General features: G+C 40.0%; 2 protein-coding genes across 2 annotated transcripts in view; both read right to left on the bottom strand.

The window, feature by feature from the left end:
• LOC138742842 (organic cation/carnitine transporter 2-like) overlaps positions 1-8,948 on the bottom strand; it is a 55,763-nt gene extending 46,815 nt beyond the window's left edge. The window contains exon 1 of the mRNA XM_069897765.1: positions 8,505-8,948. Coding sequence (XP_069753866.1) covers positions 8,505-8,927 — 423 coding nt within the window. The 5' untranslated portion in view covers positions 8,928-8,948. The remainder of the gene's footprint in view (positions 1-8,504) is intronic.
• Positions 8,949-20,991: 12,043 nt separating this feature from the next.
• On the bottom strand, positions 20,992-69,656 carry LOC138742841 (organic cation/carnitine transporter 2-like). The gene is made up of 10 exons (XM_069897764.1): positions 69,234-69,656; positions 56,174-56,277; positions 54,764-54,918; positions 50,004-50,175; positions 40,199-40,325; positions 36,829-36,932; positions 34,506-34,720; positions 24,807-24,989; positions 23,522-23,657; positions 20,992-22,959 (listed from the first exon to the last, which is right to left on the bottom strand). The coding sequence occupies exons 1-10, from the start codon at positions 69,654-69,656 to the stop codon at positions 22,833-22,835; spliced, it is 1,746 nt and encodes a 581-aa protein (XP_069753865.1). The 3' UTR covers positions 20,992-22,832.
• Between the last annotated feature and the right edge of the window lie 2,433 nt (positions 69,657-72,089).

The following is a 72,089-nucleotide window of genomic DNA, read 5'->3' as shown; positions in this document are numbered from 1 at the left end:
AAAACCTGGTTCTAGAACCAATAATTATTCTCCCAGTCCAATACTCATTTACTTCAGGTCTTAGCTGGTAGCTTTAAAAAGCCACTCTTGGAGCAAATAAAATTGAAAACCTCAATATGGATAAGATTCTTCAAAATCCTCAATGCATCCTGCGAGTGAGTGAAAAAACATGGACAACATTTTTTGAGAGAGAGAGAGATGGGTATTGGTATTGATAAGAAAGTTTCCTTATTAATAATAGATTTTATGTTCTATCTTCATGGACTTCCAATATCATTACTGCTGGAGACAGCCTGCTGATACCTCTGTTGGGTCTACTCTTACAATGGCAAAGGGATGACGCTTTGAAGTGTACTTTTCCAAGGCACATCAGTGAAACGGAAGAGACTTTACAAGGTCTATGCAAATGCAGCATGGATTCAGGAAGGCAAGATCATGTTTAACAAATTTTCTGGTGTTTATTTGAAGATATACACTGGATAGAGGGAAACAGATGAATGTTGAAAAATTGGCAAAATGGTTCCACTGGTGTGGGGGATTATGGGTAAATAAGACAGCCATTGCTCCCGTACTCCAGTATTGAGCCATCACTGCGAACAGGAGCAGTACATAACGGCAACACCCTGCATCCCAATTGCGGCAGCTCCCCTCCCCCCACCCACTGTTTGTGGTATCAGAACATTGTGGATGCACCCACTCACCCCATTTTAAGCAGTAGCACATCACGGGAGGGGGGGTGAATGATGGCTGGTAGTGGAGGGGGGACTGATGGCCAGGAGTGGGGGGGAGGTGGGGGGGGAGAGGGGGAGAGGGGGAGAGGGGGAGAGGGGGAGAGGGGGAGAGGGGGAGAGGGGGAGAGGGGGAGAGGGGGAGAGGGGGAAACATAGGGAAAGATGAGGGGTGGTGGGTAATGGGAGCCAGAAAAGTTGAAGTTAATGCCATCATGTGGGAGGATGACTTCATGGAATATGAGACATTAATCCTCCAGTTTGCAGGTGGTCTCAATCTGGCAGGGCAAGTGACCATGGACAGATATGTCAAGAAGTGAATAGGGTGGGGAATTGAAAAAGGTTACAAAAGAAGATCCCTCTATTGCAGTGGCCAGAGCCAAGGTGATCAACAAAGCAATCTCAGTCTGTGTCCAGTCTATCTGATGCAGAGGAGTCCACAACATGAGCACAGGATGCAGTAGATGATCCCTGTAGATTCACAAGAGAAGTGTTGCTTCACTTGGAAGGTCTGTTTGAGGCCCCAAATGGTGATGATGGAGGGCTGTGGGTGCAAGTGAGGCATCTCCTGTAGTCACAAGGGTAGATGACAAGGGGGTGGAAGGGAGGACCGAACAATGATGGAGGGAGTGGCTCCTGTGGAAGGCAGAGAGGGGAGGAGCATGGCACCTACATCTATGATTGCAGGAGGTGCTCCACATAGCTGACAGCTCCCAACATTTAGGCCCCAAAACAGTCCTTCCAAGTAAAACAACACTTCACTTGTATACCTGCAGGAGTCATCAACTGTATGTAGCATGACTGAATGCACTCCGAGATGAGTGCAAAGCTAAGAAAATATGATAGTCCATCGGGTATACTCTTAAGTTGTACTGCAGAGCCAGCACAGATTTTATAAAGCTCTCTATGGAGCCAGTATCTACTAAGCAGTCAGTCAAATGTCTGTTTACTTTTATCTCCGTCGTCGAGTTATTCAATTGGTGATTCAGGATGACTGATGCCAGTACCGATGCCTAAACCCCATCGCTCTCCATGATGTCAACTCTCTCCTCTTGGCCCGAGGGCAGACAAGATGGTGCTGCTCTCCACCTTGATCCGATGATGGACTAGGTAGCACCGACCTTGAGGTGCAGAAAGATGGCTGCCATGGTTCACCGCAATGCTTCACTTCCGGTGGCAGGTCCCGCCATGAGGTTCAGCAAGAAGACACTGGTGATGAACAACATGGAGGGGTGGGGGCCAGTCTTTCAGGACTCGGGTACAGGTCGAGCAATGATTCAGGGATGCACACACAGTCACCCTCTCTGGGTTCCTTTTACCCCAACTCCAGGGTTCTGGCCAAGTCTTTCTTCCCCATCTCTAGCAGTCACTGCCTCATTTGCCTCAACTTCATTCCTGGCACGAGGGTGTCCCGGATTTGTTCTTCCTCTCTCACCCAGGCTATGGCTGGTTTGTAGTGGCATTTTCTGGTCAGGGTCCACAGTTCAAGAATATAGTCATCCAGAGACTCATTCGGACACTGCCGAGTTTGAGAGAGTCGGTGCCTCGCCAGCCCATCATTCTGAAGCCTTGTGTAGAGGACCTTCAAGTCTTTTAAGGCCAACTTGTAGGTAGCACAGTCTCTAATGATAGCATATCCTTTGTGGCTGACTCGAGAGAGAATTGCCGATTTCAGGAGACCATCCCTGTTGAAGATGTGTGGCCATCAAGTAGGACTGGAAACACTCCAGCCAGTAGGTGAATTCCTCCTGGGCCTCAGGGGACTGAGGGTCAATCTGGAGTACGCCTGGCTCCAACAGTTCTTCCATCCTGTTTCAAAGTAAGCTATTATAATTGTAGTGCGACTGAATGAACTCAGAGACGTGAGGAGTATAAACACGCTTTTAATAGCTTACAATAGTCCTTAGATGAATCTGAGTTAAGGCGGGAAAACCAGGATTTATATTGGGATAGGTGAGGGTGGAGCCAGGGGAGGAGCCAGCCATCTGAACAATACATTGACAGTGAAATCGTGTCCCTGTTGTGGTCTCCTTTATATTGGAGAGGCTGAACACAGACTGGAAAATCGCATCATTAAGCACCTCAGTTCTGCCGCCGCTATTGCAGAAATCTACCAGTGACCACCCATTTCAATTCCCAACCCCATTCCTATCCCAACAAGTCTGACCTTAGTCTCAGCTCTGGCCGTCTGAGACCAGCCGCAAATTTGAGGAACAACATATTCCATCTGGGCACCCTCCAAACAAGTGGCATTAACATCGACTTCTCCAGTTTCTGTTAGACACCCCACCATCTTTCCCTCTGTCTCCTTTCCTGTAGCTCTGTTTGTCTGTCTCTCTCTTCCCCCCCATCTCCATTACCCCAGCTCTGCATTCACAGTGCCAACCAGCCACCACCCCTCCCCCCTTCCCCACCCACCCCCATCAATCAATTCTCACTTTTCCTCTATCTTGGCCTCTTCTCCAAATCTTTTGAACACTTTTTGTCTGTTAGTATGTACTCCTCCCTCACCATTTTTTTTATTCATACGTCTGCCTGCTTTAAACCATACCTTTAAAAAGGGCTCAAGCCTGGAACGTCAGTAATATATTTTTACCTCCTATGGACACTACGAGATCTATTGAGTTCCTCCAGCATTTCTGTGGTGTTACTACAATCACAGCATTTGCAGACTTTCATGTTTCACTCCACTGGTAAGTGAGACTAGAACAAGGGGACATCACTTCAAGATTCATGGAATCTCTAAATTTAACATAGAGTTGAGGAGAATCTGCTTTTCACAGAGAGTACTGAAACGTTAGAAATTTCCACCCAAGGAAGCCTGTAGACACTGCCTAATTAAATACATTTAAGATACAGATAGACTTTTGCATTGTCTGGTAAGGCTAATGTTGAAAAATCAGTTCAGTAGAGCTGAGAAAAAAGCCAGATTTAAATTATTTGAGATCTGCTTTCACCACCTCCATCATCATTTACTACACCTCCCAACCACCACCACCCCACAACCCCACTGATCATGAGTCTCTGCCACTGGAAGTGAACATTTATATCAGTTGCTAAAATTTAAAATTGTTAAATTTAATATTGATTTTATTCTTCATGAGAAATTTAAACAATGTCAAAGAATAATATTCAATTCCAGCATAAACCATTGTGGTAAATAAGGATAATAATCTTTGGCTGCTATGCAGGCTTCTTCCTAATCTTCAATTCACATGCTTTTCAGACAGCTTGTCTTTTGCACACAGATCCAAGTTTATATTATCATAGGTTTACTGGTGAGACACAGCTCTTAGTAATCTCTTACAATTTCTATTATTAGGAAGAACTCTACACATAGCCAAACCAGCAATAATTATATTTGCACTCAGCAGGAGACTGGCTGCAATTTTAATATTAAATCAATGAAGTTAATCATTGTGTTAGTTGCTCAATGTGGCCTGTAACAATTTCAACACATACTGCTGAATTTAGTATTTTTAGAGTAATGTAACTTTGAACCCATCAAGTCACATCCAGTTTATTGTCATCTGAATTTACAAGTACATCTCTGATTCACACAGACACACAACCAGACAAAGCACACATACAGACAGTACATATGCAGGACAAATATTTCATCAAAACAAATAAATATTGTTTAGTTCACATGAGTCTCGGATGGTTAGTGTGAGCAGTTCCTTTGGTCATTCAATGCATCATGTTGGCTGTAAAATGTGGTGATGCACAATAGCATCCACTTCTGCTTTCCTTTCAGATTTCCCTTTGTGTGGTTCCCAGAGGAGCTGGACCCTTGTATATTTTCCCTATGGAGAGCAGGAACAGATTATGTCCTGTCTGCATTTAAGGTTGTAAAATAAAAATACATTTGCTGGATCATGCAGAATCCTGAAGATAAACTTTATGCATTGAACTGATATTTCTAAAAATCCTTGTAGCTCACTTTGACCTTTAGTGTCCATTTCAGATTGGCAAGTTGTTGCTCCAATCTCCCTGGTGGAACCGACACCAACTTGACCGTGGCAAGAACCATAGAATCATACAGGACATAAACATGATTTTTGGCCACCTCATCCATTCTGACCATGAAGTCAAACAACACTAGTCCCATTTGCTTGCATTGAATCTATGTCCCTCCATGTTAGTCCTATCAATCTACCTGTCCTAATGCCAGTAATTTTATTTGGCTCTACAACCTCTTCTGTTTGAGAGAACCACACTATGCTGTCTAAAAGTGTCCCCCTCGTACCTCCTTTAAGTGTCTTCCCTCACCTTGTTCACTCTAGTTACAGACTCTGGCATGGGAAAAAGACTGACAATCTATCCTGTTTTTGACCCTCAAAATTTTATAAACATTTAGATGGTCATAATTTCATCTTGTATGTTCCATTGAGAATAAAACCAGCCTGTCCAATCTCTCCTTATAATTACAGCCCTCCATACCAGATAAATTCCTGGTGAATCCCTTCTCTGCTCCCTCTGTTGCTATCATGTTGTTTTTGGAGGTGGGTGACTAGACTGTGTACATAATCCCAAGAACATTCAGCTCAATGTTGTAAACGTACAAGATGAAATCAACACTAGGGAAATCAAAACCGTATATTTCTTCCATGCTGCACATCAATTTCGCCCTCCAAGCAACTGCTCTTTTTTAAATCTCCCATTTAATTCTGCTGTCTTTAACTTGTTTTCTTAGTGTTGCCTTTCTCCTGATGACCATCATCCTTTGGTATCACCACAACTATGTGTAACCTTGATGATAATCCTCAATTTGATCAGACCCAAATAAATCCCAGCACCCTGTTGACAAAAAATGCATGGTTTTTAAACACTTTCACTGTTTGAATAACAGTAATTGCTTTTTACCATCATATTGCAAACTAATTTAGTTATTTTATTTAATAATTATTCTGCTATAATCTTGTACCTTGTTTATGGGTACAAAGGTAATAGAAGATAGTTTACAGTTTATTTGATAATAGTCCATTTATCTGAGATCAATAAACAAGACAGTTCAGCTGTCTGATAATAGGCCAAAAGTAAAGAAAGATTGCAATGCCGCAAATGGATCTCTCCAGTCATCATCCCATCAAAATGCAGAATCACCTGAAAAAACATTCCAAATCATCTGAAGGAATGATATGGGGGTGTGGAATGTGGATAATCTAAAAACTGAAAATTCAATGTTCATGCCATTTGATTTTTGGCTAACAAGTGCAATGCAATGCACGATTCCTCAAGTATATGTTTATCCTTATCCTGCCAACAGATGAGGCAAAAGACAGGCAGGTTTGTGTGGGACTAGCCAAAGAGTTCAAGTGACTGGCCCTCAAGGTTTAAACTGCAGCCTGTGAACAGAAAGCAAGTCCTCAGTAAAACAGTCAGCTCATCTACATTTGGTCTATTAGAGGAAGCCACATCACGTGCATCGAACACATGCATTGATAAAGCCCTTACCTGTATCTCCCACATCTCATTTCCAGGCTCAACACATTTGTTGCCCTTTACTTCCTATGGATGGCGTGTGACCTGCACTCATCCCAGCATCTGCAGATTTCCTTGTTTAACTTCGCTTCCACTTTCACTCTGCCTTCCCCCAAATTGAACAAGGATAGAGTTCCTTTGGTTCTCACATTTCATTCCATCTGCCACCACATCATTCTTTGGCATTTCCACCAAATTCAACATGATCCACCAACACCACATCTTCCCCTCCAAGCCTATTTCCACTTTTTGCAAGGAATAGTCTCTCCATTGACATTCGGATTCAGCTTTCCTTCTCAACCAATCCTTCCACCACTTTATAAATCCCTTCCTGCAACTGCAGAAGGTGCAAAACATCCGTACATTTAACCCCCCCCCCCCCCAATCCAACCCCCTCACCTCCATTCAGGGCCATAAGCAGATATTCCAGGTGCACCTCATCCAACCTAACTGACTGTAAAACTGTCCACATACCCTTCTCCTCATCCCACCCACCCTCATTGGTCTGTCCTCCCATCCGTTTCTCCTCCTCTACTTTGATTTGTCCATTATTCTGTTACCTGGTCCTCCATCCTCCTGCATATGTGCTTTATACCTTCCGTTCCTCAAGAGTCTTAATCTCAAAAATGCCATCCAATTCAAAATGTTAATTATCATTTTCTCTCCAAGGAATCTGCCTTGTCTGCTGAGGGCCTCTTTTTTGCTCAAATTAAATACTGTCTTTAATTTTCCTGACTGGAATCTTGTTAAAATGGAGTATTCTCAATGGCATGAAACTATTTTGATAAAATAAACTAAATAAAGCATAAGACTTTACAAAGATGAAAGAAGAAATTGTGACAATATGGTTAAATTAGTGAATTGGTAATTCAGAAGCTGGATGAAGAATCTTGAAACATGAGTTCCAATATCATCAAAGCAGTTGTGGGAATTAAATTGAATTAATACTCCAGACTTTATTGAAAAACAGAGTGATTGAGTAAAATATACCATGTTTCTACAGTACTAGTATTAAAAATCCACCATGTCCTGAATTTCCAGAATTAATGTTCTTCCCTTTTTTCCAAACTGGCTTATATATGCCTCCAGATGCATTGTGTGGAAGAATGCATTCTAAAATGTTTTGGCAAACTTATAAGATTTATCAGAAACTGGTATTTAATTTTAATTTTTCAACACCAAACTCTCTAGATTGCCCAGTAAATGTGACCTTATGAAATCATTCTGACAAACTGGGGACTGGTATATCATAATTTTTCACAGACAAATGCTCACAGAGAAGTTGACTGACAAGATTGCAGGATATGTAATACCAACAATTACTCTATGAAATGAGAAGTGGGTAACAAAAAAAATCATGTAAATAAACGAGGCAATTAAGAGAAGTTGACTGACAAAGTTGCAGCACATGTAATACCAACAATTACTCTATGAAATGAGAAGTGGGTAACAAAAAAAATCATGTAAATAAACAAGGCAATGGGATATTAAAAGAATTGAGCTCTCGCTTTTCATAACCTTTATCAAGGATTTGGAAGGCAAAATTACAAACTCAGATTGTAAGCCCGTAAGCCTTTATGTGGAAAGGCTTTGAGGGTATATAGACAGAGCAGAATGAGTGAACAAGATCATTGCTGATGGAAATTGGGAAAATTTGATGCACCTGACTAACTGTTGTGCTTGTTAAATGATGAGTAATTGGATTACATTGATACTTAATTGGACTTTGGTGTGTATCTACACAAGGCACTGATTACAAACATGAAACTGCAACATGGTGGGGGGGGGGGGTAAAGGGTTTGTTACCTTTTATAATGGGTGGGTTTATTTTCTAATTGTATGGGTGTTGATGAGACAAAAATCCAAACGTTTACCGTGCAGTTTTTGTTCCAGTCCCGGGAAACGATGATTGCTGCAGTGTACCTGTTGAGATTGTTCAAGAGATTGTGCAAACTGGGAATGTCAGGATTGGAAGAATAAGAAGTGATTTTGTGGGAACTTCAAGTACTTGACAGGAAAGATGCAAAGAGGACGTGGCCGAGAAGTTTGTTTCTTAAGGGGGGGGGGAGGGTACGATTTTAAAACTCGGATTTAGCAATGATGAGAAGAAAATCCTTCCTAAGGGCGCTGAACCTTTGCTATTCTCCAACCTGGATGGCTGAGAAAATCCAGTCGTTGTGTTCATTTCAAACAGAGAAGGACAGATTTCTGAGAACTAAGAGAACCAAGCGGGGCTTGAGCAAAGCGACCACCTGCGGCCGATACCAACGCAGGGTCGCTGCATTCACCAACCTCGCTGACGATGGTGGAGATGTATTGCTCCCGACTGTACTCCCACCCATCCAGACACGGCTCCTGTTCGACCCCAGACATGTTGACCAAATCTGGGTCGGGGAAAGTCTCCGAAAGGTTCACGATCACGTCCAGGCGGTAGCGGCTGCACTTGCTGTAGTGGGGATCGTCTCCTGGCACCAGCGGGATCGTCCTGTTCATCCAGGCTTCGCTGAGGTTGAGATTCGCGGGGATTGAGCAGCGATGATCTGGCACATCCCCGACGAAAACTATGGACAGTCCAGTGAAACCGTTGGGAAAGATGCTGACACTCAAAAGGAGGAAGATAAGTTTCTGGAACGGCCCCCAGTCTCCCAGGAAAGCGGTAATTTCCTCGTAATCCCGCACCTCAGGTACATCTGCATCGACGGCAGCGACTTCCATCCCGGGCGCTTCAGAAGTTACAGAACCGGATTGTCTCGAAAAAACAGTGGTCTACAAGCACTTGGCAACGTCTGCCATTCGCCCCAGAATCGAAAACAGCCTTTTGTAGTCAAGAAGAAGTGCAATGTATAAAAGTGGTGGAAAAACTCAACAGGGCACGCAGTGTCCTGAGGAAGCACAGGGTGGCAGACGGTCCGGACTCGGGTTCTTCTTCAAGACCGTTGAAAACCCTGGAGGTATCTGATTGGGAAAAGGTAGGAGGAAGGAAAGGGAGGGAACAGACGTTGCAGGCGCAGAAGAGAAATGAGCACCAGAGGGTGAAAATGGATAGTTCTCTGATAGAAGAAAGGGAAGGGGTAGGCAGTTGGCAGAAGGGAGACAGAGGGATGGGAAAGAGAAAGAGAGAGAGAGAGGGAGGGGCTAACAGAATTTGCAGGTTGCTATTAAATTCGTCTCTTTGGAGACTGCAAGAGGAATATAAAGAACAGAATTGCTCTAATTTGTCTGACCTCAATTGCGCAGTACACGAGGCCATGGCCAGATTCAGATTTATTGTCAGAGTACGATAGCCATACAACTCTGAGATTTTTTTTCTGCGGGCAAGGCAAAATTACCATTAATTGGTAGTCCAAAAAAAAACTGTACAGCGTATACATGTAAACAAATAAAGAACTGTAGACAGATAATGATTGTAAAAAAAAAAAATGCAATACAGAGAATAAATAAGAAAATCAAGGAAGTTTGCAAGTAATTGACATTTGATGGGTCCCTGATGGAGTTTGTTGTGGAGGGGTACCAGCTGTACCTGAATCTGGTGGTGAGAATTTTGTGGCACCTAGACGTCTTTCCTGATGGTAGCAGCGAGAACCGAGCACGTACTGGATGGTGTGGATCCTTGATGATTGCTGCTGCTGTAGATGTTCTCGATAGCGGGAAGGGTTTTTGCCTGTAATGTCCTGAATTATGTCCACTACCTGATGGAGAGCTCTCCGATGTATTACTGTCCCCATACCAGATTGTGATGCAGCCAGTCTGCACACTTTCTACCACACATCTGTAGAGATTTGCTAGGGCCCCAAATAGCAATGAGAGAGAAGGTGTACCTGGAAGTGTAGCACTTTTTACTGTCACAGGGGTAGGTGCCAATGGGGTAATTAGTTGGAAGAGATGAGTTTGAGGTAGACACAGGGAGCAATCCCGATGAAAAGTGGAGAGGGGATGGCTAAATATGCCAGGTGGTGGGATTCTGTTGGGTGAGGAAAATTGCATAGAATAACATGGTGGAAATTGTATAATAAATTAATGGTCCTTGCTAATGTTTATGCCCGTAATGTAGATGATGTGTGGTTTTTTTAAATGTTTTTTTTCTTCCTTATCTGGTCTGGACTTGTATTCTCTTATGCTTGCTGGAAATTTTACCTGTTGGTTTGATCCTGTGTTGGATCAATCTTCTCCCAACCCTGCAATAATGAGTAAGTCCACCTCATTTATTCAGTCCTTCCTACTGTGGTACCAGACAGGAATGTCCTTTAACCCCATTATTATTTAATTTGGCTTTAGCACCTTTAGCAGTGGCTTTTCAGCAATCAGCTGATATCTCATGAATCACAAGAGCAGGAAGTGTTTATACGCTGTCTTTTTATTCAGGTGATCTTTTATTGTATATTAATTCCATCTATTTTAATCACTTCTTTATCAATTTGGGCAATTTTCAGGATATAAATTGAATTTGTAGAAGAGTGAGATGTTTGTTTTGAGTTCTTCCTGCTCTTTAGATTTTTCTATTCCTTTAAAATAGCTAAAAATCAGTTCATCTATGTAGGTATTCAATAATTTGTTTAAATAAAATTTTTTTTAATGAGTTATGTCAAGAAGTCCTTAACACAGTGGTCTTTTGATGACATTAATTGGATGTGTCAATATTATCAAGATGAATAATCTTCCTAAATTTTTATATATTTTTCAAGCTGTATCTGTTTTTGTTCCCAAATCCTCTTTTTAAATTTAGTTGATTCTGTTATATTCTCTTTTAATGAAAAAGTAAGTGACCCGTCTTAAAAATGTTTTCCTTCACAATATTAAAAAGGATAGGGGCTTGGCATTACCTAACTTTAGGTTTTATTATTGGGCAGCTAAAATTAGATTTTTATTTGTATTAATCACAAGGAAAATTTAGGTGCTTCAATATGGTTTAATTTAGAAATTAAACACAAGAGAAACTTGTCCGTGAACTACTCTTTGCAGACGATGCCGCTTTAGTTGCCCATTCAGAGCCAGCTCTTCAGCGCTTGACGTCCTGCTTTGCGGAAACTGCCAAAATGTTTGGCCTGGAAGTCAGCCTGAAGAAAACTGAGGTCCTCTATCAGCCAGCTCCCCACCATGACTACCAGCCCCCCCACATCTCCATCGGGCACACAAAACTCAAAACGGTCAACCAGTTTACCTATCTCGGCTGCACCATTTCATCAGATGCAAGGATCGACAATGAGATAGACAACAGACTCGCCAAGGCAAATAGCGCCTTTGGAAGACTACACAAAAGAGTCTGGAAAAACAACCAACTGAAAAACCTCACAAAGATAAGCGTATACAGAGCCGTTATCATACCCACACTCCTGTTCGGCTCCGAATCATGGGTCCTCTACCGGCATCACCTACGGCTCCTAGAACGCTTCCACCAGCGTTGTCTCCGCTCCATCCTCAACATCCATTGGAGTGCTTTCATCCCTAACGTCGAAGTACTCGAAATGGCAGAGGTCGACAGCATCGAGTCCACGCTGCTGAAGATCCAGCTGCGCTGGATGGGTCACGTCTCCAGAATGGAGGACCATCGCCTTCCCAAGATCGTGTTATATAGCGAGCTCTCCACTGGCCACCGTGACAGAGGTGCACCAAAGAAAAGGTACAAGGACTGCCTAAAGAAATCTCTTGGTGCCTGCCACATTGACCACCACCAGTGGGCTGATAACGCCTCAAACCGTGCATCTTGGCGCCTCACAGTTTGGCGGGCAGCAACCTCCTTTGAAGAAGACCGCAGAGCCCACCTCACTGACAAAAGGCAAAGGAGGAAAAACCCAACACCCAACCCTAACCCACCCGCTGCAACCGTGTCTGCCTGTCCCGCATCGGACTTGTCAGCCACAAACGAGCCTGCAGCTGATGTGGACTTTTACCCCCTCCATAAATCTTCGTCCGCGAAGCCAAGCTAAAGAAATCCACCAAAAAGTACCAAAAAGAGGAAGGAGTTTAATAGAATAAAATCGATCCTATGGAAAAAAGATTACAAATTTATGTTAAGACATCCAGCTGTGCTTAAAATATTTATCCCTGGGGAGCAAAACAGACTGTTCTTGGATCCGGAGGAAGCATGAGAATTTGCAGAACGCCTGCAGGACAGGAGAGATTAAGAGATGTAACAAGAATGAAGAATGGTGATTTTATATATCTATATCTATAGATATATATCTCTATATATATATCTATATAAAGATGTAAAAATAATGTATATGTAAAGAACTAAGGAAGGGAAAGAGGGGAAGAAAGGAAGGGGGGAAAGGGAGAACTTTGTTATATGTGTATATATTTTTTTTTAAGTGTTTTTTGGGGGGAGAGGATAACCGTCACTGCGAAATCAGTTGATGCTTGCGAGCAGGTTCGCAATCCAAATGGAAAGAGGAGTTGTGCTTGCCCAGCAAGGGATAAGAGGCAACTCAGAGAGTGGGGGGGGGGGGATATTTGGGGTTAAGGGAATATTGGATGTGGAAGTTGAAGTATTTTATGTTTTAAATGTATTGCATACATTGGGTTTAAAAAGGGAAAACTGAGAGATGAAAATGGGGGAAAAGGGGGATGGTGGTGGTGAGGAAGCAGAAATAAGGTGTAAACGGGATATGAGATGGCCATGTTGAACTATATGACTACAAACATTAATGGAATACATAACCAAATTAAATGGAAGAGGCTATTAAATTTACTGAAAAAAGAAAAAAATAGACATAGCATTTGTGCAGGAAACTCATCTAACTGAAGTGAAACAAAACAAATTAAAGAGAGACAGGAGAGGGCACGTAGTGACAGCATCATATAATTCAAAAGCTAGAGGTGTAGCTATATTAATTAATAAAAATGTACCAATCAAAATAGAGGAATGAATAATAGATCCAGCAGGGAGATATGTAATGATAAAGTGTCAGATATATTCAGAATTTTGGAATTTCCTCAATATATATGCACCTAATGAAGAGGATCAAAAGTTTATGCAAGATATTTTGAAGATTGTAGATACACAAGGAAATATATTGATAGGAAGGGATTTTAACCTTAATTTGGATCCAATGTTGGATAAATTGGACAAAAGAATAAAGTGTCCAAATTTATGGTTAAATCAATGCAGGAAATGAAACTTATGGATATATGGAGGAGGCAGCACCCAAGGGAAAAGGAATACTCATATTATTCGAGGTAGGCATAAAACATACTCAAGGATTGATATGTTTTTGTTGTCTGCCCATATTCAAGGGAGAGTTAGGAAAACTGAATATAAAGCAAGATTACTATCTGATCATTCACCCCTGTTATTACCAATAGAACTGGAAGACATCCCACCAAGAACATGGAGGTTAAACTCCTTGCTCCCTAAAAGGCAGGAATTTAGAGAGTTTATTGAATGTCAAATTAAAACCTATTTTGAAAGACAAATTTATATTATAGATGCAATAAAACCCTTAATTAGAGGGCAGATAATGAGTTGTGTAATTAAGATGAAAAAGGACTACAATCAGGAAATAGAGCAGTTGGAAAGAGATGTTAAGTACAGAAAATGAACTAGTAAAAAGGGATGATATAACATAAAGGAGAGAATTGGTAGACAAAAAAATAAAATACAAAACATTACAAATGTATAAGGTGGAGAAGACCATAATGATAATAAAGTAAAAGTATTATGAACTAGGAGAAAAAACACATAAAATATTAGCCTGGCAACTTAAAATAGAACAAGCTAAAAGACCTGTATTGGCATCAAACAAAATGGACAAACAAATTACATATAATCCAATAAAGATTAATGAGAACTTTAAGGAATTTTATGAACAATTATATTAAACTGAGAACGAGGGGAAATATGATAAAATGGAAGAAGTTTTGGCTAAAATTGAACTGCCAAAATTACAAGAGGAGGACAAAACAAACTAATAAAACCATTTGAAATAGAGGAAGTACAGGATATATTAAAAAAGCTGCCGAACAATAAAACACCAGGAGAGGATGGATTTCCAATAGAGTTATTAATTCCTCCTCTGCTGGAAGTAATGAACCAGATAGAAGAAACACGAAACTTGCCAGATTCATGAAAGACAGCAATAATTACAGTAATACCAAAGACAGGGGAAGGATCCATTAACACCAGCATCATATAGACCAATATCTCTACTTAACTCAGACTATAAGATAATAGCAAAATTATTAGCAAACAGATTGGCTGATTGTGTACCAAAAATAGTAAAACAAGATCAAACTGGATTTATTAAGAAAAGATGAACAGTGGATAATATCTGTAAATTTATTAATCTAATTCATGCAGTTGAAGGAAATAAGAAGCCAACAGTAGCTTTTGCTTTAGACGCAGAAAAAGCCTTTGACAGAGTAGAATGGAATTATTTTTTCAAAGTATTACAGAGGGTCAATCTACCAGAAAAATATATTAATTAGATTAAAGCATTATATAATTGACCATTGGTGAAGGTAGCAGTAAATGGATATGTATTGAACCAATTTAAATTAAGTAGGGCAACTCGGCAGGGATGTCTATTATCCTGCTCACTGTTCGCTTTAGCAATAGAACCATTGGCAGAACTGATGAGAACAGAAAATAAAATAAAAGGGATAAAAATAAAGGAGAAGGAGTATAAAATCAGTTTATTTGCAGATGACATCATAGTATATTTAACAAAACCAGAAATATCAATAAAAGAATTACATAAGATATTGAAGGAGTATGGAGAAATATCGGGGTACAAGATCAATGCAAATAAAAGTGAGGTGATGCCAATGAGTTATGTGAATTATACATAATTTTAAAAATAATTACCATTTAAATGGCAAACACAAGCAATCCGATAAGTTTAATAATAAGCCACCTGTACAAATTAAATTATCAGCCACTAATAAAGAAATTGCAGGAAGACTTAAAACATTGGAAAGAATTACCACTAACATTGAAAGGGAGGGTAAATTGCATTAAAATGAATGTCTTACCAAGGATATAATACTTATTTCAATCGTTACCAATTCCCTTAACTGAGAAATTTTTTAATGAACTAAAGAGAATAATAAAGAAATTCTTGTGGAAAGGGGGAAAACCAAGTATAGAATTAGATAAATTAACAGAGAGGTACAACCAAGGTGGTTTGCAGTTACCAAATTTTAGAAATTACTATAGAGCCGCACAATTAAGGTTTTTACCAGACAAGGGAAAATCCAGACTGGACTAAGATAGAGCTAGATAAAATAGGGGAGAAGGTACTGGAAGATATACTTTATAAGTGGGATGAAAAGCTGGTACAATATAAAAGCTCACCAGTACTGTATCATTTACTCAATGTATGGAAGAAGATTCATTTAGAAAGGAAAAAAAAAATGAATGACCAAATACCAAAATTAATATTGACGCAAAATTCGCTAATCCTTTTTACCATAGATAACCATTCCTTTAGAGAATGGGAGAGAAAGGGAATTAAAAGAATAGAAAATTGTTTTTTTGGAAATAATTTATTAACATTTGAACAGTTGAAAAGTACAAATATGGAATAACTCATGGTGCAATGTTTGCATATCATCAACTGAAAGCTTATTTAAAGGATAAATTGGGAAACAGACTGAGATTACCAGAAGGAAGCAGCTTTGAATATGTGATTACAGACACAATGATAATTAAAAGATTTATAATGAACATGTACATTAAGCTGCAAGATGAGGAAAATGAGGAAATAAGCTATAAACCCAAACAAAAGTGGGAAAATGATTTAAACATAAAGATAACTTTTTTTCCATGTTTCATTTTTTATGTTCTGGAACTATGAAGAATATAATAAACACAAGGTTACACATGATACAGTATAATTCGTTACACAGGTTATGTATCACGCCACAAAAGTTTTTATAAAAAAAAAAGGGATCCAACATTATCAGATGGACGTTTTTGCTGTAAGAAGGAAATGGGAACAACTACATGCAATTTGGGCATGTGAGAAAGTGAAAAAGTTTTGGGAAGATCTAAATCAGATATTGAATAAAATCACAAAAAATAACATACCTAAAAAATCCAGAGATCTTCCTGCTAAGTAATACAAGTCAGGAATTGGGCCTCAAATTGGATAAAGCACAAAAAAGATTTATTATGATAGCCCTAGCTGTAGCAAAAAAAATGTATAATGTCAACTTGGAAAATGGAAGAGAGCCTGAGAATACAGCAATGGTACATGGAAGTGAATAAATGTATTCCATTGGAAAAAATAACATATAATTTAAAAAATAGTCATATTATTTGAACAAATTTGGAAACCATACATGGAACATAACAGAGGGTTTGCCTTGAACATCCACCCCCAAAAATGATAAGACAACAAAATGACTTGATCCAGTGTGTAAAAGTAGATGACACATTTTGCTTGTTTATTTTTCATTGTGCGAATAACATTTTTAATGGTTATATTGTATTGTATATGTTGAATATTGAAGGGGTGGGAAGGGGGGAGGGAAGGTGGGGGGGAAGGGAGAAAATGCCATTGTGTATATTTAATGAGAAACGTTTTTATATATTTTGGTTGATATGGTTCACAGTATGAAAAATCAAAAAAATTTAAAGTTTTGGCCTATAGATTGGAGAATATTTTATCATCAATTATATCCTAGGATCAAACAGGTTTTATTAAAAATTGTTGCTCTATTTCAATATACATCGCTTATTTGACATTTTATACTCACCCTCGGGTGAGGTTCCTGTATGGGTCCTTTCTTTAGATGTAGAGAAAGCATTTGACTATGTGAAGTGGAGGTATTTATTTGTGATTTTATTTATAAAAAAAAAAAAAAAAAAAAAAATTTTGGTTCAAATTTTATTACCTGGATAAGATTATTGTACTTGTGCCCTACTGCTTCAATTTTCACTAAATTTCAACTGTCGCAGAACCCAAAAAGGGTGTCATCTAAGTCCATTACTTTTTGATCTGGCATTTCGAAGCTGTGAGAACATCTTGGGGATCTGGAGGAAGGGAGTGCAACATAAAGCTTCCCTTTATGCAGATGATCCTGAAACCTCCCTACTTTGTTGTCATTATTTACTCAATTTAGTCAGTTTTCAGGGTACAAACTAAATTTGCATAAAAGTGAACTTTTCCCTGTGAATATACTTGCATTAGTGCACACTAACTTTCCTTTTAAGGTTATGAATAATCAATTTACTTATTTAGGTATTACAATTACAAGAAAACAAATGTATTTTTAAAGAAAATTTCCTTTCCCTGTTAAAACATGTCAAATGCAATGTCTACATCTTTGGGGGGCCAAATTAACTCTATCAAAATGAATATTTTGCCAAAATTCTTGTACCTTTTTCAGCCTATACCAACTTTTTTTCCTGAATTTGTTTTCAACTCATTGGACTCTTATTATATCATCCTATATGGAAGAATAAACCACCTAAGAAATCTAAAAGAAATGGAGGTATGGCACTACCCAGTTTCAGATTTTATTACAGGGTGGCTAATATACGCAACCTTACATTTTGGATACACTTTCAGAAATGACTTGACTGACCATTGTGAGTGCAATGGAGTTGTGTACAGCTAAAAATCTCTCCATTACAACTTTTCTTGGATCTTAACTTCCTTTTTCTTTTGATAAATCTATTGGTAATCCAGCAGTTACACACTGTAAGGATATGGGCCCAGTTCAGAAAATATTTTTGAATTTCTGGTTTCTCTCTTTCAAGTCCTATTCTATCCAATCACTTTTTCCAACTTTCTTTACACAATTCTGCATTTCAAGAATGGTATAGACTGGGTATTAAGTGTTTTGAAGATCTTTTTGTCGATAACTACATTATTTGAACAACTTTCTGAAAAGTTCAATTTAATAAGTACCCAAGTTTTCCAGATATTTGCAAATCAGACATTTTCTCCATTCTCAGATACTTAACTTTCCTGGTGTACTTGATGTGAACATTTTGGGGTGGGTTTTTTAAATTTACAACTCACTCGTAAATGTTTAATACCCATTATTTATGGTAAAATGGCAAGTTTAAGATATCTTCCCCTCTTGATAAAATTAAATCTGCATGGGAACAGGATTTAAGCCTTTAATTGTCAGAAGAGTTTTGGGATTTAATCTTTAAGTTGGTTAAGTCCACATCTCCCGTGTCCATCGCTGTTTGTTGCAATTTAAAGTTATGCATAGAACACATATGACCAAAGCTAAATAATCTCATTTATCCTGATGTAAATTCTTGTTGTGATAAATGTAAGAGAGATGAGGCCTCTCTTATTCATATGTTTTGGATGTGCCCTAGCCTCAAAAAAAATACTGGAGGGATGTTTTCCAAACCCTATCCTCATTCCTTAATTTAAATCTTGAACCAACCCCTCTTGTTCCTCTCGTTGGTATCATAGGAGAGGATAACTCCAATTAAATCTTGGGTTCTGTCTTTTGCCTCTCTTTTGGGCAGGCATGTGATATTATTAAGATGGAGGGATGTTGCTCTTCCTCTTCCTTCACCTCCTTCAAAGCCTCTGTCTCCTGTGCTCCAGTAACCTTCGTAGCTGCACAGCCTTCTGTCTGCCCCAAAGGTGAACCTGAGCTCATGCATCTAACTCGCATTCCTCGACCCTTATTCTGAACCAAAGCTGTTAATTCTGTACCCGAAGCCCTTTGGGATTCCTGCTTGCCATCAGCATGCTAACAAATTGTAGTCCCAATAGTTGGTTCCCACAAGCCAGTCACCAGCAGCTTGCACCATGGTGCGAGTGCTTCATATGCTGAGCTCCTCGCTGGTCAATTGCTGTGGTCTCCTACTCTGTAGGGTCTTTATCTAAGCTTCTCATTGATGGAGGGAGGAGGGAAATATTCTCTCGCTGTGTTCTCATGCATTGGTCAGATGCTCCTCTGGTGTCAGCAAACTTTGTGGTATGGGCTGCAAAACCTGGGTGCACCACATTTATTTAAAAAAAAAACCCACTGTCTCCATTTTCCAAGCAGTTTTCACCTGCATAAGCCTGTCATCATAGAAACCAGATAGAAGGATCTCGTGGATGATTGTTGAATGATGCATCTCTATTCCCGCTCCTCCTAGATTTGACCTTGTAGCAGTGATGTTGTTATTGCAGCTGCATCAGGGCTGCTATTTTGAAAATGTACTCTCACAAAAGTATCCAATCATTCACAGATGCTGCCTGATCTGCTGGTTGTTTCCAGGAATTTCAGGTTTAAAAAAAAAAAAATCTCAGTCCTTGAATATCACAACTGGAGTTCCTCGGTGTCCCCATTATAGCCTTCTTCAATTCTTTCTGCATTGATTTTAATTCCATCAACATGGGATCAAAAGTTCACCGGGGTCTCCCTTTTCTCTACTGATGACATTCACTAGGAGTGTTGCTTCAATAGGGCTTAAAGTGTATTGAGAAGCTCTCCCATCTAACATACAACATAGCATCAAAATCAGGACTGCCTTGTGGGAAAAAGCTTCTTCCTACAGAATACATTGTATAACCATGAGTCTCTCAAAAATGAAACTGACTAAATTATTTTTGTATATGTATTTTATATTAGATTTTTGTATATATATGTAATTATTATGTGCTGTAGTTTTGAGAATTATTATGTCAGTTGTGGACTGTGGCTGAGAGAAACAGTTTCATCTGCTTGTATATGTACAGTTAGATGTTAATGATCTTGAACTTGAAGTTGCTTGGAGCCTGAAATCAGGAAAATGCAGGAGAATACTTTGAAACAATCCCAGCAGATTGGAATGGAGGAAGGATAATACTGTTGTTTAGAAAACAGAAAAAAATATATGAAGAACTGTTAGTCTGCCACCAGTGTTGGCAAATTACTGGATTCCACACCCAGCAAGAATATGTAGCATGCAGCAGGTGATTGCAAATTATGGCCAAAAGCACACAAAATAGAGAAAGTAGCTGGTAATATTCATGTCGCGCAGAAGCAAAAAGAAAGCTATTGGAATATCGAGTTGGCAACTTAGTAGTCAGCTGAAGGGTTTGAAATGTGGTGCTCTGTTCTGTGTTATGCTTCCTACTAAATACACTGGGCAGGTTGGTACCTGAACAAGAAATGCCTACATGTAACTTATCTCAACGGAACTGGTCCATTAAGATGTGTACATCTCGACCACCCCCCCCCCCCCACCCCCAGTCCAGCTATGTTTGTGGGGATCTCAGGAAAAGGCAAGGCTAAGAGACTGAACCCCTCCCTATCAGAAAGCTCCCACTGTTCTCATTCTCAGAGTTATCTCGGTGAAACATGGGATGACAGGATTAAAGCCAAGCAAAATAAGTTGGTTGTTGGAGGTCTGAGAGCATCGTGCAATCTTTTGGATAGTTCAAACTCATCTTTTTGGCTATGTCTTGCCTTTGGAACTAGATGTGCTAAGAAAAGGGAGCAAGGCAGAATCTGCACAAATACTCTTGCACTTTAATCCAAGTCACATACAAGTCCTAAGATGATGGGAGAACATCAAAGCAGCAGGTAAGGAAACACAAAACTGCAGCCATGAATATGTATACAGGTGGCCAAAGGCATAGACCTGTTTCTCAGGTGACGTGGCGAACTCTAATAGGATTCTATTTCTTTCCTTTCTTTTTTCTACCCATTTTTGGAAATAGCTGCAGAATGTGATGACTCTGCCAGCCTTTGAATGACACACACAAAATATATTTTCATTGCATCTCAGTCATGACAACAATAAATAATTACAGATATAAATTTATTAGTCTCTGAATAGAGATTTAATAACCAAGCTAGCAAATAAAACTAATAAAATCAACCTGATTAATTTTGGTAAAAAGTGTCACTTAACTGAACATCACTAATGTATACATTCATAATTTTCAATCAATATGCAATAAATCCAGGAAAATCAATCATATCTTGTTCTAGAAGGAAGTTCCAAACATATCTGACTGTGTATTCCAGAGTTATTGCTTCAGTGAATGATTACCAGCTAATGTATACAATTATCATCTGCCCTTCACCATCTGCTTGTCCAACACCCTCAATCAACTGTTTAACCACCTGCCAAACTTCATACTCCCTTAACCATCTGACCCTCCGAGCTCTTTTTTTCTGGCTCCTTGTTCAACAGTCCTAACACTGCTGAGATAATTCTCTGTCACCTTCATCCCCTGCCCACCTCTCCCACATTAAGTAAATAAAGCTTAACTAATCTAAATTCCCTGCACCCTGCAAAGATATCTTGCATGTCCTGAGTTTGGGAAACTCTGTTCGCGAGAACCACTGATGTTCTTCAAAAGGCATCTAAATACTAGCTTGTAATTTACTCCATGATGAGCAAGTGCTTCTTAATCATCAATTTTTATTGTCAAGTCATTATTTTCAAATGATAATTCAATTGGGGATTTGTTTCTCAACTTTTACTTTTTTTTTCCTGTTCAAAAGTATCTTAACTTGCTGTTCTTGTTTTTATATTTCTCCAGGTATTTTACCTATTGATCTGTTCCCCATTTTGTTTCAGCAATGAGAATTGGGATTTCAACTCAACAAGTTACTGAGATAACTCAGTAGCAAACAATATCAACAGAAATTGTTTGGCTTGTTATAACATTACTCTCTCAAAAGAAAAACTATAGTGACAGTATCATTTGTATGGGTCAATTTTCACATCAGTTGGTCACATTAAGATGGCAATATTCTCCAGTGGGGATTGGGATCCTTACTATCTTTCATATCAGTTGAAAAGTTAAGTGCTCAAATCTCCCACTTTCAGAAGAAGGCTATTGTTAATAGACTAACTAGCATCTTGGAAACATGACTTTTATGTTGAAGTATATGCAGTGCATTCCCTGAATAATCCCAAAAGAGTTTAGGGTTGATGAGTTGCAGCTATAGTAACTTGCTCATTGTTTTTGTGGGGCCCACAGGAGCAAAAACTAATCTTCCAGATCCCACCGAATCAATTAGAGATGCTACTGCTCTAGGATTCTTTGGGTTTGTGATTGTGTCAATTTGTGCAGAGACCCTGATGGAGATTGGGACAGGGTGATATTGGAAGACCTCATCCCATCTAGTTGCATCAGGTTAGCTCAGGCCCATCAAATGTGTCAATTAATATCAATAGTTAATGAGCTTGTAAACCAGGCCCTTGGCCAACCTGTCCAGGCCAACCAAATGGTTATCCTGTCCTGTCCCATTTGCCTGTGCTTGCCCATATCCCTCTGGACCTGTCCTATCCATGCACCTGTCGATGTGTATTCTAAATGCTCACTTTACACTGGCTTGTGGCAGCTCATTCCATGTACCCAAATATCCTCTCTGTGAAAACATTGGATCTTTTTGAAAGAATCCAACTTCTAAGCTGGAGGCATCTGAACAGTAGGCATATTCCTTAGATTAATTGTGTTAATATCAAATTCATCTGATTACGTATACCTGCCAAAGTTATGAGAAAGCTTCTATTGTAAAATTGTGAAAGAAATATAAATTATGCAGTAAAAAAAATCTGCTGCTGCACCTCAGTGATCAAGCAGCATCTGCAGTAAGACAGAGATGATCAATGTTTCAGGTTATCAAAACTATAATTACGCAGAAATCTGTTGAGTTGCTTAGATTCGTGGGCCCTGAGTATTTTAGTTGCCTTTTGACATTCATTGTAAGAGATTACAATGAGATTTGGTTTTGCTGCAGGCCAGTTGCTGGTTTAATTTTTCTCCCTTTTTCGACAGTGTTCAAGTTTCTTTTCTTAGAAATACAAAAGTGATTTTTGTGCACACCTCGACACCTGAATCTGTAATCACATAAAAAAAAGTTAAAAAAAAAAAATGAACTTCATCTGAAACTTTCTCAACACAGTACATGAATGGATATGGTCATATAGATTGATTGTTATTATTTTATCAGCATCAACAAATAAAGACTCCATGATAACAAAGAATTCCATTCACCAATATGGTGCATCTCAGAGATGGAGAAGGAAACTTTTTTAATGGGTCATCAGAAAAATCAATATTAGCTCATTAGGTAGAAAGTGCAAGTGAGTGTTGACTACTTATTGTTGATATTTAAAATACTGGAGGTGGAAAAAACTTCTGCTTGATCATGTGGGAAAGCAGGATCAGGAATTTGCATGATGGAACATTCAGGACTGCATCAAGCCAGAATTAACAACCTGGAGGCTGTAGATGAGTACACTGGAAGAAGTGGACTGGAATTGTATTGCTGCATGATGGAGGTAGTGCACTGCCAAGTTTCTCCAGGATTCAAGGAAGAAAATGTGTGTGAAATTGATTAAGGGAACTTTCCTGAACACAGAGAAATAAGAAAAAATATATATCGTTATTACAACTTACCTCTTGATATTTTGCATCTGTTCAATTGTGTCTGGGAGAGGATGATTAAATGTTTCAGGCAGTAACAACACTAGAATTCCTGATAATGCTACAAAACTTCCTAATAGTATATAAGGCAAATTCTCATGATAAAATCCTGTGGGGGGAAAAAAAACACTTTTCTGGTAAGATAATATTCTCAGCATCAATATGGAGCATTGCACATTCCACACCTCACAACTTATTGTTCCTAAATACCTTTACTCAAGGTATGTTAGAATATCCATTTCAACACTCCCCAGAATTCTGCAATTCACCAACCAATATGCATCACCTCACACTTTAATGGAGTTAAATTCCATTTTTTATTCCTTTGCCCAAGGTCCCAATTGATCTAAATCCTGTTGTAACTGTTCACAACTTTCTTCACTGACAACTCCATCATCTGGTGTCATCTGCAAACTTAGTCTCAACTTTTCTACATTTTTGCAGAGCAAAAAGCTAGGCTTTGTCAATACACTGAAGTAACATGAATGAATGAACTGCAACTAACAAGCTATTTTCTGTAGCCCTAGCAGAGCTTCTGAACTAGAAAGGGAATGGAGAAAATTGTTGAGACTGAATGACTATTGCCAGTTTCACATTATTACAGAAAAACAGTGTTCAGAAAAACAGTAGTTCAAGTGGTTCAAACCTACAAACATATTGATTAATTAAAAGAGCTCTTGTTAATCCATGGTCCTTCATGATTGTTTAAAGTGTTGACAATTCAAACAGTTCACTCTCATTTCTGTAAATATTCACCATAAAAATGCTTTCACAAAATCCCCCAATTCTTGATCTCAAAAAAGTAGAAATAAGATAAGTTAATAGAAGGAATGATTTTAAGCTGCATATTATTTTAGTAATTTTGATCTCTATTTTGGGTGGCACAGTTGGTGTAGCAGTTGGTGCAATGCCTTTACAGAACCAGTGATTGGGACTGGGGTTTGAATGTTCTCCCTGTGTCTGTGTGGGAGTTCTCTGGCTGGGTGGGGGGGGGGGAGTGGGGGGGTTGTTCCAGTTTCCTACCACTGCTTGAAACATACTAGGGGTGTAGGTTAATTGGGTTTAAATTGGGAGGCATGGAATGGTAGGACAGAAGAGCCTGTTACCATGCTGTATGTCTAAACTATTTTTTAATTAAAAATTTAATTTGCACAAGAAGATTGGGTTTTGAAACTAGTTGTGGGTTCTGGGACACTACCAGAAAAAAAATCAGAAAATAGTTTTGTTTCCTCTACGTACATACAGTCAATTATCTTACCAAGGTAAAATATATAAGGTGAGACAATACTGCCAAGCCTGCTGGCCATTGAACTCATTCCCACGCCTGTGTTTCGTACTGCTGTTGGATACAGTTCAGCGGTGTAGACATAAATCATGGCATAGCCACACGTGATGGCAAGTTTTCCAGTCATCACCAGCACAGTGACAAGTCCTGAAATAGCTGAATAAACCAAAAGTAATCATAAACTTGGTGGATTTATTTTTTGTGCTTGTCTATGTCTCATGTATACAGTATGTTTCCAATTATCCAAAAACTACTTAACTGAAATTCTCAGTTATCGGAAATTTTGAAATCTAAAAATAATTTCTTAAATTTATGCATTTACTGTATATTTTGGCATATGTTGACCAGCATACAAGTTGACCCTCCTCCCCCCACGCCCCCCTTTTCAGCCTCATTTTAAGGGTTTTATCAGGCATACAGGTCAACCCCATTTTTTGGCTGCCTGCTGACCAGCGTACAAGTCGACCCCCAAAGCTTGCGATGCTTGTGATGGGTGTTGGTTGGAGGTGAGTGCTATCATGGAGGGTCCATCGACACAATGCAGCAGGCGATGAAAATATGAAGTGAGCTTTAAGTTGAAAGTGTTAGAAATGGCCAAGAAAACCAACAACAGCTGTTGCAAGAAAATATAATGAGCATGAGGAGATGATAAGAGATTAGAGGAAGGAAGAAGAGACTGTAAGAAAAATACCAAAAAGGCAAAGTTCTGTGAGAAAAAGAATCACTCGTTGGCCAGAGCTGGAAAATCACATTGCAGAATGGGTACGTGAACAGAGGTAAGATTACTAGATGGTCACCTGAAAATAAGAACATTTGCAATGAAGTGGGCCAAGTCAAACCCAGACCTCAGTGACGATTTTGAGGTTACGGTAGCCTGGTGCAATCATTTCATGAAAAGAAAAAATCTGGTATTATGCCAAAAAAATTGCACAGAATCTACCAAAAGATTTTGGTCATAAAGTTGTAAGTTTTCACCAGTTTATTATGCGTAACTGGCAGAAATTGCAGTTTGCATTGGCAAATAATCATAAACATGGATGAAATCCCCATGAATTTCAAAACGATAGGTAATAGAACAGTGGAATGGAAAGGTGTTAAAATTGTGCAACCAGAAGTACCAGCCACGAAAGGACTAGGTTTACTGTGGTGTTATCACACTTGGACAACGGGTCAAAGTTAAGACGCATGGTGATCTTCAAATGCAAACTTAAACCAAAAATGAAATTCCCTGCAAGTATTTTTGTACATTTTCATGAAAAAAAATGAATGGATGAAAATGGTATAAAATTTATGGAGAAACAATGTGTAGAACACCACAATCAAAGTAAATGCAATGGCATGTCAAAGATGACAGATATCCATGAATGCTGCTGGCAAGGAAATCAATACAAAATGAAGAGTTGTGTTTTCTTACTGTAGTGGTGTCACTTTTCTCTAATTAGTCAATTATGAACAATATGAAAGGTCTTTTTAAATTCTACTTGTTCAGTGCAATCTTAATTCAATAGTTGGCATACTCTTATTTGTTTGAATGAGTGCAGTTCCAACTTTATTCAAATAGCCCTATGCCATCCAGAACAAAGTTTTGATTGACATCCCATCCACTGTTACAAAGATTCTCACCTTTCACCTTCATACACTTGTCTGGTGTACACCATATCTAAAAAACCACTGCAGTTCCTCAGTAAGACCACTGTGACAACAAGCTTAACTGCATCTCCACTTCCATTTTATAAGACAAGATCAGAAGACCCATGGGAACACCATCACTTCAAAACCAGAAACTATCCTAACCTGGAAATATATCATTGTCCCTTTAAACCATTGAGTTGATTGATCGAGGTAGAGGATGTCACACTGACAATGTCAAATGTAGGATGGGATCACAAAGTCATCAAGAATCAGGAAGAACTTATTCATCCATCTTGATGAGAGAAGACAACAAGGAGAAACACAAGAGTATCAGATGTAGCTGCACTAATCACATTTTCAGTTCATTAAAATAAAAAAGTGTTGACCTTTTAAAAGATACAAAGGCTGTGGAAAAGATCTGCACAATATTCAATCTTTAAGAAACTGTTTCAGAGATTTTATTCACAGCATTCTCTCAATAGATTAATAAGCTTTAAACACATTATTAACTCATAACATGAGTTATCCAGTTTCCTTCTCACAATGGTAACAAACACCATTTTCTTCATCTAAAGGAAAGATTCCTGGAATCAGAAGAACTTTGGAAAATCATAGTTAAGGTATTGGCTGAGTACTGAAAAACTGTTCTGAACAGCTGAACAATCTATTCACAGATATCTTCAACATATCACTTTGGAAGGTGGTGGTACCCACCTGTTTTAAGCAGCCCTCAATCAAAACCTGTACCCAAGAAAAATGTGTAACCTGTCTAAATGACTGCTACTCACATTCATTGTAATGGATTGTTTTGAAGCACATCAACTCCTGTTTGAGCAGTGATATGGGTCCATTCCAATATACCTACAGCAGCAACAGGTCAAGTACAAATGCCATCTCACTGGCTCCACACAAAACCATGGAATACTTGGACAGCAGGAACACATTTATCAGGATGCTTTTTACCAACAGCAATTCAGCATTCAACACAATCAATCCCTTAAAACTGATCATAAAACTGATATCCAATGTGTAACTGGATCCTTAATTTCCTCACCACAAGATTAGGATTGGTAAGAATACCTCCTCCATAAACTTCCATCAGTACTGGAGTGCCCAGGTTGCGTTCTTAGCTCCCTACTCTACTCTCTTTAAACTTCTGTGTGGTGTAATGGGTTGCATAAAAGGGGGCATTCAGAAAGGCAATTGAAAATTTGGCTGAATAGTGTATTAACAATAAACTCACACAACATCACCAACACCAATAAGCTGATTGTGGTCATTAGGAGGGGAAAACCAGAGGTCATCCTGTGATCATTGGGAAATCAGAATTGGAAAAGGTGAGCAAATTTAAATTATTGGGTGTCACTATTTCAGAAGATTTTTCATGGATCCACATACAAATGCCTACATGAAGAAAGCACATCAATGCTTCTACTTTCTCTGGAGTTTGTGGAAATTTGGTATGACATTGAAAATCTTGGCAAACTTCAGATGTGCAGTGGAAAATGTGTTGACCAGCTGCATCACAGCCTGGTATGGGGGCACGGATACCTCTGAGCGGAAACCCATGCTACAGATGGTGAACACACAGGCTGAACTCTCAACATCATTGAGGAAATCAACACAGAACACTGCAATAAGAGATCAACAGCAATCATCAAGGATCCCCACCATCTAAGAAATGCTCTGATGTCACTCTGCCATCAGAAAAGAGTTATAAGTGCCACAAGTCTTGTACCAGGAATATTTGCTACCCCTCCACCATCAGGAACCTAAACAATAAGCTCATAAAAGGCTCATTTAAAGGGGGTGTGGCAAGAGGGATAGAGGGAAAATGTGCAGTTCCACCTTTCCCCAGTTAGACTTATAAATACCCTATTTTAAAACTTGTAAAAGTTGTTAAAAATAGAATTTACAGACTTTGGAATAGTGGAGGATTGAAATGGCTACAAACATGAAAAAATCAAAAACTCAGCTATGGAAGAAATTACCCAATAAAAGTGTTGAAGAATTGAGGTCTACCTACCAAGTTGAAGCCACGGAGTCATCGACTGGAGTTCCCAAGCCTCAAAGGACCCCTGAGCAGCTGAGTATTACACCAACGCCAATCGCGCATCTGTAAGATGGCGTCAGTTCTGTGATGAGCTTGATCAGCCCTGACTCGCGCCCCTGTGAGCCCGAGCGTGTGGGTGCATCAGCTGAACGAGGACAGGCGCGCAAGCCCACGGTAATGCCTGTTGGTCTAGGAGTGTGCAGTGTAGCGTCGGAGGACGCAACTGCATAGTCAGTGACTCATTATGAGTTTGGGATTTACTGGAGGTGTGGGGTGTGGGCTGATGAGGTCAGCATGCTGTCGACGGGTATCCAGACCTGCAGCCGCACTGGAAGAGGAACCATTGTGTCAGAAGAGGAGGAGAGCCCAGCACTATTGGAATCAACACAGGAAGAATATATGGGCACTAGGACCAGAGAAGGTAGGCCTTAAGGAGCAGTGATGGAACCTGCACTGGATTCTGTGTTTACAATATTGGAAGGGATTGCTCATCAAATGGAAAACATGTAAATGCAGATGTCTACTCAGATAAATCAAGGACTTATGGAAGTTAAAACTAAAATGAACAATATGTGTGAAGAGATGACCTCTATGAAGAAAGATATGACTGTAGTTAAAAGTGATGTTAGTAGATGTATAAAAACAGTGGACACTGTACAGGATAATTTTTCAAAAGTTGAAGAAGCTTTTTTTGAATGTAAGAACCAAGTGGATCATAATAGAGAAAAAATGGAAAAAGTGGAGGATTCTTTCATGGATTGGAGGATTCAGAAGAAGGAATTACTGAAGAAGATTGACTCGTTAGAGAAATCAAGGTCGAAGAAATAATGTAAAAATAGTAGGTCTCTCAGAAGATATGGAAGGTTCAGATCGGGTAAGGTTTTTTAAGAAATGGGTACTGGGCAAGGAATTTTTTTCCGGATGGTCTAGAGTTGGATCGAGCACATAGAGCACTGAGAAAAAAACATTTCCAGGTCAACCACCAAGGGCAGTTTTGAAATATCAAGATAGAGAAATGATACTACGAGTTGCAGTGCAGAAGGCATAGCAAAATCAGACTCCAATGATGGTTCAAAATAACAGAGTGTTCTTCTATGCAGATCTGAGTCAAGAAAATATTAGAAGGCGCTAAGAATTTAATTCAGCTAAAGAGGTGTTGTGGTGAAAGGGTTACAAGTTTGCCTTTTGTTACCCGACTGTACTTAAACTTTTTATGGGAATTTTCAGTCTCAATTTTTTGAAAATGATCACGATGCATTAATTTTTGCTAATTAGTTACCAGATTTGCGAGGAAATGGTCGGTCGCCATTATCATCACCTAAAAGGAGAGTAAATGGAAAGAATGGAAAGAAGGTTGAATTGACACAAAGTTTTCTTGATGTTGAAGACCCAATCATTGGGATTGGAATCCTTGTGTTCAACATGTCTGTATAATTACTTTGTGAAAGTCTGATTGGAGGTGGGGGGTGGATGACACTGAGACTTGATAGTTGTCTGCCACTAGTGGGTTTTCCACACCCAGATTTTTAGGGAGTTACTACTATTTAGTAGTTTACTGAGGGGAAGTTTATATACATTTTTTTATTTTTGTGGTATTTTTATATGGGGGGGATTAGAATATTTAGGGAAATAGAAAGGGGAGTATATTTTATAGTAGAATTTTTACTGAAATGTCTAACTTGAACTTTGCAACTTTTAATGTCCAGGGATTGACAAGTATTGGCTTATATAAAAAAAATGAAAGTTGATATTGCTTTTTTGCAAGAGACACATTTCACTGAAAAAGAACATATGAAATTGAAGAGAGATTGGGTTGGTCATGTATTTTCTTCTTCCTTCAATTCCAAGGTGAGAGGTGTAGCAATCTTAATTCATAAGAAATTACCATTTGAATTAGAATCCTTTGAAGAATGCAGGGAGGGTTTTGAGGTTGAATTGTAAAATTTTTGCTGAATCATTGACTTTGTTAAATATCTACACACCTAATGTGGATGATGAAAGATTTACGTCGAAGGATTTTTTCTTGTTATATCAGGCCAAGGAAAATAATTTTAACTGTGTTTTAGATCCTTTGTTGGATAGGTCTCTGAAAAGTATAAGGAAATCAAAAACAGCAATACAATTAGGGGCCTTGATGAAAGATTTGAATTTAATTGATATTTGGAGGAGAGTAAATTCTACAGAGAAAGATTTCTCCTTTAATTCATTTAGTCATGATTCATTTTCTAGAATAGATTTTTTTTGGTATTGACAGATTTACAAGGTAGAGTTCTTCAAGCCGAATATAAAAGCTGGGTCCGGAAGTGGTGCAATTGTCTTATAGATGGAGGCTTAATACAATGCTATTGAAGAAACCAGATTTTGTTACTTTTTTTAAGGAACAGAATGCTTTATTTCTGGCTGAGAATATTAATACAGTAAGTAGTACTTTTGTATTATGGGACACTTTGAAAGCATAATTGCATGGGCAAATTATTAGTTATACTACGAAAGTTAAAAAACAATATATGGCAGAAAGTTCAACATTGGAGAAACAAATTACTGAGTTGGATAAGGAATTTCAGAAAAATGTTACAGAAGATAAAAAAGCAACTTGAGCAAAATTGAAAAAACGTTATAATACACTGCAAACCTATCAGTATGAACATTTAATTAGTCGATCTAAGCAACGCTATTATGATTTAGGTGAGAAGGCTCAAAAAGTGTTAGCATGGCAATTAAAAACAGAACAGAAATTGCAAATTATTAATGCTGTTAAAAAGAATTCAATAGTTACCTATAAACCTCAGGAAATTAATGACCAGTTTTACTAATTTTATCAACAATTATATACTTCTGAGGGAAAGCAGGAAGCTGGTTCTATTGATTCTTATTTATCTAAATTAAATGTACCTGTTTTAGAAGAGGAGGTGTTTAGGGAATTAAAAGCTCCATTTACAGATTTTGAGATTAAAGAAGCTATACAAGATATGCCGAATTGGAAGTCACCGGGGGATGATGGATTTTCAGCTGAATTTTATAAAGTATTTTATGAAGATTTATTCTCAGTATTTGGAGATGTTCAACAGCAAACAACTGAGGATCAGTTATTGCTAGAGTCTTGTTCGAGTGCTATAATTACTGTGATTTTAAAGAAAGATAGGGATCCATTGAAAATATCTTAGTATAGGCCTATTTCTTTAGTAAATGTAGATTATAAAATTATGGCGAAAGTATTAGCAAATAGACTTGCTAAATATTTACCTCAGCTGATACATATAGATCAAACAGGTTTTATTAAGAATAGAAATGTGTCTGATAACATTCTTAGATTGATCACATTGGTCAATGCATCTAGACACTGGATGCAGAAAAGGCTTTTGATAGGGTTGAATTAAATTTTTTATTTAAGGTGTTAGAGAAATTTAATTTTGGCACTTATTTTATTTGTTGGGTTAAAGCTTTATATAAAAACCCAATTGCTAGGATGGTGACAAATGGTCAAATTTCTTTACAATTTAAATTATCGCGGTCGACTTGGCAAGGTTGTCCATTATCACCAGCCTTGTTTGCATCGGCTATTGAACCGTTAGCTCAGACAATACAACAGAATGATAAGATTAAAGGGGTGAGAATTGCAGATAATGAATATGAGATTAATTTATTTGCGGATGATGTGTTAGTCTATTTGACAGAACCGGAGCAGTCTTTGAAATACTTGCAAGATTGCTTGCTGAAATTTGGGGAGTTATCTGGATATAAGGTAAATTGGTATAAGAGTGAAATATTACCAGTTGGGGAAGAAGATTATTCAGAATATAAAAATATTATAAAATTGAAATGGTCGGATTAAATTAAATAATTGAGAGTAGCAGTAAATGCAGATTACCAATCGTTATATAAATTAAATTATGTTCATTTATTAAAAAGGATTAAAATAGATTTTATTAAATGGAAAGATCTTCCATTAATGTTAATTGGTTGAGTAAATTGTATTAAAATGAATATTTTTCCTTGAATCCAATATTTGTTTCAGTCGATACCTTGTTTACTTTCAAAGAGTTTTTTGCAGGATTTGACTAGCACGGTATGGGAATTTTTATGGAAGGGGAAATTAGCACAAGTAACTTTACATAAACTTACATGGAAATATGCATTGGGTGGTCTTCAATTACCTCATATTCAAAATTATTATGAAGCAGCTCAGTTGAAATTTGTTAGTAGATTGATGGATATGGACCAACCTCCGAGTTGGGCGAAGGTGGAAATGGCTTGTATTTCTGAAGTTGAGGTACATCAGTTCATATTTAAATGGAATATGAATTTATTACGGGAATGTAATATGCTGGTATTAAAGCACCTGTTAAAGTTATGGAGTAAAAGAAATATGGTTTTAGGGTTGAAGGGTAAACTATCAATTCAAACTCCATTATTCCATAATCAACTTATTCCCTTTTCAATGTTTAATAATCATTTAAAGAGATAGAATTCTAAGGGTATAAAGATAGTCAGGATTGCTTTGAAGAAGGACAGTTTCTTTCCATTACTCAATTGAGGGAGAAATTTGATATATCTGTAAATTCTTTATTTGTGTACTATCAACTCAGAGCTTTGATAAAAGAGAATTATGGTAAAGAGATGAATTTACTTATGTTGACAAAATTAGAGTCTTTGATTTCCTCTAGACCAAAGAAAGGTTATATTTCAGATATGTATCAACTGTTACAAGATAGCATGGATAAACTGGAATGAGAGAAATGTAGGCTTAAATGGGAAAGTGATTTAACTTATATTTTTCCTGAAGACAATTGGGAGGTTATGTGCCACGACAGTGTAACTAAATTGAAGAATGTAAGATATGGAATGGTTAATTATAATTTTTTACATCAGTTATATTTGACTCCAGAGAAATTGATAAAATATGGGTTTAGTAATTCAGACTCTTGTTTTCGAAGTGGACTATGTACTGGAACTTTTTTTACATGTTGTTTGGTCTTGTGTTAAAGTACAACCATTTTGGGAAGGAATTAGATTGGTCTTGGAAAAATTATTTAAGATTAAACTTCCATTAGACTGATCGAATTTTTTTGGGTTATATGGTTTCTTTGAAGGGATTGGGGTTGGATAAATTTCAAATTGCATTTGTACGTTTAGCATTATCTGCAGCATGAAAATGTGTTGCGAGTACTTGGAAAGATAATGTGGAGATTAACATAGTACGATGGCATAATGAATTAAGAGCTTGTATTCCGTTGGAAAAAATTACATGTAACTTGCATGATAATTATTCTTTCTTTGTTAATATGTGGTCTTCTTATTTGAACTATATGAATTTGAAAATACTTTGAAATATTCTATATATTCTGTTTTGTTTTTGTATTTGGCTCTCCTTAAGGGAGCTTGCTGAAGGGTTGGGAGGATGGGGAGGGATTTTTTATGTATCTAAAAATTTCTTGCTGTTATTTGATTGTATTTTGTTTTTAAAAAATCTTTTAAATAAAATTTGAAAAAAAGGACTCATTTAAAGACTCTTATTTTCTACATAATTTATTACTGAATATTTATTTTTTTTTGTATTTGCACAGTTTGTTTATGTTTCTTTCTTTCTTTACATTTCTTTCTTTGTACACATATTTCTTGTCAAGTACCATTTACAGTTACCAATAAGTGAAAATTTTGCCTGGCACACAGGATGTCATATACAGTATGTGTTCTGACAATAAATCTGAACTTTGAAATTTGAACTAATACTCTCACAATCTTTTCCTGGGAATTTTTCTTTCCACCAAGTTTTTCTCTGTATTCTCCACCCAGCATCTCATCAGCACAACATGCCTAAGATCATTGCAGTTGTGAGATTTAATGGAACTATACAGTAGGATGTTAAAATTCTTTCTGGGTTAGATTAACCATTTGCTTGTGTAAACCTTGAAATTCTGGTTGGAAAAGTTGAACAAAAATCAGATTACAATTATAATTATTTTAGAAGGACTTTAAAAATAATGTACCTGAAGGGATGAACTGGATGAGTAAAAGGACAGCTCCAGCAAGAAGAAGTGTGCCTGTAAGGGTGAATCTGCGTGATAACCTCCGAAGAAAAAGCCAGGATGCTATGTAGCCAGGAATTTCAATGGCAGCAGAGAAGAAACAATTCAAATAGTCGTTGCCATGAAGATTGGGAGTGTTCAACGACAGGCCATAGTATCCAATATTAATAATCATCCTGCAACAAGTGATAAAACTCCTCTTAAAGAATGGTCTAAAACTTACTTTCTTTCTTCAATCTGTTGAGTTCCATTTTGACATTACAACTGTCATTTTCCACCGGGAGGCAAATACAAATCTGGTTCACATATTATTGGCAAATATTAGAAAGTGTACACAAGTGGGGCAGCGTGGATGACGTAACAATTAGCACAACACCTTTATAGCGGCAACAATTGGGACTGGGGTTCAAATCCCACGCTGTCTGGAAGGAGTTTGTACATTCTCCCCATGTCTGCGTGGGCTTTCCCTGGGGGGGCTCTGGTTTTTTCTCACTTTTTGAAATATCCCCGGAGCCTAGGTTAAATGGGTGTAAATTGAGCAGCATGGACTCATAGGACGAAATGGCTGTTTCCATGTTGCAAGTCTAATGCTTAAAAATAAGTCCCCAAGACAGCCAGTTAACCTTTCAGAAATGACCAGATTTCACTGAGAAACAGCAGCATTTCCACTGGAATTTATTGCAAAATCAAAATCATTTATAATTATGCACAACTCTATTGCACTCTTATCCTTCTCCTGCCTGATGTAGTTGAGTGTACTGGCTACCACATAGCCATTGGGAGACTTTGCAAAAGTATGTGGTGTGAAATGCACCATTTACTTGCACCAAGTATAATGATGTAAATTGAAATTCTCTCATTCAGCCCTATTCCAAGGATTCAACAGCTCTATCCTAATGCTGGTGACTCCTTACAGGCTTTAAATAGCCTGTTAAAAGGGCCAATGGTGTTGTAAGAAAAATCCTGCAACCACAGAGGACTGTTCCCATGATAGTGGTGCCTGTGCTTAGCAGCAGCCATGAGGGGTTGCAGGCTCCGGAAGCAGCAGGACACCAACAAAGGGAAGGAAACACCACGGGAGAAGGAGAAGCAGAGGAGAGGACCCCACTGGAAGGGAACCACTGTGACAGACCAGTGAGTGCCTCAATATCTGTGGGCAAGAAAAGCTTCCAAAGGCCCTTGGTCGCTGAAGTGTTCCTTATCGTGTCAGATGTTTGGATCTGGAGCTCAATTGCTGATGAATCGAACAGGAGTCTGTGCTGCTGCAGAGGCTGCAAGAATCCATGGACAATCTAGACACTGATGGGACTCTCTTTTTGCTTCTCTTTCTCTTGTACTTTATGGGGCACCAGGGGACATGAATGGTAACACTTTGACTGCCTAATGGCAGGCTGAAGGCAATTTTGTGTAAGATTACGTGTTCTGCACTATTACATGACAATAAAGGAATCTGGATTAAAATGATGAAGCCTGAGATAATTTAATATGTAAGAATTATTGATATTTGTTTAAGTAGCTAGGTATGGGATTGGAAATAGATTAAAAAGGCATAAATAATTCTGGTTCTGTACTCAAATCCAAAAACTCTATTGACTTCAAGGTAACTGAAAGATGGAGGCTGAATATGATAGATTTTTTGAGTTATATAGAAGGATCACAAATGAACAATAATTTAGTATAGGCAGGATCAGAGAAGATTGGAAGATGCACGAATCTTTGAAGGTGAAACAAATAGGATGACAGAGCAGTTAATAAAGCATAAAAGAACTTGGACTTCATAAATAGAAGTATAAAAGTAGAATTTTGACCTGCTGAGTTTCCCCAGCACTTCTGTGTATTAAACTACAATCACATTATCTGTAGAATTTCATGTTTAACTTCAGATATATGGGCGGTCTTTTCTTTTGTCATCCATATGAAAATCAATAGTCAGTGAAGTAGAGGCACTTCCAATTAAGGAAACAGCACCATGTGGTAAATCCATGATCAAAACTGCTGTTGGTGTTCCGTGGGGTGACCAATTTGTCTGCATTTATTTTCGATAGGCTGTGACGATATCTAAGGCAATGATTACCAATGTGACATTGGTAAATAACAAAAGGTACTGATTCATAATGATTGGCAAAAGAACTAGCAGCAAGATAATGAAGATGAGCAATTTAATACAATGTATGATTATGATCTGCAGAAATATGGGTAAAAATTATGCAGGGGACATAAAGGGCCATTGTAGATGTCATGGAACAAGTGGCCTCCTACCGCACAGATTCAAAGAAATACTCACCACAAAAGAATACTGATAATTGTGATGACTCGAATGTTACAAGTTTTTACCAAATTAATAATTGGGTTATGAGACTTTGTACTTTTAGCCTTCATATCTTCAATCTAGAATTGTAAAAAGAAATACAGTAGATTAATAGAAATTATTATTATGATCTTTCACTGTAAGTTCAAATTGGCATCAATGATCATGAAAACTTTGTAACATACAGCACAGTTCCCTTTGGCCACATGTTCATGCTAAACATAATGTCCAAAGCAAAGCAAAATTCCGCTGCTTGCCCATGATGGATATCCACCCATTCCCTTTGTATTCATGTGTGTATTCAGAAGCCTCTTAAATGCTACTGTTGGATCTCCTTCCACCACTCCTTCTGGCAGTCTGTTTCAGGCGCACACAGCTCTGTGTAAAAATCTGCCCTGCATTTCTCCCTTAAACTTCCTTCCCTTTATCCTAAATCATGTCCTCTCGAATGTGACATCTTCACCATGCGGAAAATATTCTGATTGTCCACTGTATCCATGTCGTTCACGATTTTATGAACTTTTATCACATCATCCCTCATCCATTGATGCACTACAAAATATAATCTCTCTCCATAAATCATGCCCTCTAAGCCAGGCAACATCCTGGTAATCTCTTCTGTACCCTCTCTCACTTCTCCAAATCCTTGTGATCAAGTGCAGCCTAAACAGTGACCTGTCCATTTGAGGCAAGGACGTCATGTTATTCTTTGCCACCTTATCATGACCACTCTCCAGGGGTTAAGGACCTCAACCCCCAGATACCTCTGCAGATTTATTATACACATTCCTCTTATATTTGACTTCTAAAGGTGCAACACCTCACATTTATATGGAACATAGAAAACATAAAAATCCATCTGCTATTTCTCTGCCCACATCTGTAACTGATTCATATCATTTTCTATCCATTGATAGCTATCTACACAGTGCCCAACACCACCAATTTTTGGCTCATCTACTAACTCACGAACCACCCACCTACTTTTCATCCGAATCATCAATATATATCACAAATTACAGAGATCCCAACGTGTACCTCGAGCCAGAGTGTTACCCTTCTTCCACAACCAGCTGTCATCTCTGGGCCAGCTAATTTTACATCCAATTATTGATTCACCATGGATTGTCAGTATGTGTACATTCTGGACCAGCCTACCAGGAGAAACTTTATAATCTTTCCTATATAAACAATGTCATGTGAATCTTGATCTACCATGAGCTAAGATTTGCAGGGCAGATCATTGACATAACTGGGCTGTAATGTGCATACATCTGATCCCTGTTCTGCTGCAAAACTCAGCACTTTGCATTCTGCCCTTTAGCTTTATAAAACCAGAGGACATAGGTTTCAGGTAGTAATCGAGAATGTACCACCTGAAGGGGTGATGAAGGAGGAGGCTGTCATAATATTTAAGAAACGTGTACAAATGCAATTGAATTGGCAAGGCATGGAAGGAAAATGGGCAAGTGCTGGAACATGGGATCAGCGTTAATGGCTACTTGATCCATCAGCAAATATATTGTAGACTGTTGTTAGGGAACTGTGAACTATGAGAAAGATGAAAAAGGATGCAAAGATGATTTAGATAAGTTTAGACATCAATGCATCTTCCTGAAATAGCAATGTCAGTTAATAAATTGACTATGTATGAAAACTTCGTTAAACAGGAAAATCTACAGATGTTTGTATTGTCGGGTCAGACACGAAAGTGCTGGCGAAGCTCAGTAGCTTTTCCACTCTGTGTCTGTTCACTGATGTACAGGAAGCCACAATGGGAGCACTGGATGCAGATGACCCCTGCAGATGGCCATTTCAAGAAGAAGTGTTAATCAACATAAATTCATGTGAGTGGAAAGTCTGTTTGCACCCTTCAGATGCTGAAAATATCCTAATTATTTTTAGAATCTTACATTTATTCAAGTTAATACTGCATCCACCATTTCCCAAATTGTCCAAATCATATTTGCATCCTCTTTTCATTTTATCATAGCTCACATTCCCTAACCAGATTTATATTGCCTTCAAACTTGGAGATGTTATCAACGAGTCATGTTGCACAGAAACATACCCTCTGATTTTACAATGTTATAAATCTTTGATATGAAGAAGTTTCTTACATTCCAACTATGACTGTCAAAGGCCAACATACTCAGCTTATCCAGTGTCTCACCCCAACTAGAATGTTCCATTTCTAGCAACATTGTGATACCTTCTCCATTGTCTTCCTATAACATGGTGAAGGAAATCCACACAATATTCAGCCTGATATAGAAAGTTCTACCATTGCCTCACAGATCTTGCATTCTATACCTGAGTTTATAAAAGCATGTAACCACAGATGCTGGAATCTAGAGCAAAATGAAACTTCTGAAGGAATGCAGATAATCATGCAGAATTAGTGGAAACACAGGAACTGTCAATTATGTTTTTACACAGCCACTGTGTAAGTGGAAATTTTTGCAAAATTCATGCAACGTGAGCTGTGTAAAAAGTTTGGAACGGAAATGAGTTTCCCATTCTTAAATTTTTCCTGTGGCACCCCTAGACATTTTTCTAGACTGCCTGCAGCCTAAGCTGAACTGCAGGCAGTCTGCAACAATGCATTAATGAATAGCACATATTTGCAAGTCCCATCCCTTTATTTACCACACATCCGGTATTCAGTGTAAAACCATGTAAAGGAACAAAGATTTCAAGTTTTGGTCATTCATATGTAAACGACCACTCTGGAACGTATGAAAAAAATAATTTTGAACGGGAAAAAAAAGCCGTAAATTCTACGTAAAAAACATAAATGTTTGAGGTTAAGGCTCTGCAAAAGGTCATGCCTTTTTAAACATGCTATTTACCTCTGCTGCCATCTCTAGGACGCTTGGTGTTTTCCATTTAGCTCCCTTTTCTAACACACAGACATGCATTTCCAGAACCTTGACCTTCAATTTTTTTTTCATGAATAATATAGTTTGCTCCCATATATTTCCTAGAGAAAATTTAACTAATGTAATGGGCATTGTGGAAATGCACTGCAGGTATATTTTAAGGATTGAAGAGAGAGAAGATCAAACTATAATCAATCCTGCAAAGGGCAAATCATATATGAACCTGTGTTTGGATATTTGTTGTTCCAATTGATAAGTATAGACCGATTCTTTCTGGAACCATACTTGTGCTTTTGGTTCTGGGTGAAAGTGGAATGAAATAAACAACAGAGTTCCAGTGTTTACATACAATGATGGAACAAGACTCTCACAAAATAAAGGGATAAAAGAGGTATCACAAAAAGGTGATCTATATGAATATTGAATGACTTCATAAATATGAACAAAAATATTCCAGGCGATACCTCAAGATCACTGAAAAGGACATCTGGGGCCATGACACCATTTTTCTTTGCAATATATCGGAATATTTCTTCAGCCTCCTTTGACCTTCCATTTAACATCAGCCAGCGTGGAGATTCAGGAATAAACCTGAAATTAATAGGAATTGGATGCTTAATTGACAAATAATGCAAATTGGATTAATATTTAAATATTCTTTGCTGGCACATGACAAAATATAATTTTATTTAAATTTTGGAGTGGATTCAGAAATGCCAGTGGCAGGAGAGTGCATGAAAAATTATTTAATACCCTAACAGGCTTATTGGGAAAAAAAAACCCTGGGCAACTGTGCCACTTGTAAAGAGCTACCATTTCTAATCAGTACCTTACTCTATGAGGCATATTGCACAGGGGATCCAGAGTGAAAAAGCAAACAGGACATGTGTTTAACCCAGAAATGTGTACCTGGGTGAGTGGAAAGCAGAGGCACAGCGCTGCTCCAAATGGTTCAACTGCCCAGTCCTAGTGCTGGCTGCTGTATATAGGCTTTAAACAGCCTGTTTTTAAACTCTTATCCTGCACCCACAAGTCAGTGTCCAGGATGGCAGGGCCAGTGCTAAGCAGCGGCTACAAGGGGTTGCAGACTCCAGGGAATAGCACAGGGCACCAGAAACAGGGAGAACATCCCCATTGAGAAGAAGCAGGATGGTGACCATGTCAGTGGACCAACAAGGGACCCAGCGGCAGAGGGACCCACACAGGCTACGAGCAACTTGCGGTCAGGAGATCTGGACACTCTGCAGATTGCTGATGACCGGCTCATGGGATTCGAAATGGTGCTGAGGGCAAGAAGTGCATCTGAAGGGCCTGATCGTATTGGAAGTTTGGATCTGGTGCTTGGGTTACCGACAGATTGAACAGAAACCTGTGTGGCTGCAGAGGATGTGGGAGTGCTGAAAGCAAATCCATGGACACTCAATGACTCTGAAGGGATTCTCCTTTCCTTCTCTTTCTCTTGCACTGTAAGGGGCGCTGGGCGACACTTGGTCTGCCTGACGGAAGGCAGAAGGCAATTTTGTGTAATGTTACATGTTCTGTACTATAACATGATAACAAAGGAATCTTAAATAGCCTGTGCAAAATAAAATCTAGATATTGGTTTCCATTCATAAAATGAATTGCAGTTCTTTCCACTAAGTGATGCATAAAGATAATCATTTGGATTTTCCTCACAAGCACATATTTTCCTTTGTGACATGACAATAAGTAGAATTTCTGAATTTTTGAACATTAATTCATGGAAATGAACATTTTAAGGTTCTTTACAAAAAATATATTCTATCAGATGCCTGAACAAACCTCACATAAATAAAGTAATTTTGCACTTTCTCTGTTCTCTCTCTCTAACTGTGCTCTTCATTGTTTTATTTGCTGTACTTCTTCTTTGGCTTGGCTTCGTGGATGAAGATTTATGGAGGGGTATGCCCACGTCTGCTGCAGGCTCATTGGTGACTGACAAGTCCGATGCGGGACAGGCAGGCATGGTTTCAGCGGTTGCAAGGGAAAATTGGTGGGTTGGTGTTGGGTGTTGGGTTTTTCCTCCTTTGTCTTTTGTCAGTGAGGTGGGCTCTTCTTCAAAGGAGGTTGCTGCCCACCGAACTGTGAGGCGCCAAGATGCACGGTTGGAGGTGCCAAGATGCATGGTTGGAGGCGATATCAGCCCATTGGCGGTGGTCAATGTGGCAGGCACCAAGAGATTTCTTTAAGCAGTCCTTGTACCTCTTCTTTGGTGCACCTCTGTCTCGGTGGCCAGTGGAGAGCTCACCTTATAACATGATCTTGGGAAGGCGATGGTCCTCCATTTTGGACATGTGACCCACCCAGCGCAATTGGGTCTTCAGCAGCATGGATTCGATGCTTGCGGACTCTGCCAGCTCGAGTACTTCGATGTTGGTGATGAAGTCATTCCAATGAATGTTGAGGATGGAACGGAGACAGCGCTGATGGAAGCGTTCTAGGAGCCGTAGGTGATGCCGGTAGAGGACCCATGATTCGGAGCCGAACAGGAGTGTGGATATGACAACGGCTCTGTACACGCTGATCTTTGTGTGTTTCTTCAGGTGGTTGTTTTTCCAGACTCTTTTGTGTTGTCTTCCAAAGGCGCTATTTGCCTTGGCGAGTCTGTTGTCTATCTCTTTGTCGATCCTTGCATCAGATGAAATGGTGCACCCGAGGTAGGTAAACTGGTTGACTGTACTAATGCACATAAAATTAACCTTTACCTATTACCTTGTTACAAATGACAATAAACTTGAACATGATATTACATCCCGTCACCACAAAGGCACACAGCATATCTTGTTATTAACAAAACTAGAAAACAACCATCTCCAATCATGTCAGTGTTAGAAACAGTAAACCAACTCCAATCCAAAGCTTCTCTCCACCTCCAAATAATCAACTGAACTCTGCAGCAATAGATTAAGAAAATAAACTTTAGTGTAAAGAAGAGATAAGACACTTTTCAAATTCAAGTTTATCTTCATCCAAATGCACAAGTATAACCCAACGAAACAACATTCCCTGGTCCTTGCTTAGAAAATATACAAACACACAACCAGACATAACACACATGCAGACAAATGATACATATGCAGTACATAGTGCATAAAAGTAAATAAATATTGTTTCATTAATAATAAAATCTCAGAGTGTTAGTATGAGGAGTTCATTCAGTTGTTCAGCAGTCTCACTGCCTGTGGGAAGAAGCTGTACCTCAGCCTGATAGTTCTAGCTCTGATACTCCTACATCTTGTTCCTGATGGGAGTAGCTGAAAGATGGTGTTCAGAGTGATATGGGTCCTCAGTGATTTTGTGCATCCTCTTCAAACAATTATCCCAGAATATCACATCAATGGGGAGCAGGGAGACTCCAGTGATCCTCTCTGCTGCTCTTATGGTCCTGTGAATTGACATCAGATGCAATGCTCTGGAGCAACTGTGTAATACTTTGATACAACCAGTCAGGACATCCTCAATAGAGCTCCTAAAGAAAATTGACATGATGATGGTGAGTAGCCTTGCCTGCCTCAGTCTTCTCACCAAGTGCAGTCATTGTTGCATCTTCCTGACAAGTAAGGGGATGTGGTGTGTCCAGAATGGGTCACTTGTTAAGTGTATTCCAAGGAACTCAGGGTGTACTGGAGGTGGGTTGACCCAGGTTCTCATGAAGTCCACAATAATCTCCTTTGTCGTCTATGTTTGGGCTCAACCTCAGTCAGTGGCCATGAGGGGTTCCAGATTCCAGGGAACAGTGCAGGGTCAATGCTAGAACAAATGTTAGAGGGGGGCATTAGGGTGTAAGAGGGGAGCTTGTTCAGCAGTGGGTGGGGGTGGGGGTGGCGGTCTCGTAGCCAGGACCTATCTGTCCACAGAGAAGTGGAATTTCAGATGAAAATGGAAATAATGAAGGAGATCCATGAATGCAGCCATGGCAGGGTCTAAATGACATAACCTGCTACAAAACTAAATCCAGCAGCAGTAGGACACTGCAAAGCTTCACTCTCAGAGGAACTCAGTGCCTTCTATGCTTGATTTGACCAGCAACAGCAAAGAACCATCACTCTGCACCCCCATCTCCACTGATGATCACATCCTGTTTGTATCCGAGCATTACGTCTATGTTGCCTTCAGGGGACTGAATCTGAGGAAAGCATCTGTTTTAGATGGAGTAGCTGGCTGAGAATTAAAAAAATCTGTGCTGACAATTTGCCAATATATTCTTGAATAGTTTTAACATCTCACTCTGGCAGGGCGTGGTATTCACCTGTTTCAAACAGCCATTAATCGTACCGGTTGGTGCCCAAGAAGAGTGTAGTAATCTGCCTTCATTAGTATCGAGTAATTAGTAGCCCTTACATCAACAGTGATGAAGTGTTTTGAAAGGCTGGCAATTAAGCTTATCAGCTCCTGTGAGTGGCAACATGGATACATCCCAGTTCACCTAACATAGCAACAGGTCTATGGTGGATCCCATCTCATTGGCTCTACACAAAGCCCGAGAACACCTGGACAGCAAAAATGCATTCATTAGAATACTCTTTATCAACTACAGTTTGGCATTTAACACCATAATCCTCGCAAAACTGATCAGCAAACTCCAAGACCTGGGAGTTATCTCCCCACTATATAATTGGATGATGGATTTCCTCACCTCCAGATCACAATCAGTGAAGATTGGTAAGAACTTCTCCTCCACAATCTCCATCAGTACCAGAGGTCCACAGAGTTGTGTCCTCAGCCCTCTGCTCGACTCAATTTACATCTACAATGGTGTGGCTCGATACAAAAACAACACCATCTACAAATTTGCTGACGATACATGGTAGTGGGTTGTGTAAAAGATCCAGCATACAGGATGAAGATTGAAAACTTGGCTTAATGGTGCACCAACAACAACTCAATGTCACCAAAACTAAGGTGTTGATTGTTGACTTCAGGAAAGAAAATCCAGTGACCATTGGGAATCAGAGGTGGAGAGCGTGAGCAAATTTAAGTTCTTAGCAGTCACTATCTCGGAGGATCTTTCCTGGTCCAATGGCATCATAATGAAACCACATCACCAGTTCAGGAGTTTGAGGAGGTTTGATATTTCCTACAGATGTGTGGTGGAAAGTGTGATGACCGGCTGCTTCATGGTCTGATATGGAAACACGAATACCCCTGAGCCTTCTAAAAGGTAAAGTACACAGCCCAGGACATCACAGACAAAACCCTCCCCACTACTGAGTACATCTACAGGGAACACTGCCATCAGAGAGAAGCAGTAATCATCAAAGACCCTCAACACCCAGCATATGCTCTATTCTCGCTGCTCCCATCAGGAAAAATTTATACATGACCCACACCAGCACGTTCAGGAACAGCTGGTACCGCTCCACCATCAGGCTCCTCAACAACAGACTCAATCAGAGACTATTACTTCTGCACTTTATATTATTTTTGTTCTCTCTGTATTACACTGTCAGTTTGTTTACATTTCTTTGTTTGTTTACATGTTTTATGCTGTGTTCCGTTTATTTTTTGCACTACCAATTAGGGTAATTCTGCCCCATTCACAGGAAAAGGGAATTGTAAGTGATGTCATATATACACTCTGACAATAAATCTGACAATCTTGCATGATCAATATCCAATTCAACAATTTCAGGTATCTCACTTTCCTCATTTATATTCTAACTGACCAGTTTTGTTGTTGATGATCTCCATCTATGACATTAATCCTGCTGCAATCTCTCCACTCTCACTGCCTGATCTGTTGGGTATTTCCTGCATTCTCCTTTTGATCAGAGTTTCAACAATAGCTCCGATCTTAATTACACGGTTTCAAAAATCCATTGGCTTTCTCTAATTTTCTTTATTAATCTTTACTTTCTCTAAATGGCTTCATTAATCTGTAAGCCAAATGACTCCATGAAACTTTGGATCAGACAAGACACCCTGGTATCATCCCATCCTTTTTTCAAATGAAGTCGTACCTTGTTTTCCATCCAGTAGTTTCTGATTTTCACATTTACTCCTAAGTGTCAGTGTTATGCTGCAGCATATATATTCCACTCTAGACTTGGGTACTCCCAGCTCCAAATGAGACAGAAACAGAAACTCAGCCAGAGGTCATCAAATTAAACTGATTGACATGAGGTTGACTGACATCAAGGTTGGAGTACTGGTTTAGCAACAATTTTTGCTCTGCAATAAAATTGGCAACATATGTACATTCAGAGCTCCTACAATGTAAAATATCACTTTGTAAGTTTATTAACAAGAATTTTACATTTGTCTATTGAGATTAAAAGAATAACAAAAAAAATCATAAACTCAACTAACTAAATTAACAATTTGAGTTAGGAGTCAGGGTTAGAAAAAATTCCCTGAACCTTGTTAAAGGTCTTTATCAGGTGTGGTGACAATTACATTACAATGATACCTGTTTTATAAAATTATCCCATGGAATGTATTAAAGAACTAATGAGATACAACTGAGGCATAATTTGCACTTATAGCAATAAATCTGTCTCAGTGATATTGCCGTATCCTCCCCATGGTCCCTGATGAGTTTGCATCCAGAATTTTTTTTCTTATTAAACATATTCAGCAACATGGTCTCCACAGAACTCCATGGTAATTAATTCCACAGGTTCATTATTCTCTGAGTGAAGATATCTCTCTTGATCCATGTCCTAAATATTTTGCCCTGTAAAATCACTTCACCTAGAAGAGTGATTAGAACATGATAGAGTGTTTCATTAATATGGAATGGAAAACAGTTAAGACTAGGAGTCCTGAATGTGAACACAAGAAAATGTTAAATTGTGAGCAGTGAGCTGTCAATAATTGTTGTGCCACATTGTCACACTAGTGACATAAATTATGAAAGATGAGATCCTTCAAGTATATTAGCAGTTAGGACATAAATTGAAAGGGAGACCCCAAAAATGGTAATCTAAGGATTATTTCCATTGCCAATTTCCATTAAAAGTAATAAAAAGATTCAGCAGATGTCAGGGAGAGATATTTTGGGGGAAAATGTGACTAGAGAAGATGGAACTAACTAGATGGGTTGTGCATCAGCAGGCCTGGAATTATATTTGTTCATGCTTTCATACAAGGTTTAAATCAGAATACCAGAGTGAAAGGACTAAGTGCGTGTTATGAGCCCAAAGGGCCCCAAAACTCAGCAGCAATAGACATTCACCAAGACAAATGGTTACTTAAAAATGAAAACAGAATCACACTTTAACTCATCACCATTAACTTAACTAACCCAACTTAACCCCCTTCTAATTCTAAGCGCACGTGTATGTGATGCGTGTGTTAGTTCAGAAAAGTTCTTTGATTCACAGTCTAATCTCACTTCTCATTCATTCAAATTTACTGGTTGTAGACAATTCCTATACTGTGCACAGAATTTAACATTCATGAAGTTCACCAGCCTTTGGTACTTGAAAGATAAATGGTAAATGCTCAGAAAGGTTCTTGTCGGTTTTCAGAGAGAGATTTGTTGTTCCTGGACACAAACTGATCCCTTTTAATCATTCATGTCAGTGTCTTGCTGTAGAAACTTGCCCCATCAGGGTTTTCCAGATAATAACCTCTTTTCTTTCAGGTCACCAGAGAGTTCCTTTTTGTTTCCCTTATTTCAAGTGAACCATGAGGCAGTCAGTCCTCTCCTCTTGTGTGGACCACAAGGGCTTTGACCAGGCTGAACTAAGAACTCACAACCCGTCTTCCAAATGTGGTTTTTCTACCAGCTTACCAGCTTGTCCTGTTCCAGTCCCAGTTGTTACTGCTGAACTATAAAACTGTAGAACTGAATTCTCTCTCTCTCTCTCTCTCCCTCCCTCCCTCTCTCTCTATCTCTCTCTCTCTCTATCTCTCAGAGAAATAGTCTGTTTTTTTCTCTCTCTCTGCTTGCAAAAACCACAAACCACATGATCCACTCAGAAGAACAAGCTACACTTCAGACAGTCTGAAGCTCAGAAGCTACTCCTTTGAGTTCTTTCATCTGTTGCTTTTCAAAACAACAATCCATTAGTGAAGTTCCTTGAGCACTCCCCAAAGCTTTTGCAAAGGCCTTCAGAGCCAGCCAGTCTAGCTTGAGCAGAGCTCCAGCATTTTAAATGAGAACTGTTTTGTATTGTTTGTATGTGACTTACCCTAAAAAAATCTGCCACACTTTATCTCCCAAAATCATATCTATACAATATAAAACACAACAAGTTCTGTCACAAAGGAAATAGAAGATGGAGAAATGGAGTGAAAATATAGGATACAAAAAAGAAGATGGAAAAGAAAGTAAAAAGGAAATAGGACCACAATGCAAAATAAAAGTACTAAGAGGGTGGAAGACAAAAACTCTGCAGATGCTGGAGTAAATAAAATGAAAATACACAAATGCTGGAAGAACACAGCAGGCCAGACAGCATCTAGAAGAAGCGGCAAGTCAAAGTTTTGGGTCAGGACCTTTCGACAAGAGTGGTAAAAAAAAGGAATTTTCAGAGATTTGGAAAAAGAGGGTGGGAGAGGGGGAGACTAGCAATTGGCTAGAGGGAGAGAATGAGAGGATTCATGATAGGCTAAAGGGAGAGAAGTGTAATAGGAATGAATGCATGGAGTGCCTAGGAGGAATGGAGGGGAGGGGAGGTTAGAAAATATAAGGAGAATAGGTAAGGAGAAATTGTGAGGGGGGAAAAGAAGGAGAGAGGGAGGATGGGATGAGATTGGGGGGAAAATTGAAAGGGAGTGGGAGAGGATAATGTAAATTGGAGAAATCAAAGTTCATGCATCAGGTTGGAGGCTACCAAGATGGAATACAAGATGGAGAGTGGCCTCATCTTGACAGAAGAGGAGGCCGTGAATGGACATATCAGACTGGACTGGGATGTAGAATTGAAATTTGTGGCCACTGGGAGATCCTGCTTCCTCAGACGGACAGAGCGTAAGAGCTCAACAAAATGGTCTCCCAGACGGCGTCAGGTCTTGCCAATGTACAGAAGGCCACACCAGGAGCACTGTATACAGTATACTAATCTTGCAGACTCACAAGTGAAGTGTTGTCTCACCTGGAAGGACTGTCTGGGGCCCCAAATGGCAGTGAGGGCAGGTGTAGCACTTGCTCTACTTACAAGGATAAGTGCCAGGAGGGTAAGAATGCTAAGAGGGTAATAATGTTAAAAGGGTTAATCAGAGATGAGTGAATTATAATTGGCAAAGAAACATGCAACAGTGCTTTATTGTGCCAGCTAGAAGGAAGGTGGGGAGGGGGGTGAGGGAGTAGAGAGAGCATGAGACCAAGAGATTAAAGGAAATCGCTAAGTAAAAGTGGATGCCATATTCTAATTTGTTCATTCTGGAGTAGTTCCTACAGATTGGATCATGGAAAATGTACTCAAACTATTCATAAAAGAGTGAAAGCATACAGAAATTATAGAACATAAATTGCTAATATCAATAAATCAATGTCCTCTATGGATATTCTTGCTATATCCACTTAACATTCTGAACTTACTGCAAGCCCAAGATTTGTAATTCATTATAGCAATATTTTCCATACTGATCTTTACAAGACTCACCATATTTTCAACTGATTATTTTCTCTGTGGTGAAAGTTGGTTTCTACCTGATGATTTCAGGTGGTGAATGTGAAAGGTACTGCCCCTAAACAGCAAGGAACAACTCATGCTAATAATTCAAATAAGTCAGGGAACCAATACTGCTTCAGAGTCAAGAAAAGGATACTATATTTTCTTAATACATTGCCAATGTAAATCCAAGTCCCTAACCTCACGAAAGGGGGACTCTCATCTTCTTTCAATGCAGTTACTAATTTGTGGAGAAGACTTTAGAATGGTGGTTTTCAAACTTTTTCTTTCCACTTACATATCACTTTAAGTATTCTCTATGCCATAGATGCTCTGTGATTAGTTAGGGATTACTTAAGGTGGTATTTGAGTGGGGAAAAAAAGTTTGAAAACAATTGCTCTGGACCCAATTGTTACTGAAATAGTCATTGCTGCATTTCCTTTGGAGTTATGAAACCATGCACATAACGAATTAATTAGGTACAATTAAAATAGAGGTTTTCAAATTTTTTCTTTCCACCCACATACCACCTTAAGCAATCCCTTATGAATCACAGAGCACCTATGGCATAGGGAATACTTAAGGTGGAATGTGGGTGGAAAGAAAAAGTTTGAAAACCACAGCTTTAAAAGCACAATTTCACATCTAAACTAAACAGTGGTAATGGTACAAAATCCAACATACCACCACAAGGGAATGTATAGCAGGCCAGAGAAGGAGAAGGCCAAAAGTAACATCCGCCAACTTCTTATGAAGAATGCAAATAAAGGGAGCAACATGTAGCCAATAGCATAGGAGATGCACACTCCCAATGTACAGAACAGAATCCGAATAGGTTTTCCTTGAAGTTCTGTTCCTGGAGGGAAAAAAAATCACAAACAGTAGTAATTATGCAACATGCACCAATTTAATTTTAAATCTAATCAAACCTTTCAGTTGAAAAAAAAAAGTGTATGACTTTTATTTAAACAGGTAATTAATTTGAATGGAAATTACAACCATCCAAGAAAAAAAATTACATCCATATATTATCTCGATCAATTTAAGGATCACCCAGAAACTAGGGAATGAAGCAAAAAATGATGAAATCAAATGAGAAATAAAGGGAAATAAAATGTGGAATACATTAGAAAAGAAAAAAAAATTAAATTCGTAAAGAAAATAAAATGCAATAAACATTGGGTCCCAAGCTATTACAATCTTTCTATACCCTAACTTCCTCAATCATTTATTTTGGCTTTGCTTTTTCCATCTTGCCAGAGAACAATTGGATCTTTACTTTACACTCATTTTTCCTCTTTTTAAAGTATTTTTCATTACTATAATTACAACTGCTTACATTATATCATAGCAAATGGTGCAGTAAATAAAGCACAACAGAAGTTCTCTGTGAGCTGAACCAACAAAACGGTTTAATGGAATCTTTGCAGGAGTCTAATTAATTAGAGTTGGCGCACTATTACAATCACCCAACCTCTGAAGTCACGCGCCTCCCTGAGTTCTTTGTGCCCCATAGCCACCGGGTACTCTTGATTCTGCAGGGGCCTGCAACTACAGATGCCAGTTTGATAATGGAGTGGCGCAGTTCACCACACTATACAGTTAAAATAACTACAGAAGTGTATCAACTCTATTCATTCAAAAGTTGTGAGTGTGCCTCTGTGGAAAAATATGACAACACCATCATTGTTGGTTGGAAATGATGAGATGAGAATCTGCTTGTGTAATAGGATAACAACAAATTGCTCTCAACATCAATAAAGATGAAGGAACATATTGTGGACTTTAGGAAGGAGAAGATTGAGGGACCACACACTTGATTTAATTAATGGGACAGCAGTGTACAGGTTTAGAACATTCAAGGTCCTGGGAATCAACACATTAAGGTAGCGGTGAAGAAGACTGAAATGCCTCTACTTCCTATTAAATCTATGATTTAACATTGAATAACCTTTCAAACTTTGTCAGGTGGCACCATCACCTGGTTTGGAAATTGAGTGCCCAGAAATGAAGAAGGATGCAGAGAATGGCAAACCTAGCCAAGTCCATCACCTTCCACCTATTGATAATAAACATTATAATTATTAAACATCATCCAGACACAGCTATCTGAAAAATAACTGATGCATGAAGAGGATTAATAAAGGTGCAATAAGGGTAAACGTTAAAATTATCTATCTCTGTGGAACATACACTGTATAATTATAGTCTTAGAATAATGAAAATGAAATAAATGCATCTTAGAATGAAACTGAGAGACTGACACAATATTGAAAATATTTGGGTCAAGAACTAAGTCCGTAATTTTTCCCCATTACAGTATGTGAATGTTTGGTATGTGTTGACTGGCAGGATGATTTGGGGGATTTGCTGTGATGATGGTGGGAGCGTGGAACTCTTCATTTCTGATTGTTGAACTGCAGTGGGTTGTGGTAATTTTTCCACATGGAATTTAGTTCAAACGCAATGAAAACAAACATTAGTCCCACTTTAATTAAGGAGGAGCACAGAAACTTAACAGGAGCAGTCTCTGAAACCTGATTGATAATTCAATGATATCATGGGCCAATTTGTAGCTAAACTTCCTCTACCCACATCAAGCTAAAATCTATTAATGACCCAAATTAAATGTAATTATTAGTACTTGGTTCTCCACTGCCCAGAGTCATCAAGGAGAATGGTATCTCAGGCAGGAATGAGAACCTCAGGCTCCTGGGAGGAACGGGGACTTCGGGCTCCCGGGCAGGATTGGCAACAGTGGTGAGGAGGTGGCAGATATTGGTGACAGTGGCAGGAGCGGGATCTTGAGCACCCGGACAGGATGGATGACAGCAGTGGAGAGGTGTCAGGGATCGGCAATGGTGGCAGGAGTCCCAGGCAGGAGCGGGGACCTTGGGTTCCCGGGCTGGATTGGTGACGATAGTGGGGAGGTGTTGGGAATCGCCAATGGCTGAGGCTACTGAACTGCAAAAAGCCATTATTCAGTTATCTGAAAAATCCAGTTAACCAGAAATGAACTGTATTTAATTATTTTTAGTATATAAACACAATATTTTAATAATCTGTATACATGGACATTGGTGAGATCATACTGTGTATACTGTGCAGTTCTCCTCACCCAGCTGTCAGAAAACTATCATTAAGCCGGAAAGGTTGTATGAAAGATTGAACAATTGACTGGTATTCCTGAATTATAAAATGAGGCTGAATAGGCTGAAACATTTTTTCCTGAGGATGAAGGAGGGTGAAGGGCACCTTATAGAGGTTTAGAAAATTCAGAGGGGATATGGATAAATAGTCACACATGGAAATGGAGCTGTGGGCGGCGAGAGGGCGAGTCAAAAGAGAGGTCCAGTTTAAAGGAAAGGGCAGCCTGATTAAATTAGGGAGAGGATTATAACAATTCTGGCCAAGAAGTTTTAATCAGGGGATATTGTTGAAAGGCAGGGCCAAGATTTGTAGTTGGTGTCAGTGCATTAAATGGTAGTGTTGGAAATCAGAAGTCAGGTGGCAGTTGAGGTTTGGACTGGTATCCAGATACTGAAGTTAAAATCTGGAGCAAGACTCATGGTGATGGATGAAATGTATAGTGTTGAGTAGGATTGGTATTGAGGATAGGATAGTAGTTGGAGCTCAGTTGTTGGGATAGAATGAATGCTCATGGGTTTAATTCAAGATTATGGCTCTGAGTGGTGATCAAGAAGGGAAGGTTTGGTGTGAAGAACACTGGGTCAGTGTTACAAAATCACCTGGAAGATTGGTATTTATTCTGGAGGGAATATGGAGAGAGCAAAGATTATAAATCTGATTCGAGAAACAGATTTGATCTAGAGCCCTGAAGGATAGCCAAGCAAGCACCAACTGATCTTTGGGGGAAGCTGGGTTCCTAGAACCAGTGAAGGAATTGATTCACCAGGTATTATGAAAGGTTACAGAGTACCATGTATTCATGATGGAAAATTATAAAAGTCATTTTCAGGCATGTATCAGTCATTATGAGCTGCCACTTTGCAAGGTTCCCTGCACATTAATGCATCAGACGAGGAGCCCCAGATGAAAATCTTGGACCTCATACAATATGAATTTTCACTTGTTTTCAAATTTTCATTTGAACTGGATTCTGTAACATAGTACGATGATCCAACTTCTGGACAGCTGATTCTGTATTCAACTCAGATTACAGTTTTGCATACATTGAAAGTTAATATCCATGGGATAGTCAGTGTCTGCAAGGAATGATAGCAGTATGTGTTAAGAAAGGTTAGAAGGAATATTGAAATGCACAGATATGAACACGCAAAGCCAAATAGTGTTGCATAATCTTTTGGCATCTGAATCTAATGACAGAAGGTCTTGGGTATTGGAGGTGAAACAGTAAAATAATTCAATGAACTTGAAACAGAAGATAAGGAGAAACATATTCAAGGCGACCTGCAATACATAAAATTGCTGGAGGAACACAGCAAGTCACCCAGCATCAACAGGAAGTAAAGAATAATTAAGATTTTAGGCCTGATCCTTTCATTATGAGCAAAAATCAGACATGCACCTGAATTAAACTGTGGGTTGAAGGGGATCAGAGCAGAGGATGGAGGTAGGGACAGGAGAGGAAGACATTTTAACAGGTAACAGGTTATAGTTGGATATAGATTGGAGCGTAGAAGAGAAAACAGCTGAGATGTGGTGGGGGAAGGGGTAGATCTCTGAATGGAGAAGGGCAGGATAGAGTGGTGGAGTTGGAGAAAAGGAGACAGAGGGATATGGAAAGAGAGAAATGTGGGGAATGGGTTTAACATAGAAAAGTTGATTTTAATGCCATCTGGTTGGAGAGTGCCCAGACTGAATATAAGGTGTCGTTCCTCTAATTTGCCAGTAAGTTCATTTTGGCAGTGTTTGAGGCCAAATATGTGGAATTGAAATAGCTGGCCACTGGGAGATTCCTGCTATTATACCAGACAGAGCATGACTACTTTCTCCAAATATTTGAGAGCTATGAGTAAAGTGCTTGAATTATCCTGTTCCAGATCAGTATCTGGTATGATGAAAGCCAGATATGTTTGAGCACTTATACTGAACTGCTTCCATCACACAGTATCTACCCTAGTGTGAAGAAGGATTTTAGGTTCACGAATGTCAAATTTGGGTATGTTTATAGGTGTTTTGTTTCACTGCACTGGATGTTTCTGCAATTCAGAAGTTATCAGGTCACTGGACTAACTGAAGTTTTCACCTTGCCTGAAATGTTTCCAGATCTTTAAGGTATTTTTTTCCATCAAAATGAATTTGAAAATGAATAAGCTTTCAAAAATCTATGTTGGTTCTACAAGTCTCTGGTCTTTGATCAGAACTTAATGGATCACTGAGTGTGACACAATCATCCATGGTATTGCAACAATGAAAGTTCTCCAGTACGTCGTATGGTATTGAATGTTCTAGGTACCTACCAAGAACAAAGGCAGCTATGTACTTTGATGTTCTTCCCAAACCAATAAGAAAATTAAGAAGGCAGAATATTTCCCAGTTTGGAGAGAACACTTGGAGACTACTGATGACAAACTGTACAGCCATCGATCCAAATAGAGCTATTTTTCTTCCAAACCTAGAAACCAAACAGAAATGAAGATTCAAATACGCATACTCAAACTCTTGAGGCTGTAATTATATAAAAGTCCTGTAATTATTCTCTCAGATACTTAACAAAAATATTCCATACAAAGATTTATGGATAACCCCTCACAAAAGCACACTTGAGAGAGTCTTGTCTGGCTACAAAATTGTATCGTATGGTCGATGCAAAGCTTCAAACCAGAGGCCCATACAGAGGAAAATGAAAACAGCCGAGAATATCACTGGGGTCCCCCTTTCCTCTATATATAACATTTACTAGGGGCTCTGTGTAAATATGGCTTTATTATAGAAGACCCTTTTCATGCAGTGCACAGTATCTTCAAACCACTACCATCAAGAAGAAGGCACAGGAGCATAAAAATCATGTCGACCAGGCCAGGAAATAGCTTCTTCCAACAGGCTGTGAAACTGATGAACAGTATTTGTGACCATCATCACAAATATTTATAGATATTTATTTTGATTATACATATGATCTTTATATTCTATGTATTGTGTGTTTTAGTGTAATGCACCATGGTCTGGAGAGGTGCTGTTGTGTTGACTTGTATCTGTTCAGTCAGATAATAATAAATTTGAACTTAAATTTACTTCTTATTTACCCCACTGGTCAGTAGCTTTGTTGAACTTATTTTTCCTTCTCTGCACATTCACTTCAGGGAAGGAAATCTGCCATCCTTTTTATCCATAATGTTATCCATAATAGCCAGGCTATTATGTAACTCTAAATTCATGAAGATATTTGATTCTTAAGGTTGCAGATTCTGACCACCGTCAACCTAACTGCAGTATATCCACAACAGCTTTCTCAGACCATGAAGAGACAATAAAATTTTGGTAATGGCAGTGACATCCACATACTGTGAACTAAATTAAACGAAGATAATCAGTGGAGTAATCATGGATTAAGAGTTCCCATATCTCTGGCTTCAAAGATTGTCAATGTAGAATATGAAGATGTGCTTGTTGAGATAATGCACATCGATCTATTTTTGGATTTGCAATGGATGAATAGGAAATAAAAGAAGGGATACACAAGAGTCTGTGGTACAGTCGATTAAAAACAATTGCAATTATGTTGTGAAATACATGGCCTTGCATCATTCCAAAGAGCTGATACTCAATGAATTATTTTTGAATTGCTCTGTGGCAATTGCAACAAAGGGCAAACAACAATGACCAGAAAAATATATCTTAGCAAAAATTACATAAAAGAAATGACCTACTTATCTGATAACTGTCCAGAAAATAAAGATCCAACTAGCACTCCTGCAAAGAACATCAACACAGAAAATGGGGATTTCCAATCGTCATTACATACCAAGTCCCACTGAAAAAAATAAAAAGATAAGTGAAGAAAACAAATATGACATCCTGAATAAAGATACAGCAAAGACATTTCACTTCACTGTCTCAAATTACATGGCCTTTATAATATTTGATTTATTTTCCCCTCTCAATCCCATTCTTCTGCCTTCTCCTCATAACCGTTGAAATCATTAGCCTATCAACCTCTGATTTTAATATTCCCAGTGATGGTCTAAACAGTGATCTGTAGCAACACAGATTCACCACCTTCTGGCTGAAGAAATTCCTCCTGAAATCTGTTCTTAATCAACATCCTTTTATTCTGAGGCTCTGTGCTCTAGTCCTAGTCTCTCCCAGGATATGTCCATGTCCACTCTATCCAGACCTTTTAATTCAATGAGATCCCACCTAATTCTTCTGTGTATTGGCCCAGAGCCATCAAACACTCCTCATATGTAAACCATTTCACCTCTGAGATCATTCTCGTTAATCTCCTTCTGGAACAGCCTTTTTTAACTATTGGGCTCATATATGCTCACATTTTTCCAAATGTGGTATGACCAATGGCTTATAAATCCTCAGCATTATATCCTTGCTGTTATATTCTTGTCCTCTCAAAATGAATGCAAACATTGTATGTGCCTACCTTACTATTGACTTAACCTGGAACTTAACCTTCATGGAATCCTGCACTAGAACTCTCAAATCTATTTAGAAATCCAAATACTCTCTGGATTTTAAAAATAGTCTACTCCTTTATTCCTTCAATCAACATGCATGGCCATACATTTCCCTAAACTGTACTCCATCTGCTGCTTCTTTACCCATTCTCCCAATGTAGACTTTCTGCATCCCCAACATTACCTGCCTCTCCACCTGCATCATCTGCAAAATTAGCAACAATTCGATCAATTCTGTCATACACATCATTAATGTAAAACACGAAAAGAAGCAGACCCAAAACTGATCCCTGTGGTCTTCACTAGGCAGTGGCGAAGGTTCACTCTTTGCCTCTGTCATTCAGCCAATTTTTTATCAATTCTAGTACCTTTCCTGTGTTATCTCATTGTGTATAATATGAATTGTGGAAGTTGTTTATTGTCTTCATTCTCACCACACTGCTCCCCAAGGGTCAATTGGAGTTGTTCATTGGCAAGCAAATGCCTACCAAAGGTTAGCAACATTTACAAATCAATATTCTTTTTAAGGTAATTAGTCCAACAGGAATGACATCAGCTCACCCAATGAAATAATGGGTCCGTGCAGATTCAATTTGCCAGGCAATGCTGCTAATCCAGATCGTCCTCACTTCAGCTTTTGGATTTTCAACTCTGTCTGGTATATTCAGCAGCGTTCCCTATAGATATTCTCAATGGTGGGAAGGTGTTTGCCTGTGATGACCTTTGGGCTGTGTCTACTACCATTTGCATGGTATTGGTGTCCCCATACCAGTTTGTGATGCAGCCGGTCTGCACACTTTTCACCACACTTCTGTAGAAATTTTCCAGGGTTCCTGATGCCATGCCAAACCTCCACAAACTCCTGAGGCACTGATTTGCTTTATTCACAATGCCATGAGTGTGTTGGCCCCAGGAAATATCTTCTAAGATTGTGACTCACAAGAACTTAAATTTACTTTCCCTATCTACATCTGATCCTCCAATAATCACTGGATCGTACACATTTGGTTTTCCCTTCCTGTAGTCAACAATCAGATCCTTGGTTTCGTCAGTAAATTTGTAGATGGTGTTGATGTCACAGGTGCAAAGCGTGTAGAACAGGGAGCAAAGAACGCAGCCCTGTGGTGCTCTGATACTGAAGGAGATTGTGGAGGAGATGTTCTTACCAAATCTCACTGATTGAGGTCTGTCGGTGAGGAAATCAAGGATCCATTATTTTCTCAAGTTAAATGTTGTCTTTAATTTTCATTGCTGAAGTCTTGTCATAACAGTATCCTCAATGCCATGAAATGTGCTCTTGAGGATACTCTGTCTCACCATATGTGGTGGTACACCACTGGCCTACTGCAGGGGGCAACCTTTGTACCTGCAAAACAGCATGGGGACAAGACAACACCTGGCCGGCTGTCAATCAGCCGACATTTATGGACCAAGCCCCACCCGGTCGGGGGTCAATCACCCTCCAGGATATAAGCCAGTGTCGGCCCTTCGAGGTCACACTCAGAGCTCACAGCAAACAGCAGCACACTCTCACAGCCGGCTCTGTGGAGTTTTATGTCGAATACAGCCTGTTGTACTGTCTTTTGGTTTTGTGTGTTTGCTTCTGACCGACAGGGCACCACAGTTTATTCAACATAAAATTTTACGAGCTACTATAGAAAAGCTCCTGAGCGCCGAGAGCCTCGAGATCAACCCACGCCACCCGGAAGCACAGACACACTTCGAGATCTGACGACACACGGTCGAAGCTATCATCGAGGCTCACACCAACGACATCCTGGTCTCTGATTGGAAGAGACTCATCCTACTCCAGTCCAAGCTGAGTCCCCAAGCCTTCTCGGCTCTCAAAGACTGCGCCGGACACTTGGAAGCGATGAGCACCCTCGAGGCCATGTACAAACCTCCCACAAATGTCTTTGCAAGGTACCTCATGAGTATCCAAGCCCAACAACCCGGGGAGGTGGCTGAGTCCTACCTGGGAGCCCTGTGTGAGTTGGCCTGACCTTGTCTGGCAGAACCCGGGGTAAGCAAAATGGAGGTCAAGAGACTGATCAGGCTCACCTACATCGAAGGGCTATGCGCAAGGGCCACCAGTCAGAAGCTGCTGGAAGAAAATATCTACACACTGGCCAAAACAGTGGAGGTAGTTCGAACCCTGGAAGCAGCCGCCCTACACACAAAAGCCTTTGATTCCAGGCTCCCTCAGGCCTCCTCGTGGTCAGCACGATTGGCTGCTGTGGCCATGGATTAAGCTGTTGAAGAAAACATCGCTGCTGCGGGTCCCGGTGTAGGTCCAATCACTGATCGCATCAAAACTGCCTGGTCAAATCCCAGTACTGCTCGAGGTGAGGCAAGAAAGGCCACGTCTTGAAGGTATGCTTCTCAAAGCCAGCCGGCAGCACAGCAGCCCTCTACGATCTTCCCCATTCCCTCACTGCCCCCAGTACGTGCAATTGCCGGGTGGCGCCATTGCCCACACAGCCACTTCCGGCCTTCCCAGCCACGGCGATCCAAATTCTGGCCTCGCCAGCAATGATTGCCGCATGTGCACCATGCACCCGGCCCAGCCCTTGCCCTTGCCAGCGCTGCCTGCCGAAGACTACAACAGTGTCACCTCCGGTCTATGGAGTGATGTCACTTCCGCCAGCCGTGATGATGTCACCCTCCCCGACGACCAGCAGAGTGACATCACTTCCCCCGACGCACTGAGTGACGACGAAAAAGAAGGCCGGCCACGCCTCACCCTCCTGTGTGGTTCCGCCATCTTGGGGCCAGACCAACGTGGACGCCGCCATCGCTAAGGCTCCCCCCAGGCTTCCAGTGATGACGACGTGGTCAACACGGAAGCAGACAAGGCCACCCTACTGACACACCCCACGCCTCTGGATGCTGCCAACCACCGCACACTGCACCCCACGACTATGGAGAGCACCATCAGTCGACACTTACCTCTCATGATGCTTGCAGAGGTTGCCGACGACTACCTCACCTCCAGCATTGTGAAACGACGACTCGGACCCTGAGATAGTCCTAGCAGCCACTACCCTGAGCAGGAATGATCCTCATGACCTCGGGCACTCCATGATGCACATTAAAATCAATGGACAGGTAACAAAGTGCCTAATCAACAGTGGCAGCACCGAGAGTTTCATTCACCTGAGCTTGATCCACTCACTAAAGCTAAAAATCCACCCCACCACGTTCTCTATCGCCTTTGCTGCCAAGGACTGGACTATCAATACCCTCGGGCGCTGCTTGGCCAATCTGACTGTGGTGGTGGGGGGGGAGACATACATTGGGTTCAGGCTCCTGGTCATGCCCAAACTCTGCACCCCAGTTCTCCTGGTCTTAGACTTCCAGTGCCACCTGCAAAGCATCCTACCCCAGCTAATGCTCCACAGCATGCTTTCCAACCAGCCCTGGCCAACCTGTTGCCTCTCCACCCTGCGCATTGCCCCTCCTGCCTCCTTCTCACACTTCATGCCAGACTGCAAGCCGATACCTGCCACAAGTAGGGGCTATTACACAGTGGACAGAGAGTTCATCAGGGCGGCTTCTGGTGGAAGGTGTCATAGAGCCTAGCAACAGCCCTTGGAGAGCCCAAGTCCTAGTGGTCAAAGAGGGAAGTAAGCTGAGGATGGACATGGACTATAGCCAGACCATCAACCAATACACCCTGCTGAACACCTAACCCCTACCAAGGATAGCCGACGTGGTCAATGAAATAGCCCATCACCAGGTCTTCTCCACAATTGACCTGAAGTCAGCCTATCACCAATTCCCCATTCACCCGCGGGACAAGCCCTACACCACCTTTGAGGTGGACGGGCACCTGTACAGTTCCGCCGGGTTCCATTTGGGGTTACGAATGGGGTCTCCATCTTCCAACGGGAGATGGATCGAATGGTAGATCAGCACAAACTAAAGGCCACTTTCCCATACTTGGATAATGTCACCATCTAATACCACGACCAGCAGGACCACGATGCCAACCTGGAGAAATTTTGCCGGACGGCTGAGGAGCTGAATCTAACGTACAACAAAAAGAAGTGCATGTTCAGCACCACCCGCCTCGCCATCCTGGGGTACATCATGGGACATGGTGTCATCGATCCAGATCCAGAACGGATGCACCTGTTAATGGAGCTGCTCCTTCGCACCATGCTCGAAGCCCTCCGCAGGTGCCTTGGGTTGTTATCTTATTATTCCCAGTGGGTTCCCGCTTCTCAGACAAGTTCTGCCCACTGGCCCAGCCCACCACATTTCCCCTCCCATCTGAGGCAAAGCAGCCTTCACACGCATCAGGCAGGACATCATGATGCATGCCGTGGACGAGGACTCCCCCTTCCAGGTGGAGAACAATGCCTCCAATATAGTCCTCGCCGCTACCCTCAACCAAGGGGGGTGCCCAGTTGCCTTCTTTTCCAGGACCCTCCATGGCTCCAAGCTAGGGCACTCCACCATTAAAAAGGAGGCCGAGGCAGAAGAGGTCCATCACTGGCACCACTACCTGGCTGGCAGGAGGTTCACCCTCATCATCGACCAGCGGGCAGTGGCGTTCATGTTCAACACCACACACAGAGGCAAGATCAAGAATGATAAAATATTGCACTGGAAAGTCAAGCTGGCAACATACAGCTACGACATCCAGTATCGTCCTGGGAAGTTTAACGACTCCCCCGACGCCCTCTCCCGGACCTGTGCATCGTTCCACAATGACTAGCTGCAGGCACTGCACGAGTCCCTCTGCCACCCAGGCATCACCCGCTTATACCATTTCATCAAGTTCCGGAACCTCCCGTACACCGTCAGGGATGTCAGGACCATAACCAAGGCGTGCCGGGTCTGTGCGGAATGCAAACCTCATTTCCTCCACCCACCCCAGGCTCACGTCGTGAAGGTTACTCAGCCCTTCGATGAATCACAATGTCTATTTCCTCACGGTCATAGACGAGTACTCCCACTTCCCCTTTGCTATTCCTTGCCCAGACACCTCCACGGCCACCGACATCAGGGTACTGACACAATCTTCACCATGTTTGGCTACCCTGCATTTATCCACAGCGACTGGGGTGGGGGGGGGTCAAGCTTCATGAGTGAGGAACTACACCAGTACCTGACTGCAAGGGGCATCACAACTAGTCGCACGACTAATTACAACCTGAAAGGTAATGGGCAAGTGGAATGCGAGAACAGGGTAATCAGGAAGTCATTTCTTTTGGCTCTTAAGTCAAAAGGGTGGTCCATAGAGTACTGGCAAGACACTCTTCCGGAAGTGCTCCATGCCATTTGGTCACTTCTGTGCATGGCTACCAACGTGACCCCTCACGAACACCTGTTTTCGTTCCCCAGGAGATCAGCAACGGGAATGTCCCTCCTGACATGGCTTGCGTCCCTGGGACCGGTGCTCCTGTGCATAAGGCTGAGCCCCTGGTCGAGCAGTTGTTCCTCCTACACGCGAACTAGAACTATGCCTACATTAGGTTCAGCAGCAGCAGGGAGGACACCGTCTCAAACAGGGACCTGACACCAGCAGGAGCACCCACTACAACACAGTATCCTCCAGCCCAGGAACCTGCTGACCTGACACAAACCATTGACTCCTAACAGCTATGGGGCACCAAGGACTTGCTATAAGCGTGGGGGATGATCCCGCCCCCTCCTGCACATCCGATGTGATGCACACAACTCGACCCCAGCCTCCCCATGCTGCACCACGCCAGCCACTCTGGCCCCTGCCCCCAGCCCTCCCACACCCTCACTGACCAGTGACCAGGAGCCAGTCCTGCGACGGTCGCAAAAACTCCGACAGTGCGGAATGCATTTGTAAATATTGTATATGTTGGGGCTTTTTTTTTGGTTTTTTTTTACTGCAATTTCAACCCCCCCCTCCGGGTCAATCTTAAAGAAGTAGATGAATGTGATGGTACACCACTGGCTTACAGCAGGGTGCAACCTCTGTACCTGCAAAACAGCATGGGGACAAGAGAACACCCGGCCGGCTGTCAATCAGCCGACATTTATGGACCAAGCCCCACCCAGTCAGGTATCAATCACCCTCCGGGATATAAGCCTGCACCGGCTCTTCGAGGTCACACTCTCAGAGCTCACAGCAAACAGCAGCACACTCTCACTGCTTGCTCTGTGGAGTTTTACGTCGAATAAAGCCTGTTATACAGTCTTTTGGTTTTGTGTGTTGCTTCTGACCAACAATGCACCACACCATACGATTATCTTGTGTTTATGTGGTAATGGCATTGAAAGCATTCATATCTGTTTTTTACCTTGCTGTGGAATGTACAGAAGATATCAGTTGGCCACTGACGTGATAATCCAAGAACACAAGATTCTTCAAAGTTGAAAGAGAAAATAGTGATAAAATCGTTAAATTATAAATTGGTTATAAAGCTGGACAAAGAATCTGGAAACAGAAGTTCATATGGTATCGTCAAAGTAGTTGTGGGAATTAAATTGAATTAATTAAATATTCTACATTTAATTTAAAAAACAGCTTAACTCAGTAAAATTTATCAAGCTTCTTCAGTACTAAAAATCCACCAGATCCTGACTTGCCTTCAAAGGATGAATTTTCTCCCTTTATCCAAACTGACCTGTATATGCCTCCAGGTGCATTGCTAGTTTTTAGACATATTGCATGGTAACAGGCACTTCCAGCCCACTAGTCTGTGCCATCTAAATACCCAAATTAACTATAATCTCTGTACATTTTAAATGGTGGGAGGAATCGGATCACACTAAATAAACCCACATAGACATGGGGAAAATTTTGTTAGCAGTTTAATAGCAATTCGACACTATCCATGCTGCCCCATTGTAAGCTTGACTGCATTCTAAAATAGGTTAGAAATTTTTTAAGTTGGATTAAATCTGTTATTTTATATTTTTTTTAAAGAATGAACTCTCTTGATTTCACAGTTAAAATTCACCCTGTGAAATAATTGTGACAATCAAGGGACTGGTTTTTAAATTGGGAGATCAATCACACAGAATAGTAAACATTACCTGACAGTCTTGTTTGCAAAACTAACTTGTTATGGAGAAGCAATCCAATTCCATTAATGTAATCTTAAGTACATCCTGTGATGTGTTGGCAAGATACCATTTACAATGGAAGACGTCATCACATCTCATGACCATATGATATCTCAATGTCAAGGTAAAAACAGACAAGGAAACCTCTTCATTACCACCTTCATCCTCCCTCTTATGGTGCATCTGTACTCTTCCAATGTTAGAGATAATGAGTTTATTATCAAACAATGCAAAGTTGCACCAAAATTCTCACATGCTACAAGCCAAACAGGTACTGTATATAAAAAAAATCTCCAATAATATACAAAACCAACTACAATTCTATAATAAGCACAAAATTAGTAGAACAACATTTCAGATAGGTGCTGAGTGGAACAAGGGAACAGTGTAGATTTAAGTTTTTAATCACCAAGAATAATTATAGAGCAAAACCATTTCCCGAAAAACATAGCTGTCAGACTCAGTAAATGGCAGGTGCTGAGTAAACCAATAAGGGGGACAAACATATTTGTTCTCGTCCTTAATGGTCTTCCTGTTTCAGAGGGTAGGACTACACCTGTTGCATCTGACAACTGCAGCATTGCTAGGAGCGGCCACCTCATAGTCTTTGAGGAGGCTCATCCTCACTCTTCGGACACTCTCTAACATCTTGTGTTTCATCCGAGTGATGCCAAATGAGACCAACTCCAAAAGGTTCAGTACTAGGAATCCCTAAATTACTGTGGGAAATCAGAAGCTGCATAATTCCATCTGTAAACTCATGGCTTGAAATATCCTACATTCAACCATTTTAACTAAACCAAAGAATGACACCGTTTAATAAAAGCAACTACCTCAATGAGGACTGACTTTTTCTCATTAAGACAAAGAGATGAATGATTATGGACTTCAGTGAGATGGGGATGGGGTGGGGGGGTGTAGAGCTCCCTCCCCTGTTCACATCAATAGTACTGAGTTCCAGTTACTTGAGTGGAACAACCACATCAACATGATGATCAAAAAAGCACACCAAAGCCTCTACTTCCAGTGAAAGGTCAGAAATTTTGGTATGTCCCAAATGTCCCTTCTACCGGTACAACATCGAAAGTTGGTTGCATCACGGGATTGATTGGTATCGCTCCACCCAAGCTTGAAAGAAGCTCTGGAAAGAGACAAATGCAACTCAGAACATCATGTTGATCTCCACCCCATTCCCCCCCCCCTCCCCCACCTTCTATTAGCATACTGGAGGACTGGTCTCACCCAGAACACAGTCTCTTCTCCTTATTTTAGTCAGGAAGAAGATTCAAGTATACAAAATCATGTACCAACAGGTTTTAAGACCATGTCTTCCCTGTAGCCATCAGGCACCTGAATGAACCTCAAATCAGTAATGTTATGCTGCTTTGCTTCATATGAATTGATAATTTCACTGTAGGGTTTTTTACCCAGAGATCCTGCAATACTGCTGTAAAGAAGACCTGTCATTAAACTGGCTTTGCATAATGCTGGGCCAGTGTGTCATTTTACACAGCAAGCTGGCATATTGGGAGCAAAAGAGTCAGAATGTCGGCGTCAGCATCTTGTAACATACTGTATATTTACGTATTCTTTCCTGAACTGGTTTTGGGCTGCCAGATCGCTCTTTTTACACAGTCATCAATTCGAAGCTCTGACTACTTCTGCTGCCAGCTTAAAGCAGGACTGTAATGACCCCCCCCCCCCCGCCCCCCTATTCTGTGTTCATACCTTTTGGACCAGAAGGCATGGTGCGATAAATTCACAATATTCCTGCATTGAAATGGCTGAATAAAAGGAGATTTTAACACTCTATTCTAATTATCATCTCATTCTTACACTTTTTACAGTTGTATGCATGTTAGAGTTGACTGGAATATTCAAGATAGAAAACTTCTCACTGTACCAGATAAGATATGACAATAAATTTGAACTCGAGTGCAGAAGTCCATATGAAGAGCAGCACCAAATATCAAAAAATAAGGTTCCCACTTGTGAAGCTACCGTATGCACACTTTAAAAAAACAATGGCAACAGCAAGAAATAGATAGCATTAAGTAATACACAAATTAAAGGTCTCTAGAACTGCCACTTACAACCATGAATGGTGATAGACAATTAAACAGCTTATTGAAAAATTGGCTGCAAGAACATCCATATTCTCAAATGGTAATTTACCCCCTCCATAAATCTTCGTCCGCGAAGCCAAGCCAAAGAAGAAGAAGAATGGACACAGTGATTAAGTTACCACATGAGAAGCACAACGACCTAGATCAACATTCAAATTCGTGCAAATTCAATTACTGGTAAAATAGGGAATAGTTTAAAAAGAGTCATTTGAGTATTACAAAGATTCACCCAGTTAAAATTCTTTAGTGCAGAAAGTCCACCATCCTTCTCTGGTCTACAAGTGATTCCAGGCTTGTGGATGACTTTTTACTGCCTCTGAAAATATCAAGCGAGCCATTCAGTTGTATCATACAAATGCTGAAAAGAAGAAGCATTAAAATAGCTAGAAAAGACTGAGATAGGCCAAAATCATTCTCAGCACCACTGACCATACAAAGATCTCCTAAATTCGGAAGTTGTCTCAAGCCTAATGTAGACAAATTCACACAACCATAGCTTAAACAAAGGTGTCACAAATTTCCATAATTCCTCGGCACATCCAGTCCCAACAACTGACCCAACCATCAGAACAAGCATTTTAATTACTTAAAGGCACACAATTCCCTGATCAAACCTCTGTCCAGGTATAAATAAAAACCTTAGTTCTGATGACTCAATATTTGGATTTAGGCCATGAGAGTGGATATTTTTTCCACAGATAAATGCTCATACTTAGCTGAACACCGATGCTGTGTTGGTGGGTCTAAACTTGAGTTCCCTTTGCTGAACATTTTAAATCTCACAATAATTTCTGCAATGACATGCCTGTTCTTGTCAAGGTGAGGCTAAACTTAACTTGAGGAATCATAATTCCTCCTGGACATCCTTAAACCTAATGGCATGAACATTGATTTTTCCAGTTTTGGATAACCCCATATCCATCTGATTCTATTTCTCCATCTCTTCTTTACCTACTCCTACATGTCCTTTTTTCTCTTTAAATTTTTTTTTCTCTTTAAATTTTCTTGTTCCCACCACTCTGCTCCTCGTGCTTTCTCCCTCAACCAGTATCTCTATCTCTCACACATGCTAAATTATTTCCTAGTCCCTCTGGTGCCTTTCCCCTGCTTCTTTCTCCTTTTATTTAAGGAATGCCACCTTTTTATTTTAGTCTTCATAAAGTGTCCCAACTCAAAATGTTGACTGACTATATCTGTCCATAGATACTGTCTGATATGCTGATTTCCTCCAGCAATTCTTTGTCTGATCAAGATTCCAGCAGCTTCAAATTTTGCATTTCACATAAAAGTCTTGGTATAATGTGTACGTTTCACACATTATGTAGACAAACACAGCTGAAACAAAGGTGTCACAAATTTTCCTCATAATTTCTGGGTACATCTTGTCCAAATAGCTACCCAATCATGAAAGGTAGCAAAGTAATTGTTTAAAGGCACACAATTCCCTGGTCTAACCTCTGTCCAGGTACATACACAAACTTTAGTTCTGAAGACACAGTATTTGGAGTTTGGTCATCCAATTTACTTTTCTGAACATCAATGCTCAGTCTAAACCTGAGTTCCCTTCATTTATTACTTTAATTCACAATCATTCCTGTACACAAGTCTGTCTCTGTCCTTATCCATTGTCAGGTTGATCCAAATTATAAATTTGAGGAACAACACCCCTATTCCTTCTGGACTACCTTAAACCTAGTAACATAAACATTATTTTTTATAATTTTATGTAACCCTCATCTTCATCTGATGCTACTGTTTCCATATCTTCTTTACCTTCTCCTGCATGTACTTTTCTCTGTACATTTTCTTCCACCCCCACCACTCCCACTCTGTAATGGCTTCTCCCTCTAACTGTATTTCCACCTCTCACATCTGATTCATAGCCTATCTACTCTGGTCCCTTTCCCAATTTCACCTTTTTATCTTAGTCTTGATGAAGTTTCCCAACTCAACACATTGATTAACTATTTCTATCCATGGATACTGTCTGATATGTTGAGTTCCTTTAGCAATTCTTTGTCTGCTCTAGATTCCATCATCTTCAAATTTTAAGTTTGTCTAGCATGTTAGACTAATCTGCAGAAGTTCTTTGAGGATGTCACCAGCAGAAAAGGGAAAGAGTGGATATTTTTTCACAGATAAATGCTCATGCAAAAGGTTGGCCAACAAAGTTACAGCACATGGAATGGCAATAATTACTCAATGAATTGAAAACTAATAACAAGAAAAAACATAGCATGTTAATAAGCAAATTGTTCGTAGTTATCTAGGCTACTTGATACTAAAACAACTGAGCTTTAGCTTTTCATAATCTTTAACAGTAATTTGGAAGGCAAAGTGTTATATATCCAAATTTGCCACGTGGGAATATAAATGCAGAGGAGAGCGTTTTAAGGGGATATAGAGTAGAATGCGCAAACAAGAACAAGGCTGAACGAAATTTGAAAATTTTGGTGCACATGACTGAAGAATGGAGTGTTTGTTAAATGGTGAGCGATTGGATGGCAATAATGTTCAATGAAACGTCCGCGTGTAACTACTCAAGGCACTGAAGACCAAAATGAAAATGCAACAAACGCTGAAAAGGGGACAAATGGTTTGTTACCCTTTATAATGAGTGGATTTATTTGCTATATGGGTCCTTAAGTGAGACAAAAGTCCAGAAAATAGCGTTCAGTTTTCAGTTCCATGCTTGGACTTGCTACAGAGGGAGTGCAGTGTACATTGGTTGAGTTCGTTCAGGGACTGAACGTGAGAGACTGCAAACAGAAAGTGTCGAGGTTGGAAGAATGAGAGGTGATTTTGAGGGAACATAAAAATATTTCTTAAAGTGCTTGACAGGTAAGGTACAAAAGCCAAAAAAGTTTTCTTTTGGGGTGGGGGTGGGGGTGGGGATGGGGTGGGAGCACGATTTAAAAAAAACTAAGGTCGGCCGTTTCAGACTAAGATGAGGAAAATATTCTTCCAAAGAGCGCTGAACCTTTGCTATTCTCCAACCTGGATGGCTGAGAAAGTCCAGTCGTTGTGTTCATTTCAAACAGAGAAGGACAGATTTCTGAGAACTAAGAGAACCAACCACCTGCGGCCGATACCAACGCAGGGTCGCTGCATTCACCAACCTCGCTGACGATGGTGGAGATGTATTGCTCCCGACTGTACTCCCACCCATCCAGACACGGCTCCTGTTCGACCCCAGACATGTTGACCAAATCTGGGTCGGGGAAAGTCTCCGAAAGGTTCACGATCACGTCCAGGCGGTAGCGGCTGCACTTGCTGTAGTGGGGATCGTCTCCTGGCACCAGCGGGATCGTCCTGTTCATCCAGGCTTCGCTGAGGTTGAGATTCGCGGGGATTGAGCAGCGATGATCTGGCACATCCCCGACGAAAACTATGGACAGTCCAGTGAAACCGTTGGGAAAGATGCTGACACTCAAAAGGAGGAAGATAAGTTTCTGGAACGGCCCCCAGTCTCCCAGGAAAGCGGTAATTTCCTCGTAATCCCGCACCTCAGGTACATCTGCATCGACGGCAGCGACTTCCATCCCGGGCGCTTCAGAAGTTACAGAACCGGATTGGCTAGAATTTGATTTTTTTTTCTCTCACTTCGTAACGTTTTGCATTCGCCCCACCTTCCAGCAACACTTTTTGCAGTTGTTCCCCCTGATGCTGGAGAAATTTGACACGTCCAGAGCAAGCCAAGGGTGTCAGAGGCTCCGGACCACAGGTGGATAGGTGATAGGTAGCAAGTGGTGTTTCACGCGTTGGTTCGAATCGCCACTGTTTAAAACTTGGAGAGAAGATGTTTTCTCATCCTTTACTTCTATTAGACTAACGTGGTTACGTGGACGCATAGGGTTATATTATATATGGAAGTGTGATAACATGATGTGGGCGTCATGATGTCCAGCAGAGAGCAGGTTTATACCCAACAAGTGGGAGGGTAGAGAATAAGTGATAGGAGGAGCTGGCAGAGGGTGAAGTAGCTCTCTGATAGGAGAAGGAAGGGGTGGGAAGCTGGAGGAAGGGAGGCAGAGGTGGGAGGGAAAGAGAGCAATCAGTGTATTGGAGGAGGCTAACCAAATTAGATGCTGATAATATTGCCGTCTGTTTAGAAACTGTGGAGGTGGAATATATCAAGAGGATAATTCTCCAATTTACAGTGACCTCATTTTAGCAGTTCCTGAGGCATCGAAATTAACAGATTTGGAGACATGGAGTATCATTTCACAGACTTTATTTCACATGATATATGATTGAGATGAGACAGCAATCTCACTGCTCTCCAATTCTGAAAAGTACTTCTCCAAGCATGCACATAAATCCAGACAGACAAACAAGCTGTTAGAGAACATCGGATTTTCGTTAAAAACTACATCAAGTTCCTTTTGCAATTTTGTCTTTTAAAATCTTAGGTTTGTCTGATTTGAAGAAGAATGCGACAATAACTACTGATAGCATCCTTGACAATGGTTAAGGCTTCAAATGAACTTCTAAGTCATATCTTGCTGGAGAGTTGCTGTATTAAAATGAGCAGTCTGCCGATTATGTTCGTGACATTGTCTATACTTTATTTAAAAAAAATTCTTCCACACATGGCTAGACATGTCAGTGTGGCAAAGGTGCGTAGAAGTGAAGTGGTGAGTCACTGGAAGATCCTTGTTGTTTTCGCCAACAGAGAAAAGATGCTCAATGAAATGATCTCTCAGACTGCATCCAGTCTCCCCGATACAGCATGTATCACCAACATCAGATGCAGTAAATGACCCTGACATAGTCACAGGTAAAGTGTTCCTTCACTTGGAAGGATTGTTTTGGGCCCCGTCTAGTGGTGAGGGAGGAGGTATAAGTGGAAGTCACAAGGGGGTAATTGGTGGGAAGAGATGAGTTGATAAGTTATATATGAAGGGAGCAATCCCTCCAGAGAGCAGAGAAGGGAGGGGAGATGTGTTTGGTGATGGGATCCCGTTGTTGGTGGGAAACTGCAGAGAATAATATGTTGGATGCAGAGGCTGATGGACTGGTAGGTGAGGATGAGGGGAACACTGTTGGAGCCATTACAATAACAATTTAGGGTAGCTCATGCTTGCAGTGCCACATTGAATGCTTTCAATATTTCACATTGATAGAGAGGGCTGTGAAAGAGTTGGGAGAGTTATTTTATTGATCAGAGAGAATGCTATAATTGCACTGAAGAGGGAAGAGTTTGGAAGGATCATCCAGTCAGGCCACATGGGTAGTGCTCAGGAATAAGTAAAACACAATTAAAATGATGAAATTATACTCTCAACCTCCCAACTGCAGATAAAGGAAAAGGTATGTCAGCAGGTTTTGGAAAATGTAAAAATCTGGTTGTTGTACATAAAGTGCACTATTGTGTTTTTACTTCAATCACAGTATTCTCAGACTTTCATAGTTCTTGTAAGAGTTCTTACTCTTGTTCTCAGTTGTGCAGGCTATGCGATTCCAAAATAATTGAGCTCCAGCTTTTCATAATCTTTATCAATGATTTGGAAGGCAAAATATCATGTATCCAAATTTTCCAGGTTGGATTATAAGCACAGAGAAAGTTTTTGAGGGAATATAGACAGAGCACAATGAACGAATAAGAACATGGCACATGACAGAAGAGTGCTTGTTAAATGATGATTGATTGGATCACATTGATGTTCAATGGGACCTTAGTGTGTAGCTGCACAAGGCACCAAAGACCAACATGAAACTGGAAACAGTTCGGCAAAGGGGGCAATAGTTCATCATGAGTGGATTTATTTTCTAATTGTATGGGGCCTTGATGAGACAAAAATCCAGAGAATATAGTATGCTGATTAACCTACCGAAAGAACTCAGCAGGTCAACCTACAATTTGTATTTTGCTCCAGATGACAGCCTCTGTAATCTTATATGTATTGTATTTTTTCATTTTTTGAAACTCTAAAATAATTTTTGTTTCATGCAACTCACCCCAGGAGTAAAGA

The sequence above is a fragment of the Narcine bancroftii genome, chromosome 9 (assembly GCF_036971445.1).
Source record: "Narcine bancroftii isolate sNarBan1 chromosome 9, sNarBan1.hap1, whole genome shotgun sequence".
In the NCBI taxonomy this organism is placed as follows: domain Eukaryota; kingdom Metazoa; phylum Chordata; class Chondrichthyes; order Torpediniformes; family Narcinidae; genus Narcine; species Narcine bancroftii.
The sequence above is the reverse complement of the archived record's forward strand: the minus strand, read 5'-3'. Positions and strand labels throughout refer to the sequence as shown.

Excerpts from the sequence above, each read along its gene's own strand:
- LOC138742841 (XM_069897764.1), bottom strand. The coding sequence starts at position 69,656 with ATGGAAGTCGCTGCCGTCGATGCAGATGTACCTGAGGTGCGGGATTAC. Across the intron at positions 36,933-40,198 it reads TCCTTTTCAGTGATCTTGAG|ATTGAAGATATGAAGGCTAA; the intron begins GTATCGCCTGGA and ends TTACAATTCTAG. Across the intron at positions 24,990-34,505 it reads CATCCAGTTCATCCCTTCAG|CTATTTCAGGACTTGTCACT; the intron begins GTACATTATTTT and ends TGGTTTATTCAG.